This window comes from Cornus florida, unplaced genomic scaffold (genome assembly GCF_030987335.1).
Source record: "Cornus florida cultivar Cherokee Brave unplaced genomic scaffold, ASM3098733v1 CherokeeBrave_3.0.0_Hap2_Chr07, whole genome shotgun sequence".
Lineage (NCBI taxonomy): Eukaryota > Viridiplantae > Streptophyta > Magnoliopsida > Cornales > Cornaceae > Cornus > Cornus florida.
Genome location: NW_026775577.1, coordinates 50291227 through 50363315, shown reverse-complemented (window position 1 = coordinate 50363315; position 72089 = coordinate 50291227). Strand labels below are relative to the sequence as shown.

Here is a 72089-nt window from a genome sequence, read left to right as displayed (position 1 = left end):
CTCCGTTTCCTCCTCCATATGGAACAAATATGTGCTAGTGACCCTGTTAGAACGTGGCACAGCGACGACATATATATCTTGACCAGGTATGGTGAAAACAACAGACCTATCATAATAATTAACTTGGGCATGGTAGTGAGTTAACTAATCCATCACAAGTATTGCATTATAAGTGTGCATGTCCAGGACCAAAAGATTGGCTAGAAATCTGAGTCTACCAATATCTAGTGTCACAAACCCATCGCTCTCATGTAGAATGACTGTATTACCTAAAGGTGTAGAAATACCCTGAGGTCTACTGCATACCTATGTCGTCATCCCAGATAAAGCAACAAAAGATCTAGCTACAAATGAGTGTGTAGCACCCATATCAAATAAAACACGACCTTTTGAACCATGAATATGAAACATACCCTCAACAGCCTGAGGTGCCTGAACATCCTATGGCATGGGGTTGTACACCCTGCCATAATGCAACTACTGCTATGCCTATCCCTGAGTCTATAGTAGTGTCGGTAATATCGGATATGTCTGTCCCTGAATCCGTCGAACCTTTGGAGCGGGTAAAGGTTCTGGTACCCTCTGCCCCTGCTGCACATGCTGTCCCTGTACCTACTTTAGGACACTTCTTGGAAGTATGACCATACTCTCCAAAGGTGTAGCAACTCCCCTGGAAATTACCAAATGGCCTCTTCTATCGATTAGCCTATAGCTGACCCTGTTTTGCCTGTGGTCCCCTATTCTGCTGCCTCTGAATAGGTGCCCCATTCCTATGAGCATCTGAACCACCCCTGTACTTCTTCCAAGGCTGCTGTTCCTAGAATTTGCCCTTATCATTCTGTCGGTGTCCATTGCCATTCCCTTTCTCAGCTGACTAATTAACAGAGTCTCTGTCACCCCGCTTCTCACCCTTAACCTGTCTAAAGTCCACGGTCAATTGATACTGCTGTTAAGTAGCGTCTATCACCTGAGCATAAGTAGTGTAGGCTAGACTACCTGTAATAGCTCGCTTAATAGACCATATCAGTCCCTTAACGAAAATATTATGCTTCTTCTCCTTTGTATCCACCTCCTCTGGAGCAAAAAGAGATAAGCGCGTGAACTGTTGCTCATACTTTGCCACTGTCATGTTTCCCTACTGCAGATTAAGGAACTCAATCTTCATAGCTGCCCTGACAGCATAAGGAAAGTACTTCTCATCAAAGCCTGTACTGAACTGATTATAAGTCAATGCCATCCTCTCCTCTACGGTGGTAACTAACTCCTACCACTGTAGTGCATCCCCAACTAGCTTGAAGGTAGTAAGCATTTGCTTTTGAACCTCCATGCAATGAACCAAACGAAGATGTCGCTCAATGTCTTGTTTCCACTGGTGAGCTGCTTTCGCATCGGTGGAGCTTGAGAACTCAGGTGGGCTCCCCTTTGTGAAAGAACTCCTAGCCTTTTCCCAAGTATCAACCTGAACAACCGGTACTGGTATTGGTGCCTACTGAACCTGTGGCTGATTCTGAAGTGAAGCTGTTACCCCTGCTTCTATAGCCCGAGCATTGAGGTCATTGATAAGAAGAGGATACTTTGGATCTTCTCGATCCTGAACCTGCTGAACCTCCTCCTGTTCTTCCTGAAACTGACTATCATCATCATGAAACCCAGGTATTTGCTGCTCTTCCTCCATTTACTGACGCTATAGGTGTTCTTGCTGCCTATGTGCCGCTCTCCTTTGCCTCCTATTTCCTTGCATGTTTTGTCCTCTCCTAGCATTAACTATCTGTTAACACAAAAAGACAGACATCAGTACAATTTCTAAACAACCATAAAGGAATACAATGAATCCTAAACTTAAGCTCTAATAAAGAGAAAACGCTACGCAGAAGTCTTATACTATAGAATCCTATAGACATTGAACCTGGAGTGCTCTGATACCAACTGTGATACCCCTCGGATCTGAGACATGGGTTGATCAGGCCCAAGCCCAAACCCAAGGGAAATATCAAATAATTAATATTTTAAAACGAACACAGAATATAAAAAGAATTCATAATTAAATAATGAAGCTGAGATAATTTTTTAAATAGAAAATCCTCCAAATAAAGATTTATAAAACCCAACTCTCCAAAAGCTCCAACAGTACAACTCGGAAATCCATCTAGTGGACCCCTAAATAAAATCCCAACTGAACATAAAAAAAAATTGGAAATAAAACCAAAACTAAAATATGGACTGAAATCCTACGTCCTCGGTAGAGTGAATGATAGTCTCTGCTCAGCACGATCAAGCCTAAGACTGGTACCGTCCAACACCTCGAAAAAAAATAGAAGTGGGTCAGGCCCACGAACAAGTTTTATCCTTCTACAATCCAAACAGAGACTCGATACGTATGTACATTCTAACCAACTCAACAATAGCTATGTAATCCATATATATAAATATATATCCACACTACAGGACTCTCACTGGACTATGTAGGGAGTCTCAACCTGAATAGAAAGCAACATGCAAAAACGCACCTGAGTGGACATGAGTACCTAAGCCTAACAGGGTATACCAGCTACGCATCCTATTGCATATACACTCCCTAACATATCCAGCTACACATCCTACTGCTACATATCCTACTGCATATACGCTCCCTAACCGGCGACTCTGAGACTCAAACTCAAATCGCGGTACCATAAATATATATTTAAAGTCCATCATATCCATCCATAATAAATCCAATTAGCCGTTCAGCTTGTTCAGCCGCACAAACTTACATATAAGTAGGATTTTATTTTCATAATCTGTTCCCTTATTCTGATATAAGTAGGACTTAGCATTTTGAGCTAATCCAAACCTAGTATGCCACCATCCCATACCGGTGTATACAACCCAACCATCTAGCAGTTGATAGTACAGACTATAAATGTAAATATCAACTAATCTATAAATCCCACAATTAATAACAGAAATATTAAATATAAACATCAATTGTTCTATACTAAGCATGATAAAGTTTTATAAATTAACAGGCTTATTGATACTACTTCCCGGGGTCCAATAATTGATGATTCATATCATACATGTAAACATCATTTAATCCCTACTAGGCATGATAGAGAACAAATATATATATATATATATATATATTAACATGCAGATTTAAACCTACTCCAACAAACTCCAACAATTGACAGTACATCCAGTATATGTAACTATCAATTTATCCACAACAAGCAGACTAGAGATCTATAAATTTGTAGGCTTATATGAGATTACTAAAATATGATAACTATATTCACATCATTGAGAATTGCTACCATAAGATTTAGCAATTTAAAACCCTTTACATCCGAAAACCGTAAAGTAATTTATTTAAAAATTACCTACTAATCAAGTATAAAACTTAGTTGGTTTATTTTGCATTAGCCTGCTCTCTGAAGTTTTAATAAGCCTTAGAACATCTCTAAACAATCCAATATAGCTTCTACCTAAATCTAAAAACCTCAAAATCCAAGCATCATAGCCAAAACAGTCGCCGAAAAGCTGAAAAATAAAAAGAATTCGAGGGAGCATGCTCCCTCAAAGAGGGGCCACCTCCCAAGTGCATGGAGCCAGCTCCCTCCTTGAGGGAGCCTACTACAAAGGTCCTAGAGCTAGCTCCCTCCTTGAGGGAGCCTGCTCTTTGCTTAGGGGAGCCAGTTCCCTTCCAACGAGAGCCGGCTCTCCTCCTGTTCCCTCTTCGTCTTCAAGTCCGTCGACTTCCAAGACGTCTGTCCTCTATTCCTAGGGTTCTTAGGTGTTTGAAATAGGTTCTAGTATGTTCAAGAGGCAATTAAATTCTTTATACAATTACCAACATCAACTTAAACATGCATTGTGCACAAAGAATTTAACCTGAACAGTTTACCATTCATGATCACCTACTGTTTAAAGCAACTCAACCATGCAAACAGATTAATTTTAGTTTTTCCCATTGTGTTACAGACTAATTAAACTCTTTATACATCAATTTACATGAATTAAAATAGAAGTTATGCAAGGAAGAGTTTAAAATAAACAATAAACAACTTGTAAACACGTTCAGTTTTAAGCATCTCAAACATGCAATCCAGTTTAATTTTAATCTTTATTTTTTCCTGGAGTTGTATTAGTCGTGTAAAGAACACGAGCCAAAAGGAGAGAGTTAAGAATAGAACTTGCCTTTAGGTCTCAATCCGAAACCTTGCACCGTCGTTTTCCTAAATTCTCCGTCGAACTCCGACTACTGTAAACCTTCCTCTGTTCTCTCTCTGCCTCCACTGTCGTGAATAGGGTTCTAAAACCCTAGGCAGAACTTAATACATATATTTATAGCCCACCCTTAAACCTAAGCCAAAGTGTAATATGAGACGGAGAACTAAGTCAGCTACAACGTGAAGAAAAAATAAAACAAAACCCTAAATTTCAATTAACGAATTTAACTTAAACATGCAATTATGCCAATGACAGAAAATACCAAAAATCCAATTAACGTAATTACAAAAGAATTAAAATACAATTTAACAATTAATTAATTCACATAACCACCATTAAATAAAATAATTCACTTAAATAAAACAAGTTGTCAATTAATACAAATAAACATGCCAATAAATAACTAAACAATTAAAAATGTAATTTAAACAATAAATTAAATACCAGGACTATCCTTTTGAAATTAGGTGTATTACATTGACCATCACTAGATTAACAACATCAACTCACATAGACATGCATCAATTTCATTAAATCTCGATAAAAAGCACATGAACATTCATTCTAGCATACATAGACATATGGATAGAACTAAATGATCAATTGAATGCATTAATCCATACAAATCATGTAAAAATCACAAGATCTATATTTATTCATGGTCAAAACATCAATTACAACTAAAATTCTCAAGAATACACAAAAGCTAGGTTTAGGAAGAAAGCCTAGGGGCTATCTCTAGCCCCAAGAGAAGGATTTAGCCACTCATTGTAGTGGTCATGGAACCCTCAAGGGCTAGCTTGGAGGTTGGCATTATCATCTTCAGCCTTGCTTTCTTCCCCGAAACCCTAGTTCTAAAGAGAGAAAACTATTTCTATAAATAATAAGAAAAACTAGATAATATTTTTACAATATGGTTCAATTAATCTATTACAAGCCTCTTTGAGTAGGCACCAAGTCAGAAATATAGCCTATGATTGGAGAAAATTCGCAGCTACACAAGTTAGGTAGAGTCCGGCGTGCTGAGAAATTAGACAACACACTGCTCAATTCGATTGATCGAAGATTTTTGATCGATCAAACACTAAGCTTCGATCGATTGAAGCTAACGTGTCATAAAAAATATCTTCTTGGCCTTATCTAAAATGTTGAGCTAGCACCGTCTCATTTCGATCGATTGTAGCCAACTTCGATCGATCGGGACTTCCTTCGATCGATCGAAGTTGCTCTGGTGTAATTTTCTTGACTTCTTTTCGGATTTGCTCCTTAGCTTCAAAATTGAGTTAAATGGCTCTTCTTAGCCTGTTTGAACGTTATTGACCTGAAATAGGCAAAAACATAAATAAGTAATAAGACATGAAAGTAAAATAGATGAATTGACTAAAATACCCTAACTTAGGTGCTAAAATGCGTTACATTTGAGCACTTATCACACCCCCAAACTTAGAGTTTGCTAGTCCCTAACAATGAACTATAAGGAAAAGAAAGAAATGAACATCTATACAACTATGAACTAGAAAGTAATAAAATGATAACGCCACTTTCGTATGGAACACGATTGCATTTAGCGGATGCAACAAGTCTTTTAAACCCCTAGGTTACCCCTAGTGGACGAGTGAAGTCTCGTGAGGGTTTCCAAAAATGATTCCTACAAACATTAAGCTCTTTCTCATTAAAGAGGCACAAATATACAAAACAAGCATTGGGAGAAAACTACCTCAAGTATGCAATTTTTCAACCCTTTGCAAGCAATCTCCCAAAATCTCAACACCAAGCAAATAAGTATGGTCCTCCACACATCAAGATCATGATTATGCAAATCAAAACAACTCTAGAATCCTTTTTAAGTGAACCAGCATCAAATATTTTGCTACCTAAGCCAACCAATGAAATGATCACATCCGGCCTCAAACTAGCACACAAATCTAGTACCAATCATTAAGACAAAGAATTGACCTTTATTAAACCTTTATTCAACTAGGTGCACTTATTCTTTCCACTTGATTTTTATTTTTATTTTTTACTAACCTAGAGGATCAAAGATGGAAGCATGGTGCAATGTGTTGATCTATTAAGCTTTTTAGTGATCCATGAGGTCGAGCGTTAGGTCAATGACTCCCAAACCGGATGACTGTAGGGCATTAGGTGTTTAAACACCCCTAAGGACTTACAAGCTTAAATCAACTAGGTTACAAATCAAAACAACCTCTATTTAATCATTTTCCACTTCTAACCTTTTGGGAGAAGTCCTCACTTTTTATTTATTTATTAATTTTATTTTTATTTTTGTTTAACCTAGAGTTTAAGCCCTCTACATTTCGGCGCGAGAAATTCAATGCTTGATGAGGCTAGTGTCCCGTCTACTTAGTGAAAAGGGTTTGTTATCCACCTTTACTAAGAATGAAAGTTTTCAATGCACTACTAGCTCAATTGGGATATAATCAAATCAATAGTCAACAAAGCATGTACCCCACAAATGAATGCTAGTATGCGTCTATGCTAGTGTAGAATCCTATAGTGAATCTCAAAACAATCACAAAATCTGGATGATGCGAACCACAAATGCAAGCAAGATATCAATCTTTCAAAAAGTTTACTCTTAAATGGCATCCACAAAGCATACAAGGAGTATTGGACTCTCAAGTCAAACAATTTTTAAATTATAAGTATCATGGTCCTCAAAAGATCAAAATCGTAGCCCAAGACTCTTAAATCATACCACATGCATAGAAAGTAAGTGCGACATGTAAAATATGCTAACACACTCCTAAACTTAGTTTATGCATTGTCCTTAATGTTCAAAGAAGCAACAAATAATGGACAGAGTATACCGAATGGGTGTAGCAAAAGGGACCTGGCAACGGAAGCTTAGCTTTGGAAGGTACACCCCCAAACTTAGATTCCGAACACCAATCTGAAAATAGTCACACTAGTAACTGTCAAAGCATATGCATCAATGATATAAATGAGAGAGGACATCAAGCATGCAAATGATATAAGGCATGAGATAGAATAGAGAAGAAAGTGCAAGCCTAAAATGGATTTAACAAGAGTACACAAGAAGCCAAAAGATTTTTTATTTTTATTTTTATTTTTTATTTTTATCGATCGAACCTTTCCGCGATCGATCAAACACACTAAAAAACTGAGGCTAGGGATTAAAAATTTCTAACGCAATCTCGATCGATTAAAATCCTTTTCGATCAATTGAGTCTTCTGTTTGATCGATCGAACATTTTTGACGCATTTTCAATCGATCGAAATTCAACTCGATCGATCGAGGACTCCAGGATTCAAAATTGAAGATTGCAGATTTTGAAAAGCTCACAACATTCTTGGAAAATTTCAACGAAACAATGAAAGATCATTATTAAGATGCTACAAAAATGAAAGACGAGAAAGAAAATGAAGAAATAGAGTTTGGAAACTCTATTGGAACTAGGTTTAACGTGTCTAGATGACGTTCAAACAGTCTTATACATCAGCATAGACTGGATCCACCAAGAGGGCGGATTCCATATGCCTTTGAAAAACTTGCCCTTCAATGTAGAGCTTCAACCTTTGTCCATTTACTTTAAATGTATTGCCATCTTTTAAGTTTTGTATCTCAACTGCCCCATGAGAGGGAACAGAAATGATTTCATATGGGCCTTCCCATTTGGTACGTAACTTTATGGGAAAGAGTTTAAGCCTAGAGTTGAAAAGCCATACTTTTTGTCCAGGTTTAAATGATTTCTTCACAATATGTTTATCATGAAAAGATTTGGTTCTTTCTTTGTAAAGTTTGACATTATCATAAGCATTGTGTCTCAATTCTTCCAACCCATTCAATTGAAGTAAACGATTCTCTCTAGCTTTGTCAAGGTTAAGATTGAGCTTTTTAACTGCCGACATAGCTTTATGTTCTAGCTCAACCGGAAGATGGCAAGGCTTTTTATATACAAGTCTATAAGGAGATATGCCAATGGGAGTCTTATATGCTGTTCGATAAGCCCACAAAGCATCATTCAATTTGCATGACCAATCTTTCCGAGTTGTGTTTACTGTTTTCTCAAGAATTTGTTTAATTTCCCGGTTTAAAACTTCTACTTACCCACTCATTTGAGGGTGATTAAGGGTGGCAACTTTTTGACTAACAGAGTAATTGAGAAATAATTACTTCAAGAATTGATTGCAAAAATGCTTTCCTCCATCACTAATCATTGTTTTTGGTATACCAAAATGAGGAAAAATGTTCGATTTAATGAATTGAACTACGACGTAATGGTCATTTGTTTGGATAGCACAAGCGTCCACCCACTTGGAAACATAATCAATGGTGCAAGAAAAATGTATTGAAAACCATAGGACATAGGAAAAGGACCCACGAAATCAATGCCCCAAACATCAAAAAATTTTACCACAAGAATATTTGTCAAGTGCATCATGTCTCTTCTTGACATCGATCCCATCTTTTGACATCACTCACTCTCCTTGCAAAAATTGTAGGCATCTCTATGGATGGTGGGCCAAAATAGCCCACTTTGAAGAACCTTCAAGGCGTCTTCTTTGTACTAAAATGACCACCATATGCAAGGATATTGCAAAACACGAGGACATTTGGCACCTCATTCTTCGGAATGCATCTTCTCACAATTTGATCCGAGCAATATCGAAACAAGATGGGATCTTCCTAATAGTATTTCTGGATTTTGGCAAAGAAATGATTCTTTTCTTGCCTTGACCAATTAGTCAGAAGCTTGCCAATTGTAAGAAAATTCACAATGTCGGCAAACTAAGGCATTTTTCCATTAGAGATTTGGAAGAGTTGTTCATCCGAAAATGAATTATGAATTAGTGGTCTTGGGGAAGATTCTACCATCAATCTTGAAAGATGATCGACAACCACATTTTCAGTGCCTTTCTTATCCTTGATTTCAAAATTAAATTCTTGAAGAAGCAAAATCCATCTTATTAAACGAGGTTTAATTTCTTTCTTAGTCAAAAGGTGCCTCAAAGCGGCATAATCAAAATAGACAATGAATTTTGACCCTAAGAGGTAGGACTAGAATTTATTAAGAGCATACACTACGGCAAGTAATTCTTTCTCGGTAGTGAAGTAATTTAATTAGGCTCCCGAGAAAGTTTTGCTTACATAGTATATGGCGCATGGAGGTTTTCTTACCTTTTATTCCAAAACTGCTCCTATTGCATAGTCAGAAGCATCACACATAATTTCAAATGGTAGTGACCAATTGGGAGGTTGCATGATAGGAGCTAATAACAATAAACCACAGAGTGAATGAAAAGCATCTAGGCATGCTTGATTAAAGACAAATGGGGTCTCCTTGGCAAGAAGATTCCACAAGGGTCTAATAATTTTGCTAAAGTCTTTGATGAAGCGGCGATAGAAGTAGGCATGACCTAGAAAGAAGCAAATTTCTATCACCGTAGAAGGTGGAGGCAATTCAGAAATAAGCCCAACTTTTGCTTTATCAACCTCAATACCCCTTTTTGAAATGACATGTCCCAAAACAATCCCTTTTTGAACCATAAAATGGTTCTTTTCCCAACTAAGAACGAGGTTTGTTTCACGATATCTTTTAAACAACAAAGATAGATTTTTAAGGCATGCATCAAAAGAAGACCCAATGATTGAAAAATCATCCATGAAAACTTTCAGATACTCTTCCACCAAGAAAATTGACATTATACACCTTTGGAATATACTGGGGGCATTGCACAAACCAAATGACATCCTTTTATAGACAAATGTGCCAAAAGGACAAGTAAAGGTAGTTTTCTCTTGGTCTAAGGGGTCAAGGGCTACTTGATTGTAACCTAAATAGACATCAAGAAAACAGTATTATTATTGCCCGGTCAATCTCTTTAGAATTTGATCAAAGAATGGCAAAGGAAAGTGATATTTTCTAGTGGCGGCATTTTATTTTCGGTAGTCAATGCATACACGCCATGAATTGGCAGTACGCTTAGAAATTGCCACACCTTTTGAATTTTTAACCACCATAATCCCCGATTTCTTGGGAACTACTTGGGCTGGACACACCCATTTGCTATCAGAGATTGGATAAATTATACCAGCATCAAGAAGCTTAACAACTTCCTTCTTAACCACCTCTTTCATGTTTGGATTCAATCTCCTTTGGGCATCTCTAAAAGGCTTCTCATCATCTTCCATAAGAATGCGATGTAACTAAATGGAAGGGTCAATTCCTTTTAGATCAGCCATACTCTATCCAATAGCTTCCTTATTTTCTTTAAGCACATTTAAAAGATCATTCTCTTGGTCCTCTTCAAGATTTGAAGAAATGATGACCGGAAGAGTCTCTTTTGGGCCTAAGAAGGTATACTTAAGATTGGAAGGAAGAGTTTTAAGCTCAAGAGTGGGTAGGGAGATTAAAGATAGAACCGGTGGAGTGCTAGAGAGTGGAAGAAGAGGTTCTTTTGGAACTTTCCAAGGTGAAAAATCCAAGCTTTCAATGGATTCCATTAAATTGCTTACTTCACTCATTGATCCCTCATTGTCAAACCCATAATTGCTATACATTTCAAGGAGACAAGATGTAAGAGGGCCCTCAGAGAGGAGAGATGAAAGATTGTCCTCGGTTGGTTTTTTCATAATCATGGAATGAATGGATTCCTCAACAACTTCATCCAAGACATCTATGAGACAATACTCATCTTCATCAATAAGATGTCGACTTGCATTGAAAATATTAAGCTTAACTATCATGTTACCAAAAGAAAGGTCCATAACCTCAGATCTACAATTAATGGTTGCATTTACAGTGGTAAGAAATGGCCTTACCAAGATGACTGAGATGTGGTTGGTAGGGTTGGCAATTGGTTCGGTATCAAGAACCACAAAATCAATAGGGAAATAAAACTTGTCAACCTTGATGAGTATGTCCTCAACCATGCCCCTAGGTGTTTTGATAGATCTATCGGCTAATTGAAGCACCACCGAGGTTGGGTTCAAATCATTCAAACCTAGTTAGACATATACGGAGTAGGCAATCAAATTAACATTCGCTCCTAGGTCAAGAAGAGCTCTACGAACTTCATGGTTTCTAATCACAGATGATATAGTCAGAGCACCGGGATCTTTGAACTTAGGTGGAGTGTTATGTTGAATGATGGAACTCACTTCCTTCGTGAGGAACACTTCTTTAGGGCCTTGTCCCTTGTTCATTCTCTTTTGTGTGCAAAGGTCTTTTAAATTTTTTGCATAAGGTGGAATTTGCCTAATTACATCCAAGAGAGGAAGATTTATGTTAACTTGTTTAAACACTTCTATCATATCATGGATTTTTCCTTCTTACCTCCCAAAAGGCGAAGTCTCTCTCAAAGCAAATAGAAATAGAGCTTTTGGCTCATAAGATTTTGCAACTTAAGGAGATGATGAAGAAGATTGAGAATTCTTAGTAAGACCATTTTCATTCAAGGAAGTAGGAATAGGTGATCGACGGATCGATTACAATTATAAATCAACCCTTTTGCAATAGCACAAATCATTGTAAAATAGGGCTATTAGTCGGGTAAGTCGAACTACTAGGACTGCTAGTTTATGGCAACTAAGGTGTCTAGAATCATTTTTAGAATGATGATGGGGTATAGAGGTTTGTGAGAGGTGTCACTAAAATTATGAACTGAAAAATGCATTAAACAGTAAGGCTAAGAAGTAAAGAGGCAAAGACAATTACAAAGGGGACTAGGGAAGTGAATCCGAACTAAACCCTGAACACATGTTAGATCAAGACTACATTGTGGATATACAATATATATATGATGGTCAAGAATTATACAACAAAACATGGTTGCCTTATAATCATCAAGAAGTTCATTAAATCAAAACAAGAATGATCCATCAAAAGTTTATACATTTGAACTACCTAAACTAGGGTGTAGCATCAAACATACTATCTTAAGCAAAAGATCATCAAGCCTTTAATCAAATGATAAAGCACATGAAGTTAGAAATCAAGTATAAACCATCAAAAGGACTACTTAAGCAATGGACTATCAAGTTTCTTTATCAACATGCCATGAAAATCATTCATAATCTTATTTCCATTGTCACCATGAAAATGCAAGCATTATGATTAATATAAGAACCATATAAGACAAGATAATTAACTTACATCAATCATTTATAAACATTAAAATTCATTACAAGAAGTAATATGCTCTAGATTATGAAAAGACCAAAAATTATACATTATTATCCCCAAAATAGAGCCTAATCTAGTACATGATTACAAGGGCAGCCTTCATCACCTCCCTAGACGGTGGTTTAGTTACCCATTACTGCAAGGAATGAAGAGGATGACGAAGAAGAACTATCCATTATTGCACCTTGAGCTCCAAAAACACCCCAAACCTCTCCACCCTCTTTCTCTCTCTAAAAAACTTAATGTAAAATGTGAGATCCCCAAAAATACAAGCCTTTTCCCTTCTTATCCACCCAAAATCAACCCTACATCCTCTCTCCCATGAGCTCCCTCCTCTAGAGCAATTAGAACCACAGAAAATTACTTCGGAGACAAGATGCAGTTGGAATTAAGGAGCCGGTGACCTACTGTCTGCATATCGCCGGGTGTCCACGGGGCGCCCGCGCTTGCATCATCGAAGGCAGCTTCTAGCAAGAACGGCAGGCACCCGCGGTGACGCAGCAGGCGCCCGCGGGAGCTCGGCGGAGGCTCGTTAACTTATGGCGGGGCCCCGCGAAACTAAGCAGAAAGAAGGGAATTTGGCGGCGGGCACCCGCCGGGGTTTTGGCCTCAACTCCTTCAGCCATCTTCTTAACGTCTTTTGTTGGTGCCGTGACACTGTCATGAAGTGAATGCAAGGCCATCAATTTCATACTCAAGATGGCTTCAAAAACTGGATACAACCAACAGTCCCCATCAACGGCTTATCTTTGATTCTACAAAAGCTTGCCAAAATCGTTGTTTTGAGTAAAATGAGGAAAGACCATCCTGAAAGAGACAAAAATACACAAATGAAACTAAACTATACATTAAACTCCACTAATGGACTTAACTAATGCAAGAAAGGGTGCTTGAATATGCAATATTCGGTGCTTATCAATAGGATTGGAAACGAGACGGGTGCTAACTTTTGTTTACACCGGTTCACTATTTTCACTTAGTTTTTCAACCCAATTATCAATTTGCCTACCATTTCTCAAAGTGGTAATTGCTTACACTTGGTCTTGGGAAGGGTACCCTGATGTAGTGTTTGCTTCCACAAAGTATTGGGTTTTTGGGTTTTTTTCGGGTTGGCTAGGTAATTTACCAATTTCTCTTTTATTCAATGAATTAGCTATCATCCCAATTTAGGATTCAAGCTTCGATATCGATTGAGAATGAGAATGTAACAATTTAGTATTCATTTCCAAACTACCCAAAGCCACCAAAACCCTATCTTCAAATGTGGAATTACTAGAAAGTGCATGAGGATGATGAGAAAAAATTTGAGAATTGTAAGCTTGAGGATGAGAATAGTGATTCATTCTTTAATGATAAGAAGAAGATGAAACAAATCGTTGAGAACCTTTATTTCTTTGATGAGGAAGAAAATACCAACTTTGAAACTTTTTAGCTTGAAAAGGACTTGAATTTTCACTCCATACTGGGACATAAGCATCAGAATGAGGGTAAACAAATATAGCATTAACTTATTCATAGTGTTCAATAAACATATGTCCATAGGGACAATTGGAAGTAGTATGCAACACACTTGAACATATCATGCAAGGCTCACAAGAATGATAAGGATGCTTATGAAAAGGAGATGATTGGGTTGCCAGTTTTTGACTCAATAGAAATTGATCAAGTCTTTTAGTGAGAGTTTTGACCTCGGTAACAATCTCCATTAGACTTTCAATTTGACACACCTTTAAATTTCTCATTTTTTCAATAAAATCATGACTTACCCGAGATGTGTGACATTTATGCAATGAATTTTCACTCATTTTTTCAAAAAGGTGCCAAACATCATCTTCATGTTTCCCAAAATATGAACCTCTACATGAAGTATCAACTATGTCCTTGTGAGTGTCAAATAGGATTTCATAGAAATATTGAACCATTTGCCATTTTGGAATGCCATGGTGTGGACATTTCTTTAACAAGTCATTCAATATTTCCCAAGCTTCAGGCAAAAATTCTCATTCCCTGTGAGAAAATTCTTTAATGACGGTTCTCATTGAATTAGTCAAACTTATGGGGTAAATTTTTTTCAAAAATTCATTTTGCATTTGTATACAAGAAGTTGTTGAATTTGCCCCCAAATTGTTGAACCAATGTTTTGCCTTATTTTTAAGAGTAAAGGGGAAGAGGAGTAACCTAAGAACTTCTTCAGGGACATTCATGTATTTCACGGTGGAGTACATTTCAAGAAATTCATCAAGATGTTTATATGGTTCCTAATCATCTAAGCCATAGAAAAGAGGACATATTTGAATAGTCTTGGGCTTAATTTTATATTAATCGGCCCCAAAATTAGGGAGCATGATACAATTTGGTACACAGTACTCATGGAAGTTGTAATGATCACGACGGATCATTGTAGGAATTGGAGCTTGAACTTCGGTAGGAAATTGGTCGAAAGGAGGATGTTCCATGAAATTCGGGTCTAAGTAACCAAGATTACCCTCTAGATTTTCCATTGGAGTGGCTAAGATGAAGGGTGGGGAAAGGACCGCACAAAACTTCAAGCAACATAACAACAAAATCAACAAAAATAAGTACTCCTCCTTCGCCATAAGTCAATCAACAAACCTCCACATACATTGATCCCATACTCCCATACTTTCAACAATATGCAAGAAATTAAATTACCTCCTTGTGGGCCAACGATCTATCTAAGAAAATAAAACTTGCCACTATACGGGCCTACGATTTAACTAAGCAAGAGAGTTAGAAAAGCTCACAAAGTGTCCTTAAGTAACTTCCAATTATTTTCAATTTTTGCCTTACTTTGCTTTGCAATTTTATTTTTATTTTTATTTTATTTTTTTAGCTTTTATGCTTTTGCTTTGCTTATCTTAGCTTGCTTCTTTGCTTTAGAATCCTTTTACTTCATTTCCTTTGGCTCAATGTACCTAGCCAATAAAGAACAAACACAATAAATAAGCAAAGTAAAATAAAATAAAGACAAGATCAAAGGAGTACTAATTCCACGGCGTTGCCTAATCCCCCACAACGACGCCAAAACTTGATGTGTGTCGTCAGGTACACCAAATTTGGTGTGATATGAAGTGTGGCCAAGTTTGAATTTATAGAATGCCATTACCACTACTAACTATTAATGTAGCTAGAGTGAGTAGGGTTTGTCACAAGGGAAATGAATGGTACTTTGGAATTAATGATGGATTAGTAGGTCGAATGATCAAAAGATGGTTTGATTGATTAATTAAATTAATGATTCAATTACAATAATGCAATTAAGTAACAATCTTGAAATTAGAGAAAGATATATGAGAAAAAGGTCTTGGGGCTTGAGTTCACCACTAAGCTTTACTTCACCAAACACTAGCAATTGTAAATTAATAGGGAAATTCAAGTTGTAAAATGTGTGTGTGTGTGTGTGTGTCACCAATTGGAAACAAAGCATAATGGATGTCAAATAAGTATAGATTGTCTAGTCAATCTAGTGAATAACACAACCTATTTGGTGGGTGCTTGCCGTCAAGCACCAAAAAGCTTGCAAAGTGGACTAAGATGAGTGTGGCTAAGTTTTACATTTATAATTTGCCACCACTACCTTTCACTAAAAATATAGTTAGGGCGAGTAGGGATCATCCTAAGGGATTGGTGGGTCATATTAGGTTGTGGAATTAAGATTAGGGTTAGTAAGTCGAGTGATCAAAAGATTGGTTGGTGATTGAATTATACTAAGATGCAATTTAAACTAAAGTAAACAATTAAATGCAATAGAGAGAAAATAAGAGAGAGAGAGATCTTGGGGTTTAGAGATCACCACTAAGCATAGCTTTTCTACACCCTTAATGAATGATTAATGAGGGGGAAAACATGTATTGCAACAATAGTGTGTGTGTGTGGTTGTTTCAATAAGCATGGATGACTAATTAAGTATATATTGTCTAAGCAACATAGTGGATAGCACAATATATCAAACTAAGCCATTAATCCTTTCTTTAAGCTCACAATCCAAACACATCACAAGGTTAGAGACATATGCTACTTGTTTTTGTAAGTATGGAACATCAAATAACAAGCATGGATTGTCCTCCCATTTAACATCTAAATTACAACTACACTACAATTAAGCTAATGACATGAAATTAAACTAATTAAACTAAAGGAGAGGTACAATCTATCAAGAAATGAGTATGAACCATCAAATAAACCACAAGAGCATTCTATTAAGCGCTATGTCTTGACATTCTCTAGATCTATAGCATCAATACACATAGACATGCATCAATAACACAAAATCTAGAGACAAACATTTGAACATCTATTCTAATATACATAGACATATGAATAGAATGAAATGATCAACTAGAAGCATTAAACCACACAAATTATTGAATAACCAAGAACTATGTATATAAAAATGTCATAACATATATCATAATACAAATCCCCTCAAAAATACATAAATCAAGACGTATAAAGCATGCTTAGGGTTAACTTTAGCCCCAAGAGGATGTCTAACCACTCATGGATAGTGTCCTCCAACCCTTAAGGGTTAACTCCATGGTAGAAATTGCTCCTCTTCTTGATTGATGGAAGAACTCCAAGCTTATGTCTCTAGCCTCATCTCCTCTTTTCTTCCTCACTAAGAATATGATATAGAAATTGTGTCAAAATTCTTTTTCAAGTATGCTCTCAAGAATGACTCATATTCCTTATATAGGTAGGTTAAAATGTCACCCCCCCCCCCCCCCCAATGACCTGGGCTCATACACCAATATTCCTCCCAATGATTGGATATGAGACAACTTTTAATAATTTGAAAATTGAATTTTCTTACACTTGGGGAAATTCGATCGATCGGACGTTCTCTGAAATCGATCGAACATGGCTGAGATCTATCGAACTTAAGCTGGATCGATCCTCTATGGCGGCGCCTTTTTGGATAAGGACAGATCTGAGATATTTTGGGGAATGAGACAAAAGTGGTAGGTAGGGTGGTATAACAGGATAAGATGGAATCTTTTCGACCGATCTGAGAATTGTTAGATCGATCGAACTTTGTGGGATCTTTGGATAAGGACAAAAGAGCTTGGATCCATCTTGAAATGTCTAGATCGATGAACTTTCGATCGATTGAAGTGTACTTGTAATCGATCGAACCTACTGAATTCCATACTTTGCTTCAATCTACTTCCACTTTGCTCATTTCTTCCATCCAGCTTGAGTTAGCTTCTTTTAAGCTTTTATTTGGCTAAATTAGCTTATTTTGGGGATAAGCACCTAAAAAGGACAATAACATGAAATTAGTCTAAAACGGGAAAGTAAGATAGATAAAGGTGCTAGAATACCTAAGCTTAAGGGGCTTAAATGCGCACTTTTCAGCGCTCATCACACCCCTAAATTTAAATATTGCTAGTCCCTAGCAATGAACTACAAAGTAAAGGAATGAAATGAACAACTATACAACTATGAACTAGAAAGCAATAAATAGATAATGCCACTTTCATAGGGAACACGATTACATTTAGCGTATGCAACAAGCCTTTTAAACCTCTAGGTTACTCCTAGTGGACGAGTGAAGTCTCATGAGGGTTTCCAGAAATGATACCCACAAACATTAAGCTCATTCTCACAAAAGAGGCACCAATATTGCAAACAAGCATTGGGAGAAAACTACCTTAAGTATGTATTCAACCATTTCCAAGCAATCTCCCAAAATTTTAACACCGAGCAAGCAAGTATGATCCTCCACACATCAAGAAAATGATCATGCAAATCAAAACAACTCTAGAATCCTTTTTAAGTGGATCGGCATCAAATATGTTGTTATCTAAACCAACTAAAGAAATGATCACATCCTTACGCTCAAACTAGCACACAAATCTAGTACTGATCATCAAGACAAAGAGTAGGCCTTTTATTAAAGCTTTATTGTTCTAGGTGCACTTATTCTTCTTTTTTTTTATTTTTTTATTTTTTTTATTTTTACTAATCCTAAGGATCAAAGATGGAAGCATAGTGCAATGTGTTGATCTATTAAGTTTTCTAGTGATTCAGGAGGTCAAGCGTTAGGTCAAGGACTCCCAAACCAGACGGTTTAGGGCATAAGGCGTTCAAACACCCCTATGGACTTACAAGCTCAAATCAACTAGGCTACAAATCAAGACAACCTCCATCTAATCATTTCCCACTTCTCACCTTTTGGGAGAAGTTCTCACTTTTTTATTGTTTTTGCAACTTTTTATTTTTTTTATTTTTTTTAGCAAGTTCAATTATTAACCTAGAGTTTGGGCCCTCCACCTTTCGGCGCAAGAAATTTAGTGCTTGATGAGGCTAGAATCCCGGCTACTCAATGAAAAGGGTTTGTTATCCACCTTTATCAAAATGAAAGCTTTTAATGCACTACTAGCTCAATTGGGATATAACCAATTCTGTAATCAACAAAGCATGTACCCTACAAATGAATTCTAGTGTGCGCCTGTGCTAGTGTAGAATCCTAGAGTGAATCTCAAAACAATCATAAAATCAGGATAATGTGAACCATAAATGCAAGCAAGATATTAATCTTTCGAAAAATTTACTCCTAAATGGCATCCACAAGGCATACAAGGAGTATTGGGCTCTCAAGTCAAGCAATTTTAAATTTTAAGCAATATAGTCCTCAAAAGATCAAAATCATAGCTAGTTATGGACCAATCATAAACAATCCCTCAAATACACAAGTCATGCTTAAAATTTTGAAGTTAAAGCAAATGCTTTGAAGTTAAAGCAAATAATGTAATTAACACCATTACCCCCCCCCCCCAAACTTAAATAGCACAATGTCCTCAATGTGCAAAGAGAACAAATGAAAGAGTATACTAGTGCAGCTAAGCAGAGAACGGCCGGGAGACAAGTATACAAAGTGGGTGGTATAACCCCCCTAAGCTTGGGATTAACTGTGGTCCTAGAAAGATGGCACTGGATAAAAGTTCATTAGACAACAAAGGGGATAATAATAATGCATAGTGGACATGCAAGTGTAAATGGGATAAGAAATTGAAGTAAGGAGAAAGGAAAGTTCATTTGATAATAAAGGGGATAATAATAGTGCACATTGGACATGCAAGTGTAAATGGGATAAGAAATTGAAGTAAGGAGAGAGGAAAAAGGTGGTCCTGAAAAATTCAGGCAGCATTCTCTCACTGAAATCACTGGAATCTACCTAATGGAGTCAGATAGATAGATATATCAATAGACAATATGACATCCAGAAACAAAGCATGTATAAAATAAGAATAGTATATGGTACATCGCAGTAGAGGGCCGACAGACCGACCTTAAAAATATAACAGTATCAGAAATATAACAGTCAAATCATAGATATAAAATGAGAAGGAGATATAAAATCGTGAAGATGAGGTAGGACAGGCAAGGCGCGCTCCGCGGATATCTCTGGATAGATCTCGTAATGCAGCTATGACATCCGTATGGAGTGAAGCAATATCAGCCCGGATGGAAACCATGCCATCCTCTAGAGTTTGAAGACACTCTTATAACCTGGGTATCTGAATTGGAGCCTCAGGTGCTGTTAGATCGGGATAATGATAATCCTGAGCCTTCTCCTCATCATGAACAAGCGACCCAACCGGAGAGTGATGCTCTGGGTCCTCTGTGGGCTGCTCTAAATCAATGTCCATATGCTCATCAGCAACTCTGCTGGATCGGCTGCTGCTGCTGCAGCTGCTGCCTGCTCCATATCCTCTATCTCAAGCTCCTCAGCTGCCTCTGCAGCATCTTCCTGTAGACTCTTGATAAGAGCATTGTAGCTCTTATCCCAGTCTTTCTTCTTAAACGAGCAGGCCCTAGCCTCAGTACGCTTCCAGTGCTAGAAGGAATAGCGCTGGTCCTGCAAATCTGTGTAATGAGATGGCCAAATGGGAACTTAGCCCGTTTGGGCTTGGCCTTACTGATATGATCAACATATAACTTCATCATAACGCTCCAGATGAGTGCATGAATGGATAGCCAATGCCCTGTATAGAAGGTGTACAGAGCTATCAGATAGTCACCGCGCCTCTGTATCTTGTGGCTAGCCATGAATACATTTCGGAATAAAGCCGAATCGAAGAACCATAGGTCGTCTGGTAGATAAGTGCGCAAGGAAAAAGTCTCGCCAGTTGCATAGTGACCTATGAGTGCCACTGCCATGTCGACATAGGAAGGCCTCCATAGAGTAGGATATGTAGCCTCAAGATTAGGAGGGCAGATATGTGGATATTGGCAAGATCTAGATAGAGTGTCCATATTGATACTGATAGGGTGGCCATCAATGGTAGTCTGCAGCTCCTTCAGGTTACTCGGGGTAGGTCAGAGGTTCTGGAAGAACATCCGGACCAACCTCGGGTACACTGGATATGTAACAGGGGCTAATATGGCTAAAATGCCCCTCCGGTCTATGTCATCATATGCTGCTTTGGTAAAAACAAACTGGGAGAAGAAGTCTATATCGAAGACAGACTCATGCGCCATCTGAAGGCGTGAGTATTTAGGCAATGGTTGGTCTAAGTCCTGGGCAGGCTGAGCTGGTGGTGGTGATGGAGATGGTATGTGCTCAGCCTCAGCATTAGCCTGTGAAGAAGATGCCTTAGTCAAAGACTATAGTCTACAGTCAGTGGATGGGGACTGAGCTATATCTGCCTCTGGCTGGTCCTGTATCAGCTCTAGATGGACCTGCCTGGTCGTCTAATCTTCACCTAACTCTGCGATGATAATGTCCACGGGCAATAGTCTTGACCCTAGCCATGTCCTGCAAAATAAAAGGAAACTCAAAAAGGAAGTCAGTGCTGGTATGAAGAATTAAAACACAGTTTATAGAATCATGTATGTCAAATAAGATAGACAAAATAGATAAGGAACATGAATCTATGCAAGTGACAAAGAATAAGTGACATGATGTGCAGTATGCTAGACAATATAAGTACGAAATGCATCCAATGTGGAAAACACAAGCATTGGGCATGTCTGAGATAGCATGAAACACAAGAGATGGTGTGCGAAGTGTGTGATGCAAATCTGTGAAGTTCGATCGATTATAGAAATGTGAGATCGATGTAAGTTCGATCGATCTTGAATAAGTGAGATCGATCTATTAAAGATCGATCTGAGAAAAAGTTAGATCGATTGAACTGTGAGGTGGAATTCGAAAAGTCACAGATCTGTGACGTGGATGGCACGGGGGCCTCACAAGCAAGCTCGTAGGCCCCTCTACACAACAGATCAATAATTTTGGTCACTTGATTAGGCCCGTGACCCCCAAAATCAAAATTAAAATCAAAATCCTAAAAAAACTGATATATACATATATATACATATATACACAGAGGTTCAAAGTTTTATAAATGGCAAGATTCATCATCATAACATCATAGATCTAACATGAAAGCATGGATTCATCAACATGAAGCTTGAAATCAAAAGGGAAGAACTCGAATCTTACCCAAAACTGAGAGAGAAGTGGATCAAAGGAGAGAAAGATAAAATCTGAGATCCGAGATGAGGAAGAGAGATTCGGGCATGATGGAATCGCCGGAGCAATCGTCGGAAGATGGGAATAGTGAGGTTGCAGCAGCAAGGGGAAGCTAGGGTTTTTTGGATCGATCTTTGAATCGATCTGAAATAACCCTTGGCCTCTATTTTTAAAAACATTCCCTCTTCAGTTCGATCGATTGAACTGAAATCTTAGATCGATCGAACTAGTATCAATCTCTCCTCACTAAAAGACAAAATTATTTTTGAAGCTTTTGAATTTTCAAAAATTAAAAATAAAAAATATATATATTTTTTTGAATTTTTGAAAAATAAAACAAAATAAAATAAAATAAACTAAGTAAAATAAAATAAAACAAAAGAACTATTTTATTTATTTATTTTTGGAATTTTTGAAATATAAAATAAAATAAAATAAAAGAAAATATTTTTGGGATTTTTGAAAAATAATAGACAAAAATAAAAAAATACAAGAAATAAAAGAATTTTTGAAAACTTTGAAAACTCCCCCTTTTTTTCTTTTCTTTTTTTTTTTAATTCAGAATAAAATATTTTTGGAGTTTTTTTAAATTTAAAATTCAAAACAAAAGTCAAACTTAATGTCAAAACTGTAAATCAAAGAATGGAGATCAATCTCTCCAAGATCGATCTCAGAAAGAGTCAGATCTATCGAACATGCAAAAACCTGCAAACATGTTCGAACGATGGGACAGAGAAGCCTTTTGCAGAGGGTTCAAATTTTTTCTAAGTGTTGAGACTACAGATCGATCCAAGATGAAGTTGGATTAATCAAAGAACTAAAGATCGATCTAGGAACAAGTTCGAACGATGGGATAGAGAGCTGAAATATGCAGGTTTTCTTCGAACGATTGGACAGAGAGGTGATTGGATGCAGGTTAGATGCAGGTATGGAGTTCGATCAGTCGAACCTCTTTTGAGATTGATCGAACAGGAACAAAATGTCCATTTTCAACATGAAAGTGCATGCAATCCCAATCACAATTCCTAGCAATGCATATGAACCCAAAGCAAATATCTAGACTTCGTAAGAAATGAAATTTAAGATAGAAATGAGGGAGGAATAGGGTTGTGACACCCTACGAAATGCACTAGTCTTTAATGTCTCTATCAAGACGTTGGGCTCTTTTAGCCCAGATCAGACATCTTATAGTGCATCCCCTCCTTAATGGGGTGATAAGTACTTTGAACTCCACCCAACAAATGGTTCCCTAAGGAACTTGTTGGATCAGGCTCAAAGGAAATTGTTAGTCCTTTTTCAATGTGATCTTTAGGCTTCCATGCCCTTTCAAAACAAGATTTTGAAACAACTTTCTTAGAATTCAGGGTTAAAGATAAACTTTTTGAAATTTTGGTTTCAAGCAAAGACTCTATTCCTTCACATTCATTAGCATAACATTTCTCTACAACATTCACTTCTTTAGGCTTGTCAAATGATTTCGGGGTTGGATTGAAGATATTCAACTTCACTTTCATATAGCCAAATGAGATCTTCATTATTCCCGTCCTACAATTAATGTTGGCATTCGCAGTTGCCAAGAAAGGACAGCTAAGGATAACGGGAATTTGGCTCTTAGGATTCTGGACTGATTCCATATCAATGACAACGAAATCAACGGGGAAATTTTTTTTATCAATCTTAATCAATACATCCACAATGATATCCCTAGGATTTTTGATGGATCGGTCGGCAAGTTGCAAAACCACCAACATCGGTTTCAAGTCTCCTAAGCCTAATTTGACATATACCGAGTATGGAAGAAGATTAACACTTACTCCTAAATCAAGGAGAGCCCGATTAATGATATGATCACCAATGATGCATGAAGTGGTAGGTGAACCGGGGTCCTTAAACTTTGGAAGAGTGTTATGCTGTAAAATTGAGCTCACTTGCTCAGTTAAGACCACTTTTTTAGGTGCTTGGCTTTTGTTCTTCCTCTTTTGGGTGCAAAGAACTTTTAAAAACTTAGCATAAGTCGAAATTTGCTTGATTGCATCCAAAAGCAGAAGGTTAACCTTCACTTGCCTAAACACATCAAGGATTTCATTTGTCTTTGTCTTTTGCTTGTCAAGATAAATGGATCCTTTCAAGGCATCCAGAAATGGAGTTTTTGGTTCAAAAACCTTTTCAGAAATTTTCTTTGAAGTCTCTTCAACACAAGAAGTTTTGAAATCATTTTGCAAATTTTTCTTTTCAAGATCACTTTTCAACACATTCTCATTTGAAAGATCATGCATATGTAATGAAGGAGGAATAGGATGTGAAACGGGACGTGTGTTAACTTGTGGTTGCACCGGTTCACTCTCTTCATTGGACACACCTACTTGGTTGTCAATGATTCTTCTACTTCTCAAGGTTGTCACCGCATTGACATGCTCTATTATAGGACTTTCCGATGAGGAATGAGTCTCCACAACATATTGTTACTTTGGTGGGGCATTCAAAGGCATTTTCCCTTTCTCTCGAGCATTTAAAGTACTAGTTATTTGCCCTACTTGGGTTTCTAGCTTAGCAATGGATTGAGAATGAGAATGAAACAATTGAGTGTTCACCTCTAGAGTGCCTAGATCAGTCAAAACTTTCTCTTCAAAAGCGGGACTCCTAGAATTTCCTTAAGAATATGATGATTGATTAGGAAAATGAGAATTAGAAAATTGATTTCCATGCGATTGAAATGATGATCTAAAACCTTGGGAACCTTGGCTTTGCATCAGAGGTGGAACATACTTCCGTTGAAAACCACCTTGGGGGGGTTTGAGCCTTCCCCTTGGTTTCTCCAAGAGAAATTCGGGTGATTCCTCCAACTAGAATTATAGTGATGCCATAAAGATTGTTCCCTTGATTAACTAAAGCTGCATTGACTTGTTCATGATGCTCAATTTGTACATATCCATGGGGACAACTAGAAGTAGAATGTAAAATACTTGAACAAGTCATACATGATTCATTGGATGCATAATGGTAATGTTTAGGGAAGGAAGATACTTGATTTGCCGAGTTTTAGTTGATCAAAAATTGATCATACCTTTGAGATAAGGATTTCATCTCGGCGGCTATTTCATTGGAATGGTCAACTTGATGTAAGCCAACACTCTTCCTTAAATTCCTATAATTCTTAGAAAATAAAGTTTGATGCAAATAATTTTCACTCATGCTCTCATAAAGATGCCACATGTCATCCTCATGCCTATCAATGTAAGAGCCACCCATGGAAGTATTAACCATGCCCTTGTAATTATCGGATAAAATCTCAAAGAAATATTGAACTAATTACCATTTGGGCATGTCATGATGTAGACACTTCCTAAGCAATTCATTGAATCTTTCCCATGCCTCATGGAACGTTTCCCCATCCCCATGTGAAAACTCTCGAATTGAGGTTCTCATGGCATTGGTCTTAGAAATCGGATAGTACTTCTTCAAGAACTCTTGTTGCATTTTTGCCCAAGAAGTTATTGAAAAAGGCCGAAGATTGTTAAACCAATATTTTGCCTTGTCTTTAAGGGTGAATGGAAAAATTTTAAGTCTTAAGACCTCTTCCGGCATGTCCGTGTATCTCATGGTGGAACATACTTCAAGAAACTCATCTAAATGCTTGTAAGGTTCTTCACTTGGAAGTCCATGATAGTTAGGAAGCATTTGAATAGTTTGTGGTTTGATTTCATAGTGGTGTGCTCTAAATGGTGAAAATTGAATGCATGTGGGTGCATTATATTCATTAGGCATATAGTGATCTCTTAAAGCAAGGGGAGGGTTAACAATTGGAGGTGCAACATAGGCACCTTGATTGCCTTGAACTATGGGAGGTTGTGGAGCAAACATTGGCCTAGGCATTCCTAATGGAACTTGGCCTTGTTGTTGTGGTGGGTGAATGAATGGCCTCGGCATGTCTAATGGTACTTGCATGTTATCATGATGCATATTGGGGTGGAGGATACCTTGTTGGTCTATATGACCAAGGTCCTCTACATGGTCCTCATTATGAACTTCCATTGTAGAAGTAGAATGATTAAAATTACTCCGTCCCCTAGGTGTACGAACAGTGGATTCTAAAGTCAAATTAAAAGGGACAAGAGTAGGATTTAATGACCTTCGACCATGCATGCACAAGCAAAACATAAACAAGTAACAAATAATCAACAATCATTTCACTTTTGCAACAATTCAATAATCAACAAACTTCCTCCACATACAATGATTCCATACTCCCATGCTATCAACAATATGCAAAGAATAATACAATTGCCTCCATGTGGGCTCACGATTTATCTAAGAATTGAAATATAAGCCTCCACGTGGGCCGACGATTTAACTAGAGAATGAGTTAAGAAAGAGCTCGCAAAGGGTCCTTTAGCACTTCAATTCAATTTTCAATTTTAGCCTTGTAAATTTTTTAGATTTTAGCTTTTTCCTTGCTTTTGCTTAGCTCCTTGCTTAAAATGCTCATTTGCTTACCTTTTAACTCAATGCACCTAGTCAAATAAGAACCAACACAATAAGTAACCAAAATGAAAATGAAAATAAAGTAAAGACACGATCAAAAGAGGACTAATTTCTAATTGATTCCACAAATACGACGTTGCCTTTAATCAATCCCCGGCAACGGTGCCAAAAACTTGGTGGGTGTTTGCCGTCAAGCACTAAAAAGTTTACAAAGTGGACTAAGATAAGTGTGGCCAAGTTTTACATTTATAATTTGCCACTACTACCATTCACTAAAAATATAGTTAGGGCGAGTAGGGATCGTCCCAAGGGATTGGTGGGTCGTATTATATTGTGGAATCGAGATTAGGGTTAGTAGGTCGAGTAATCAAAAGATTGGTTGGTGATTGAATTATACTAAGATGCAATTTAAACTAAAGTAAACAATTAAATGCAATAGAGAAAAAATAAGAGAGAGAGAGAGAGATCTTGGGGTTTAGAGATCACCAATAAGTATAGCTTTTCTACATCCTTAATGAATGATCAATGAGGGGGAAAACATGTATTGCAACAATATTGTGTGTGTGTGTAGTTGTTTCAACAAGCATGGATGACTAATTAAGTATATATTGTTTAAGCAACATAATGGATAGCACAATAAATCAAACTAAGCCATTAATCCTTTCTTTAAGCTTACAATCCAAACATATCATAAGGTTAGAGACATATGCTACTTGTTTTCATAAGTATGGAATATCAAACAACAAGCATGGATTGTCCTTCTATTTAACATCTAAATTACAACTACAATACAATTAAGCAAATGACATGAAATTAAACTAATTAAACTAAGGGAGAGGCACAATCTATCAAGAAATGAGTATGAACCATCAAATAAATCACAAGAGCATTCTATTAAGCACTATGTCTTGACAATCTCTAGATCTATAGCATCAATACACATAGACATGCATAAATAACACAAAATCTAGAGACAAACACATGAACATCTATTCTAGCATACATAGATATATGGATATAATGAAATGATCAATTAGAAGTATTAAACCACATAAATCATTGAATAAACAAGATCTATGTATATAAAAATGTCAAAGCATATATCACAATACAAATCCCCTAAAAAATACATAAATCAAGATGTAGAAAGCATGCTTAAGGCTAACTCTAGCCCCAAAATGATATCTAGCCACTCATGGATGGTGTCTTCCAACCCTCAAGGGCTAACTCCATGGTATAAATTGCTCCTCTTCTTGGTTGATGGAAGAACTCCAAGCTTGTGTCTCTAGCCTCCTCTCCCCTTTTCTTCCTTACTAAGAATATGAGATGAAAATTGTGTCAAAAGTCTTTTTCAAGTATGCTCTCAAGAATGGCTCATATTCCTTATATAGGTAGGTTAAAATGTCACCCCTAATGACCTGGGCTCGTACACCAATATTCCTCCCAATGATTGGATATGAGACAACTTTTAATGAGCTGGAAATTGAATTTTCTCGCACTTGGGGAAGTTTGATCGATCGAACATTCTCTGAGATTGATCAAATATGGCTGAGATCTATCGAACTAAAGCTGGATTGATCCTCTATGGCAGCGCCTTTTTGGATAAGGACAGATCTGAGATATTTTGGGGAATGAGACAAAAGTGGTAGGTAGGGTGGTACAACCGGATAAGATGGAATCTTTTCGATCGATCTGAGAATTGTTGGATCAATCAAACTTTGTGGGATCTTTGGATAAGGACAAAAGAGCTTGGATCTATCTTGAAATGTCTAGATCGATGAACTTTCGATCGATCGATCAAAGTGTACTTGTGATCGATTGAACCTACTGAATTCCATACTTTGCTTCAATCTACTTCCACTTTGCTCCTTTCTTCCATTCAGCTTGAGTTAGCTTCTTTGAAGCTCTTATTTGGCTGAATCAGCTTATTTTGGGGATAAGCACCTAAAAAGGGCAATAACATGAAATTAGTCTAAAACGGGAAAGTAAGATAGATAAATGTCTTATAACACCTAAGCTTAAGTGGTTTAAATGTGCATTTTTCAGCGCTCATCACTATCAAATGAGACTATTAACCATTCAATTAAACCATAATTAGTGCACACATAATAACCTAGAGAAATGTACTTTTTGCACTCATAAGTTTGGAACATCAAACAACAATAATGGATTGTCCACCTATCTAAGAAATTAAAGCAATTACACTACAACTAAGGTAGTGACATGAAAATTAAGCTAATCAAACTAAGGGTGTGGCACAATCCATCAAGAAATAAGTATGAACCATCAAATAAACCACAACAATATTCAATTAAGGACTATGCCTTGACCCTCACTAAATTAACAACATCAACACACATAGACATGCATCAATTTCATTAAATCTAGAGAAAAAGCACATGAACATTCAATCTAGCATACATTGACATATGGATATAACTAAGTAATCAATTGAAAGCATTAATCCATACAAATCATGTAAAAATCACAAGATCTAAATTTATTCATGGTCAAAACATCAATTACAACTAAAATCCCCTAAAATACACAAAAGCTAGGTTTAGGACGTAAGCCTAGGGGCTGTCTCTAGCCCCAAGAGAAGGATTTAGCCACTCATTGTAGTGGTCATGGAACCTTCAAGGGCTAGCTTGGAGGTTGGCATCATCATCTTCATCCTTGCTTTCTTCCTCAAAACTCTAGTCCTAGAGAGAGAACGCTATTTCTATAATTGGTAAGAAAAACTAGACGATATTTTTACAATGTGGTTCAATTAATCTATTACAAGCCTCTTTGAGTAGGAACTAAGTAAGAAATACAGCCTATGATTGGAGGAAATTCGCAGTTACATAAGTTAGGTAGAGTCCAGCGCTCTCAGGAATTAGATAGCACACTGCCGGCAGTCTGTTGGATCGATCGAAGATTTTTGATCAATCAAACACTTAGCTTCGATTGATCGAAGCTGACATGTCATCAAAAATATCTTCTTGGCTTTATCCAAAATGCTGAGCTGGCACCGCCCCATTTCGATCAATTGTAGATAACTTCGATCGATCGAGACTTCCTTCGATCGATTGAAGTTGCTCTGGTGTAATTTTCTTGACTTCTATCTGGATTTGCTTATTAGCTCCAAAATTGAGCTAAATGGCTCTTCTTAGCCTGTTTGAACTTTATTGACCTGAAATAGGTAAAAACATAAATAAGTATTAAGACATGAAAGTAAGATAGATAAATCAACTAAAATACCTTAGCTTAGGTGCTAAAATGCGTCACATTAGAGCACTTACCACTTCATGACTCCATTTTTCATGGAAACTAAATCTAACAATTCACCCTTTTTGTCCTTCAGGACTCCACCTTTGTTATATACCTCATCATGATTATGTGTTGCTCTTTTTAGGGCCGAGAACGCGAAACCACTCTTCTTTTAGGTTGGGAGCGAACCTTGATTGATAGAAAAACCACTATCCTCTTTTCCTTGCTTATAGAGTGAACCCACACTTCTTTTAGGTTGGGAGCGAACCTTGGCTGAGAGCAAAACCTCCATCTTTTTCAGGCTGAGAGAATGAACCCTGATGACCATTGTGACTGAGCAAGCGAACTGATTGACTCCACCTGTAATGGAACTTTGTTGTTGTTGAAGATTCTATTAATACTCCTTGTGTTTTTAGAATCTTCTTCATATAACGATTAAACATCCCAAGCCGAACCGTCAGCTCTGATACCACTTGTTGGGCACAACAGAAGCGAAATAAAACCAAAAGAAAGAGAAATAATTCCAAATCACAACAGAAGGTTTACATGGTTCACCCAAACTTAGGGCTACGTCCATGGATGAGAAGATTCACTATAATCATCATGTAGAGATGTTACAAACTCATAAACCCTCTCTATAAATTATACTCACACCTTTGCAAGATTGTCCTTAAGGGCTACACGTGTTTCCACTTATACCTCTCAACAACAGCCTAAGTAACTATTTATAGTGCCTAAACTTCAACTCACTAGTACAGTTGTCAGAAATTTACATGATACAATATAATTTTAAAGTAGTCACATAACTATTATAGAATTTGAGACATCATTATCCTAATAATCTCCATTTTGGTGCAAGTTCCATCACATCAATTAATAATTTTCCATTGCAACTGAATATGACAACTCACCCTTGTTATCCTTCACGACTCCACTTTTCCATGGTAACTGAATCCGACAACTTACCCTTGTTCTCCTTCATGACTCCACATTCGTTATGTATCTCATCACGATTCTATGTATGCTCTTTTTTGAGCTGAAAACGTGGACCCACTCTTCTTTTAGGCTGGAAGCGAACAGTGGTTGAGAGCAAAACCACCATTCTCTTTTTCTAGGTAAGAGAACTAACCCACTATTCTTTTAGGCTAGGAGCGAACCTTGACTAAAAGCAAAACCATCATATCTTTATCGGGTTGAGAGAATGAACCTTGATGACCACTGTGATTGAGCAAGCCAATTGATTGACTCCGCATGAAACTGAACTATGATACCCCCTGATTTCAAAGGCATGGGTTGATCAAGTCCGAGCCCAAAACCAAGGGATATCAAAAAAATTAAGTAATAACCGAACACGGGGCATTTAAAACATTTTAACAAAAACTGCACACCGGACAGCATTGTGCTCGAGCACAAAGTTGCTAGGCAGAATTCGCAGTTCTGTTCTTAGCCTGTAAATCTCCAATTTGGATCCTAAAACCTGTTTTTTAAGTCCCATATGATCATCAATGATTTATACAATGAATATACATCAGATCCAATAAAATTCCTAAAGCCTAGCATGTGATGGAGAGATCATAGATTCAAAGGAGAAGAGATAGAATAAGAACTTGCCTTATGATTTTCGGATTGAAAATCAATTATATGAATTCTCTAGTCTTCTTCTATAGATTCGGCAACCTCCAAGCTATTCTGGTCACCTTTTTCTTCCTCTTCTCTCTCTCTCTTTAGATCTATGCCTCTTTTGCAACTCACGTATATGTAAAAACCCTCTTTTTCTGTCTACTACATCTATATATACTAACACCTAAATCCTAACCTAAGTCTAACTAGACAAACAAATTAAAGTATAATAATAATAATACAAACAATATATATATATATATATATATATATATATATATGCACTTATGGGTCATAATCCTTACCCATCAATGCTTTCTATTCAAGTAGTCCACAATTATTATTATTATATTAAAACAAAATAAACAAAATAAAATAAAGCAAATAAAACATTTAAACCTAATAATTAATTACAAATAAATACACACAATTAAACAAGCAATTACACACACAAGTAAATCACATAATTCACATTTAAACAATTTAAATCAATTAAGCACATAAACATATAGCCACGTAATCAAACAAAATGCAAATAAAATTAAAAAAACAAATCCAAATAAATCCTTTGAAAATTAGGGTACTACCTTCTTTCACCCTAACAAAGGAATTCTGTCCTCGGAATTCACCACATATATTACTTAAATAATTTTGGAAATTTTGAATGAATCTCATCTTCCTGTTCCCAAGTGGACTTAGCCTCATTATGACGGCTCCAGTGAACATACACAAGAGGAATAACTTTGGTGCGAAGCACCTGATTCCTACAATCAAGAATACAATAAGGCGACTCTATGTGTGTCGCATCCGGCTGCAACTCTATGTCACTAACATCTATATACTGATAACGATCCTCATCTCGCAGAAATTTTGGCAACATGGAAACATGGAAAACATTGTGGACTCGATGTAAATGGCCCGGAAGTGCTAATCAATAAGCTACAGCTCCCACACGATCTGTAATCATAAATGGTCTTATGAAGCGTGGCGACAACTTCCCTTTCTTCCCAAAGCACATCACTCTTTCATGGGATAAAATTTGAGTAGAACCTGATCCCAACCTGAAACTCTAATGAATGAGTACGACGGTTAATATAACTTTTCTTCCTACTCTGGGCAGTGCACATACGATCTCGAATTAGAGCGATCTTCTCAAAGGTATCCTTAATGAATTCAGGACCTAAAAATCTGTTCTCACCAACCTCTAAGAAACAAACAAGAGATTTACACGGTCTACCATACAATGCCTCAAAAGGTGCCATACCAATAGTCTTCTAGTAACTATTGTTATAAGTAAACTTTGCAAGTGGCAAGTAATCTTCCCAATTGCCCTTAAAATCAAGGACACATGTTAAATGCATATCCTCCATAATCTGATTGACTCTCTTAGTCTGTCCATCTGTCTAAGGATGATCAGTAATGCTAAGACACAACTCTATACCCGAAGCCTGCTGAAAGCTCTCCCAAAATCCTGATACAAAGCTCAAATCCCTATCCAATATGATGGACAATGGTATGCCATATAGCTTCATAATCTCTGCAATGTAAAGCCTCCTTAATTGTTCTGAAGTGAATCCAACACGAATAGGTAAGAAATGAGCTACTTTGGTCAATCGATCAACAATGACCCAAATAGAGTTGTGACTCCTATTTGAATTAGGAAATCCCTCAACAAAGTCTATGGAAATACTCTCCTATTTCCACTCTGGTATAGAAAGTGGCTGTAAAGCATCTAGTGGTCTCTAATGGTCAATATTAACCATCTGACAAGTACTACACCTAAAGACAAAGATAGCTATGTCCCTCTTTATACCTGCCCACCAAAATTGTCGTTTCATATCTTGATACATCTTATCTCCACCTAAATGAATAGAGAACTCAAATTTGTTAACCGCAATCATCACATCCTTCCTCAAATCATCAGCTGAAGGTAATACTAAGCGTCCCTTGTACCTCAAGCCTCTATTTGTCCCAACAGAATAAAATGGAATATCTTCATAAGCTAACTCTGTAACTTTATTAAAACACTGTTGATCTACGAGTTGTGTCTTAAGTACTTTATGGATGATAGTAGGTGTAATTACTACGTAAGTCACAAAAGCATTAGAGAACTCATTAACAAACTTTAAAGTATCCCATTCTGTAGTAAACAACGTTAAAAGACTAGCATAAGGTCGACGACTAAGTGCATCTGCCACTACATTCGCTTTCCCTAGATGGTACTATATAGAGAAGTGATAATCTTTCACAAACTCCAACCACCTACGTTGTCTTGTGTTAACAAATATTGCAGACTCTTATGATCACTAAACAGTCTGAAGGACTTTCCTAACAAATAATGCCTCCAAATGCGTAAAGCAAAGACCACAGCTGCTAACTCCAAGTCGTGAGTCGGATAGTTAAGCTCATGAAGCTTAAGCTTATGTGATCCATACGATACCAATCGTTCCTCCTGCATCAAAACACATCCCAAACCTTGCAAAAGTGCATCTTTATAAATAAGATACTCTATATTACTTTGTGGAGTAGCTAGAACAAGTGCAGAAGTCAACTTACTTTTCAACTCATCAAAAGCTTTCTGACAGTGTTCATCCCATACAAATGGTACACCCTTGTTAGTCAGATGAGTGAGTGGTCCCTCTATTTTTAAGAACCCTTGAATGAATTTGCGATAATATCCTGCTAATCTTAGAAAACTACAAATCTCTAAAGGTTAGGTAGGTTGGCCCCTCTCCAAAACTGCTGAAACCTTGGTTAAATCTACTGTTATCCCTTTCTCTGACACGATGTGGCCCAGAAACTTCCCATCTCACTGCCAAAAGTCACACTTCTCAAACTTGGCATATAACTCATGCTCATGAAGCACCTAAAATACTGTACGAAGATGTCTGGCATGATCCTCCTCCGACTTAGAATAAACCAGAATGTCATCAATAAATACAATAACAAATTGATATCAGTAAGTCCTAAAGACCCTATTCATCAAGCTATAAAGATAACTGGTGCATTAGTAAACCCAAAAAGCATGGCACGAAACTCATAAGATCCATATCTAGTGAGAAATGATGTCTTAGAAACACTTTGCTCCCTTACTCGGAGTTGATGATATCCAGAATGCAAATCAATCTTAGAGAAATAAGTGACTCCCCTCAACTGATCTACATTGATCTTGGGCAAAGGATACTTATTACGAATAGTAACCTTGTTCAACTCCCCGTATTCTATACACAAGCGAAGTGAACCATCCTTCTTCTTTAAAAATAGAACTGGCACTCCCCATGGTGAAGTACTCCTACAAATGAAACCCTAACTGAGTAGTTGCTGAATCTAGTTTTTTAGCTCTCTCATCTCCATCAGTGCCATCCTGTATGGTGCCTTAGCAATAGGTGTAGTGCTTGGAGTTAAGTCAATAATAAAGTCTATCTCTCGACTCGGTGAAAACCCTGGAATATCTTGGAATACATCTTGAAACTCCTGTATGACTGGTATACTATCTAGTGGTACAATACTCTCCTCCTCAGACTCTTCCTCAACGTAGAACAAGTATGTGTCAGAAAACTTGTTAAAATGTGGCGTAGTGATAACATACATATCCTGGCTAGTATAGCTAAAAGAATTAAATTGTCGTGGAAATTAAACTGAGTATGGTAGTGTAATAACCAATCCATCTCGAGTATCACATTATAAGAATACATGTCCAAAACCAATAGATTGGCTAGAAATCTGAGTCTTTTAATATCTATAACCATATACCCACAAATCTAATGCAAAATGGTACCAACACCTAAAGATGTAGCTATACTATGAGGCGTCTCGCATAATTGCGTCACCATCCCAATCAAACCAATAAAAGAACGAAATATAAAAGAATGTGTAGCGTCCATATCAAATAAAACACGACCAAATCTATCATGAATTAGAAACATACCCTCAATAGCCTGAAGAGACTGAACATCCTATGGCATGGCATTGTACAACCTACCAGAATGCAATTGATGCGATGCCTGCCCCTGTGGTGGCAGTAGTGTTGGTAAAGCCAAGAATTTCCGTCCTTGAATGCGTGGAATCTATGGAGCAGTTAAAGGTAATGGTAGTCTTTATCCCTGCTGCACAGGATGTCCCTGTCTAGACTTGGGACATTATTTTTCAACATGCCCAAGCTCTCCATAATCATAGCAATGACCCTTGAAAGGACCAAACAGCCTCTTCTATTGATTGCCCTGTGGCTGACCCTGTCCAGACTGTGGTGCCCCATTCTACCGTTTCTGAATAGGAACCCCATCTCTCTACATATCTGAGTTACACTTGTGCTTCTTCCAAGGCTATTGTCCCTGGAATTTGCCATTATCAATGTGCCTGTTACTATTGCCATGGACCCTCTCAATTGTCTGATTAGCAGAGTCTTTGTCACCTTGCTTCTCACCCCTGGACTGTTTATACTCTCTCCTAGTTTGATAATGTTATAAAGCTATGTCAACTACCTGAGAATAAGTAATGTAAGCTAGACTGCCCATGATAACCTACATAATGGGCCAGATCAACCCATTAACAAAGCAAGTGCGCTTCTTTTCTTCAGCGTCCACTTCCTCTAGAGCGAATAAAGATAGGATGGTAAACTGTTGCCCATACTCTGCAACGATCTTGTCCCCCTGCTATAAATCAAGGAACTCTCTCTTCTTGGCTGCTCTGACCGCATATGTAAAATACTTGTCATCGAAGCGAGCCTGGAACTAAACATATGTTAATGAAGTCGTCTTCTCTGTAATGGTAACTGATTCCCACCACTAAAGATCATCTCCAACAAGTTTGAAGGTAGCAAGCATCTACTTCTGAACCTACGTGCACTCAACCATGCGAAGATAACACTTCATGTCCTTCTTCCCCTGATAAGCTATCTTCACATCAATAGAGCCTGAGAACTTTGGTGGGCCCCCCTTTGTGAAGGAATTCCTGGCCTTCTCCTAAGTGTTAGGCTGAACAACTAGTAGAGGTATAGGTGCCTGCTGAGCCTGTGGCTATTATGAATTGCATTCGTTATTCCTATAGCTACTGCCTGAGCAATAATGGCAGCTATTTAAGTAGGATACTCTGGATCCCTGCCCTGATGGTTATCATGATCTTGAGGTTCCTGGTCATGCTGTTCATCCTCCTCCTCTTCAAACAAAGGCAACTGCTACTCCTCTGCAGCCTGCTGATGTCATAGGAATTTCCAATGCCTACGCTCCACCCTCTTTTGTTGCCTTGCTTTTCGAATTTGTTTCCTTCCCTATCTTCTTCCAACGTTAACCATTCTATCAATATAGAAAGATGGATATTAAGAAATAATTCAATGGACCATAAATGAATACAATGAACCCTAAAACTTAGGCTCTAAACAAAAAAATACGCAACACAAGATTCTTATAACGAAAGAACTCTAGAGACACTTGAACCTGGAGTGCTTTGATATCAACTGTGATACCCCTTGATTTCAAAGCCACGGGTTGATCAAGTTTGAGCCTAAAACCAAGGGATATCTAAACAATTAAGTAATAACCGAACACAGAATACAAATTGATAAATAAAGAATAAATAAAAGCTGAAAGGAAAACTAAAATATTAATTAAATAATTAAATCCTCAATAAATAAAATCCTTTAATTAATAAACTTCTCTGATACCAATAATCCTCTGAAAAATAACTTAAGAATCCATACAATGTGGACCCCTAATAAAAATCCCAACTGAAATAATAAACAACTACTAAGTCTGATAAATAAAAGAATAATCTGAAGAATGATCCAGTAGAGTGAATATAAACAATTTATGATCTGCACGAACAACTCTAAGACTAGTATTTTCGAGGACCTGAAAAATAAATAGTGGGTAAAATCCACAAACAAGTTCCCTCTACTAGAACCCGATTAGTGATCCGATAATCAATACATCCATAGCCAAACTCATGTTATATCTACATAGTCGATATATACATATATACATGTTAATACTCTCATTAGCAATAGGGCAGTATCAACCGTGCAGTAGGCATCATGCAAAACACACACAAGGTGGTCATGAATATTGTAACGACCCGAACCTGTGGGTCCGAACAGTTAACCCTGTCCTTAACCAAACCCAAGATTAACTAAGGGTGATACCGTCTTTTCCTATATCAAATACATGATACATGAGTCAGTCCAGGACCAAAGGTACACTAAAGACACAACTTAACAACAAGGATCAAGTGGGCAAATCAAAAGGGAAGGGTCAGCCGGATGATGGCCCTTTGTCGGCCTGCTGAAACAGCAGGGTCGGTCAGTTGGTGGAGATAATCAGCCAACCGAAACGACTTCTCAAATCACATGCTCTTGGGAATTTACTAAAAATTTCCATCAGTCGACTGATGGCAAGGTTCGGTTGGCCGAACCGGGGTTTCGGTCGGCAGATAGTGAAATTTAGCCTGCAAAAACAATGGCCCTTCTGGCTCAACTCTCTAGAATGCAACAAAATGCACTGTCAGCCAGCTGATGATCCTTGTCAGCCAGTCAACAAGCCCTAGAATACTGCTATGTGCAGCCTCAAACATCTAAAATATTAAATTCCTTATAAGCCAACTTATGAGGAAACCTGAACACAAGCAAATGTGAATTCAAGGCAACAGAACATGACATTATATAGTTGAAAGGTATCTATAATTGGTCAGAATATAACTTCATTTCCATTCATCATGAAATAATTACATAGTCTTACTTTACTTGAAAATGCCATCAAGTGTTATAGTTGCAATACATGACTATGGTTCACAAAATGAATACACTTTTCTATGGATTGAGACTTTACAAAAGAATGGATCCAAATATGCAATAGATGACAAAAAATGGATTTTTAGTCCTCCTTAGCCTTGTGAAGGGTCTGCGTCTACTACTTCATTTCCGAGCCCTAAAAAATGTTAAATATAAGGGGTGAGCAAAATTTGCTTAGTAGGTGGTACCTAAGACATACCACTTGTGACCCCATGAATCCAAACAATGAATAAGAATAGAGGATAGGCATGCTATACCGAGAAAGATTACAACATCAATTCCAAATTCGAAACAAATAATGTTGTGCCAAGAAATGCGATGCCATGTATGTCGCTCCCCATTTTCAAGATCATTTCCGTTCTCCACTTTACAAATCGTTAACATAACCTGCCCTTAGGTGATTCATCCGCGACACGAGAGAAGGATTGGTTACTATCCCTGACCCTTGGTAACCCCGCGGCGTCATTTAGGGCCTAGATAGCTCAACCACGCTAGGGTGATTTCCCTAGTTCCCTCTAGGTTATATTAACACCACGGCCCTTTGGTAACCCCTCGGTGATCGAGTTTTTCACAAAACCACTTTAATGATAACTTTACCCCAAAAATCCATTTTTCGTTCACTTTAAATCACTTTGCCCTTTTTCATGCCCAATGTTATGCATGTATGTCACATTCCTTTCCAATACTATGAAAATGAAGGAATTTATACTACACAAATTAACATGCTTTCTTATAACAATTTCCAACAAGTTAATAAACACCATAGGCATGAAAAATTAACACTTAGGCATGTTTTTCACATAATTCAACTAATACACGTAATCATAGATTTCATATACAACAATTACATCATTTTCAATGCAATCAACTCAAAATAAACATGCTTGACAACAAATATTAAAAGAAATTCACAAAGGAACAAGAAATTGGGAATTAGAAATGCCTACCTTAAGAAATGCAAAAACCCCTAATTTTGTGCCCTAGATTTCAAAGTTTCAAAGTGCACCAAACAAAAAATTGCTCTGATCAAATCGTAGATCTCAATGCGCTCTTTAATTTCCCGCAAACGGCACCCAAAATATTCAAATGGTGAGGAGAAGTCAAAGACTAAAGCTTTGAAGTAAAAAGGAGAAAGAAAAAGAAAATAAGAGTGAGGGAGAGACAGATTTCGTAGAAAGGGAGAATTGTGAGGCCATATGTGGCCTCTTTGGACTTAAAAGAGGTGGTGGGTCCAACCACCAAAAATATTTTCTTTTTTCTTTTAATTTCAACCACAAATATATATATATATATATATATATATATATATATGCACATATTAAATCGCAACCACATAAAACACTTTAAATAAAATGCATGAGATGCCAATGGACCCAACTAAAATCCCCGTACGCAATAATTCCAGTAGCAGGTCTCACACGGGACCGTCTGGCCCGAAAAATGAAAAAATGCAAAAATGACTACCCTTACATTTTAAAGAGTCTTGAACTCAATGAAATGCCCCAACCAACTCCCAGACACGCTCGGCATACTCCACAGTGTCTAGTACGCAAAATGAAAAAAGACAAAAATGCCCTTGCAATAACAAAAATCCCAGAAAATGGAAAATGGTGAAAAATCACAATTATTACAATCTCCCTAACTTAAAAGGATTTCATCCATGAAATCAAGCCATACCTAAGGGAGAAAACAACTCTGGGTACTTGGAGCGAACCTCCTGTTCAAGCTCCCAAGTAGCCTCCTCAATTCCGTGGTGCCTCCAAAGAACCTTCACTAACGGTATCGTTTTGTCACTTCACACTTTCTGTCGTGTGTCAAGGATCTGAGCTAGTCCCTATTCATAGGAGACATCCTCATCAATGTCCATATCAACCCAATCTAAAACGTGAGATGGACCCAGTTCATACTTCTGTAGCATCGATACATGAAAGACATTGTGAACTCTATCCATCTGTGTTGGCAATGCAAGTCTGTACGCAACTTCTCCTACGCAGTTCAAAATCTCAAAAAGTCTAATGAATTATGGCAATAACTTGTCACTCTTCCCAAACCTCATCAAACCCTCCGTGGAGAAACCCGTAGAAAGACGTAGTCTCCCACCTCAAAGGATAACGGCCATCTTCGCTTATCTACATAGCTCTTCTGTCGACTCTGAACTGTGAGCAACCTCTGTCCGATCAGCTCTCGAGTATAATGTCGGGTCAAGCGGCTGTTTTGTCTACCTCAGTCCAACAAACTACAGATCTACAAGGTCTACCATACAACGCCTCAAATAGAGCCATCTCAATGCTCCCCTGATAACTGTTATTGTAGATAAAATCAATAAGTGGTAGGTGATCTTCCTAACTACCACCCAAATCAAGTACACAAGCCCGAAGCATATCTTCCAAGATCTGGATGGTGCGTTCCGACTGCCCGTCCGTCTGTGGATGGAATGTCGTACTAAGGTGCAACAATGAACCTAATGTTGTCCAAAGTCCTTCCCAAAACCTTAAAGTAAACTTGGCATCCCTATCTGAGACAATAGCCACTGGAACTCCATGTAACTTGATAATCTCTTTCACATAAAGCACACCAAGTGCTTCTGTATCATCTGTCGCCTTAATAGGCAAGAAGTGAGCCGTTTTGGTCAATTGGTCAATGATGACCCATACAACCTTATTTTTACGCTATGACCTAGGAAGACCTGTCATAAAATCCATAGTAATCTGCTCCCATTTCCACTGCACTACAAGCAATGGTTGTAACAAACTGGCTGGTCTTTGATGCTCAGCCTTCACCTGTTGACAAGTAAGGCACCTAGCCACAAACTATGTAACATCCTTCTTCATTCTATTCCACCAATACTGACGCCTCAAATTGTGATACATTTTGGTACCACCTGAATGAACTACAAAACAAGAAGTGTGAAACTCCAATAGAACGTCCTCACGACAACCTGTGGAAACCGCCAACAAACCCTTGAACCGTAGATCTCCATTTGCATGCAAGGTCCAATCTTTCACTATCTCACCACTCGAGATCAAAGTGTAAATGGCACCCAAGTTTGGATCTTATCTCAATGACTCAATCACTCATCCGATAAGAGTAGGCTAAGCCACAAGACTAAACAAGAATGCCGACTTACTACCAACATCGTCATCAAAACACTGCAATCCCATCTTTACCAGATCCTCAAGCATCTTCCATTTCTGAATGGCTAAACTAGCCAAAGCCCTACGAGATTTCCAGCTTAAGGTATCTGCTACCACATTTGCCTTGCCCAGCTGATACTATAAGTCAAAATTGTAATCTTCCAAGAATTTAACCCATTGCCTCTATCTGTTGTTCAAGTCCTTTTGGGAGAAAAGGTACTTAAGACTGTTGTGATCCGAGAATACCTCGAATCTCTCACTATACAAGTAATGCCTCCAACACTTCAGGGCAAACACAACTGCCACTAACTGCAAGTCATGAGTAGGGTAGTTATACTCATGAGTCTTTAACTATCGAGACCCATAAGCCACTACTCTACCATTCTGCATTAGCACACACCCCAATCCATCACGTGAAGCATCTTAATAAATCACATAACCCAAGCCACGCTCAGATATCACTAACACTGGAGTCATAGTCAACCTTGTCTTCAACTCTTGAAAGGATGACTCACAAGCCTTATTCCACGCAAATTTGATTCCTTTTCGGGTCAATTTGGTCATAGGCACTGCCAAACGAGAAAAATCCTTCACAAATCTTCGATAGTACCCCTCTAGGCCAAGAAAACTACGGATCTTAAATACATTTTTGGGTTACTCCCAATTCAAATCTGTTTCAATCTTTAATGGGTCAACTGACACTCCACCTTCCGAAACAATGTGCCCCAAAAATTTCACCTCTTATTGCCAAAACTCACACTTCTCATATTTGGTATACAAGCAGTGCTCTCACAAAATCTGTAGCACAATACTCAAATGGATCTCGTGCTCCTCCTGAGTCCGTGAATACACAAGAATGTCATCCACGAAAACTACCATAAACTGGTCCATAGAATCGTGAAAGACATGGTTTATTAAGTCCATGAATGCCGTTGGTGCATTAGTCTGACCAAAAGGCATAACAAGGAACTCATAATGTTCATACCGTGTACGGAACGTTGTTTTCGGGATATCTTCATCCTTAACCCCCAATTGATAGTTGCCTAATCCCAAGTCAATCTTCAAAAAACAAATGGCTCCCCTCAACTGATCAAACAAATCATCTATCCTTGGTAAAGGATACTTGTTCTTGATGGTGGTATGATTCAACTTCCGATAATCAATGCACAACCTTAAAAAACCATCTTTCTTCTTAGCAAACAAGACCAGTACGCCCCACGGTGACACACTCGGTCAGCTGAAACATTTCATCCTCAAATCATTGAGCTGCTTCTTCAGTTCTTCCAATTCTATCGGTACCATACAATACGGTGCCATAAAAATTAATGTGGTACCAGACATCAAATTAATAGGAAACTCCACCTCTCAATGTGGAGGCAACTCCATCAAATCTTCTAGAAACACATCCAAAATGTCATGAACAATCGCCGAATAACCCCTTTCCACAACATCATCTTCTTCAGCTAAAAGACTAGCTAAAAAGTAATCACCACGATCTTTTCTACGAATTCCATAAAATGATAAAGTATGGGAATCACTCTGATCTTTAATGAAAAAGAAAAAATCCCCCTTGGGAGTGCAAACTGTGACTCTTCCTCTGAAACAATCAATCGTAATATGAAATGAAGTTAACCAATCCATCCCGAGAATGACATCAAAGCTAATCATCTTTAGGAGGATGAGATCAAACACAAATGTCCATCCAGCTATCACGATGGAGCAATCCCTTATAATTCGACTCAAGAACACTGAAACCCCAACTCGCATATGAACACACAATGGCCGATCCATAAAACTGACCTCTAACCCCGATGCAAGTGCAAATGATGATGATATGAAGGAGTGAGATGCACCAGAGTTAAAGAGAATGCGAGTCCAAGAACTAAACACTGGAAAGATACCTCAGAGAACTGATGGTCCAGAAGATGCATCAGCCTGTGCAAGTGCAAAGACACGTCCCTTTGGTGCCTGTGCTTGAGAACTGCCAAGCTGTACACCTGACTATTGCACTGACATAGTAGGAGCATCTGTCCTAACTGGTTGTGAACCCTGAGAAGATATGGTAGGCTGTGGTGACAAAGGTGGCCTAAAACCTGACTGAGCCGTAGTTGAATGTGACGGCCTTTGCTGTGACCCTCTACCACTACCGATGCCTGCTCCCCAATTAGGATAATCTCGAATCATATAGCCACACCAATAACAAGCTCTCGATGCCAAAGAAATTGAAGACGATTTCATAAGACAATTGGACTTGTAATGTCTAGGCTGCTGACACTGGTAACATACAACCCCACTCTTGTCTGACCCAATTGGCATAGGAGTAGTAGGAGCGGATCGTGCCGACTACTGCCCCTGAAATTGAGATGAACTACCCCAGTTCCTCTTCCATGAAGGTCCCTATGAAGATGATCTGACATTCCTCTTTTGTTTCCATTATTCCCTTCCTACATTTCTGTCTTTGGCTTCCACCTTTAACATCAACACTCTTTCCACTGCCTCCAAGTATACCTTGAAGTACTGTGCCGTTATCAATGGCCTCATTTGATAGGGAAGGCCAGAGACAAACTTTCGAGTCTTGTCAGCCTCATTTCTCACTAACTCAAGAGTAAAGCGAGAAAGAGAGGTGAACTTGTTTTCATACTTCGTCACTGATATGTTGCCTTGAATGAGATCATCAAACTACTTCTTTAGTTTCCACCTCTTAGTAACCGTAAAATATTTCTCATAGAATAGCTCTTTAAACATATCCCAACTCATATCCTCAACCTTGTGCTGATTAGTGATAGACTTTCACCAAATCTTGGCATCTTTAGAAAACTTGGAAGTAGCCAAGATGAATTTAAGATGATCGTCCGTCAAGTGGTTTTCCACTTGGTCCATGTAGTCGTTCGCTACCATTGGGTCTGCACCACCCTCAAACATCATTAGCATCAACTTTGAAAACCCAGTAATCAACTTAAGTCATTTCTGAGCTGCCGTCTCCTCTACTTGAACTATCGATTATGGTACCGCTTGTGAAAGAGAAGCAATTGTTGCCCACAAAAGTGTTTTTCAACAAATGGTTCAGTGCAAGTTCCGCCGAACCTTCACCCACTTCAACGAGTGTCACAACATCATCCCTTCTAGTAGGAACACCTCTAGGGGTAATCAAGTCCCTCAGAAGTGTATCCTCATCAACTTGCTCTGCTGGATTGGAGCTAGAGCTTTCTCCAACATCACCCCTTGTCAGCCTAGAGCCAACACCCCTCGGTTCCTTTCGCGGTGGCATCGTGCTATAAAATGAGAAAATGGTTCAATAACGATAACACTAAGGTCCAACAATGGACGACTCAACACAAATGATGCCACACAAACACTTAACATCCATAACTATGCAATAAAAACATTAACATAAACACATAGACACATATGCAAGTACGCAATTAAGTATGCTCCTCCAAATAATAAAACACGTAGCAAATAATCACATAAACAATGCAAATGACTTCCCATGCAACCCTATGTAGGCCTCTACCCGTCATCCTAATGGTTTTCGAACCATGGCTCTGATACCAATTCTGTAACGACCCGAACCAGTGGGTCCGAACAGTTAACCGGGTCCTTAACCAAACCCGAGGTCAACTAAGGGTGACACCATCTTTTCCTATGTCAAATACATGATACATGAGTCATACTAGGACCAAAAGTACACTAAAGACACAACCTAACAATAAGGGTCAAGTGTGCAAATCAAAAGGGACCTTCGTCGGCCGGTTGAAATTGTAGGGTCGATTGGTTGGTGGAGATGATCAACCAGCCGAAACGACTTCTCAAATTACATGCTCTAGGGACTTTACTAAAAATGTCCATCGGTCGGCTAATGGCAAGGTTCGGTCTGCCGAACTTGAGGTTTCGGTCGGCTGACGGTAAAATTCAACCGGCCGAAACAATGGCCCTCCTGGCTCAACTCTCTAGAATGCAACAAAATGCACTGTCAGCCGGCTGATGATCCTTGTCAATCGGCCGATAGGCCCTGGAATGCTACTATGTGCAACCTCAAACATCTAAAATATTAAATTCCTTGTAAGCCAACTTATGAGGAAACCTGATACACAAACAAGTCCGAATTTATGGCAATAGAACATGACATTATACAATTGAAAGGTATCTATAATTGGTCAGAATATAACTTCATTTCCTATTCATCATGAAATAATTACATAGTCTCACTTTACTTCAAAATACCATCAAGTTTTATAGTTACAATACATGACTATGGTTCACAAATTGTCTACACATTTTTATGGATTGAGACTTTGCAAAATAATGGATCCAAATATGTAAAAGATGACAAATTCTTTTTTGAGCCCTGAAAAATATTAAATATAAGGGGTGAGCAAAATTTGCTCAGTAGGTGGTACCTAAAACACACCTCTTATGACCTCGTGAATCCAAACAATGAATAGGAATAGATGATATGGGTCATGCTATACCGGGAAAGAATACAACATCAATTCCAAATTCGAAACAAATAATGTCGTGCCATGAAATGCGATGCTATGTATGTCGCTTTCCATTTTCAAGATCATTTCCATTCTCCACTTTACAAACCGTTAACATAACCCATCCCTCGGTGACTTCTCTACGACACGAGATAAGGATTGGCTACTGTCCCTGACCCTTGCTAACCCCGTGATGCCATAGGGCCCAGACATCCCAACCACGCTAGGGAGATTTCCCTAGTTCCCTCTAGGTTATATTAATGCCACGGCCCTTTGGTAACCTCTTGGCGACCGGGTTTTTCACAAAACCACTTTAATCAAAACTTTACCCCAAAAATCCCTTTTTTCATTCACTTCAAATCACTTTGCCCTTTTTCATGCCCATTGCTATACATGTATGTCACATACCTTTCCAATATTATGAAAATGAAGGAATTTATACTACACAAATTAACATGCTTTCTTATAACAATTTCCAATAAGTTAATAAACACCATAGGCATGAAAAATTCACACTTAAGCATGTTTTTCACACAATTCAATTAATTCACATAATCATAGATTTCATATACAACAATTACATCATTTTCAAGGCAATCAACTCAAATTAAACATACTTGACAACAAATATTGAAGGAAAATTCACAAAGGAACAAGAAATTGGGAATTAGAAACCCCTATCTCAAGAAATGCAAAAACCCCCAATTTTGTGCCCTAGATTTCAAATTTTCAAAGTGCACCAAACGAAGAATTGCTCCGATCAAATTATAGATCTTGACATGCTCTTTAATTTGCCGTAAATGGCACCCAAAGTTTCCAAATGGTGAAGGAGAAATCAAGGACTGAAGGTTTAAAGTAAAAAAGGAGAAAGAAAAAGAAAATAAGAGTGAGGGAGAGAGAGATTTCGTAGAGAGAGAGAATTGTGTGGCCATATGTGGCCTCTTTGGTCTTAAAAAAGGTGGTGGGTCCCACATCCAAAAATATTTCTTTTCTCTTTTAATTTCAACCACAAATATATATATATATATATATATATATATATGCACATATTAAATCACAACCACATAAAACACTTTAAATAAAATGCATGAGATGCCAATGGACACGACTAAAATCTCCGTACGCAACAATTCTGGTTGCAGGTTCCACATGGGACCGTCCGGCCCGAAAACAGAAAAATGCAAAAATGATAACCCTTACATTTCAAAGAGTTCTGAACTCAATGAAATGCCCCAACCAACTCCAGGCATGCCCGGCACACTCCACGGTATCCGGTATGCAAAACAAAAAAAGATAAAAATGCCCTTGCAACAACAGAAAATTCCAAAAAATGAAAAATGGTGAAAAATCATAATTATTACAAATACCATCATCTACCAGGATACACACATCTCATATTCCAGCTACCCATCCAAATCTGGCAATAAACGCCTTATCTAACCAAAGATCCTAAAACCTCAAGCTCGTATCATGGCTCACATACATATATTCAACATCAATAAATAAATGCCATATCTAATAACGACACAAGTAGAGTATCATGACTTACTAGCCAGCCCACCTACACATCACTCAATACCATATCTAATAATAGTATAAAATATCAAAGATCTTGACTTATTAACCATTTCAATGATCACATCACAAACAAGAATAAATTTCATCATATCAACAGCACAATAATTATAGTCAATTATAATTCCAATGAAGAACAATAGATATGATAGAAGCATGATTAATATCTTAATAATCTTTTATTCATAACTAATAATGTTAAGACAAATAATTATTGTCATGTATCATGCTAGTAATTCATATAAGTAAATCAACAACAATGATTAAAATAATATAATCAACAATCAAATTTAATTACACAAATTAAATATCAAGAAAGATTATATCATATTTCTTTAATTAATTTAATCATTCATAAGTAAATCAACAACAATGATTAAAATAATATAATCAACAGTCATATTTAATTACACAAATTAAATATTAAGAAAGATTAAATCATAGTATTTATTTAATTAATTTAATCATTTCCATCGAATATCAAAATATGAAGATCTACCACCAAAATATATATTTTAGACCCATATTACTGTTCTCAATACTCATAAACATGTTCGGGATTAATTATACTTAAAACGGAGTCATTTAAAACAATTTAAACAAAAACAACCCCTAGAGCTTGAGCACTGCACGTCGGACAGCTTTGTACTTTGTGCTTCAGCACAACCCTTTGTGCTCGAGCATAAAGTCGCTGGGCAGAATTCGTAGGTCCGTTCTTAGCCTGTAAATTCCCGATTTGGATCCTAAAACTTGCCTTCTAAGTCTCATATGATCATCAATAATTTATATAACGAATATACATCAGATCTAACAATTTAAAACAAGATTTATGCATCAAATCAAAGAATATTTATCAAGTTGAAGAACAATACAAATAAACACCAAATCCGTCAATTAAAATTCATGCATATCAATTTATTGATCCATTTAATTTTTGATTTAATTCCTAATGCCTAGCATGTGATGGAGAAATCATAGATTCAAATGAGAAGAAGTAGAATAAGAAATTGCCATATAATTTTTGGATTAAAAATCAACTATATGAATTCTCTGGTTTTCTTTTCTAGATCCGACAACCTCCAAGCTATTCCAGTCACTTTCTTCTTTCTCTTCACTCTCTCTCTCATTTTCTCTCTAGATCTATGCCTCTTTTGCAACTCACGTATATGTAAAAACTCTCTTCTTCTGACTACTACATCTATATATACTAACACCCAAATCTTAACCTAAGTCTAATTAGAAATAAAAATTAAAAATAATATAATAATAATAATAATACAAACAATATGTATATATATATATACACACACACACACACACATCATAACATATATATATATATATATATATATATATATATGCACTCATGGGTTATAATCCTTACCCATCTAAGTTTTCTATTCAAGTAGTGCATGAAACCCTTTTAGTTGGTCCATTATTACTATCCAAATTCATCCCTTTAAACAAAATACAATAAAACAAATAAAATATTTAAACCTAACAATTAATTACAAATAAATACACACAATTAAACAAGCAATTACACATACAATTAAATCACATAATTCACATTTAAACAATTTAAATCAATTAAGCACATAAAAACATAGCCACATAATAAAATAAAATGCTAATAAAATAAATCCAAATAAATTCTTTTAATCTTTAATAAATAGATAAATTTAACATTATTAAATTAGATACCAATAGAATATATATCTATAAATTTATATAATATTATTATTAAGGAACTCCTCAATTTGATATTAAAATTTTTAAATATAATATAAAATTACAAAAATTTTTATTTATAGAATATATACCTTGTGTATCAATATATATCTATATATATATATATATATATATATATATAGTAATGATCTCTTGCTCCCTATAGAGCAAGAAAATTCATCCGCACTTTCTATAGTAACCATTAGATCTAATCTAACGGTCATTATAGAAATGTACGTCCATCATTTCATTTTAATACAAAACCATTGTTACTATTTTTAGTTTCTAAATTTAATATTATCCATTTACTAGTACCACTAATTACAATAATAAAATGTAATTACCACAAAAAATTTGAAACCTCTTCACCTCTAAAAACCAAGTCTCCCTCAAAAAAAAAAAAAAAAGGGATTATTAAGATGGAATGTGATGTTTTGGTTAGGTTGGGAACTTTGTAAAAGATCCACAACCAAAAAAATTTCATTCCTTATTTACTTAATGCACTTGCACTTTCTTTGGGTTTAATTTATGCAATTCCCTATATAGCTTTTACATTTCCTGCAATTTAAATTATATTCACTTTACTTTTAAACAATCTCCGTAGAATCACACTTCTTTTTCAGTGCAATTTTTTTTTTTTTTTTTTTCCTTTGGAAGTCCGTAAATTGAACTTTCAAAAATGAGTAGGATTTGCCAATGCCTTCCTAGCCCAGTTGCTGGTTGCGCCCCATTTTAATTAATGGGAGTTCTGCTTTGAGTTTTGACGCCTCTAACTTTTAATCTAACAATATTGTTTTGAAAAAAAATAAAAATAAATTAAAAAGTAGTTAGAATTCTCTCTCCTTTGTGAGCCAATTTCAGAAGCCTAGTTTATTTTATTAGTTGCATTATCAATTGCTAATTTTACAGGTTTAGAGAGATCTCCAAGTTTGAACAACTTAGAGAATCTTGATTTGAGTTATAATCTCTTCAACAATGACATCTGGTCATTTCTGCAAAGACTTCCATCACTCAAGACACTGTATATGATAAACTTGAATGTAACCGTTCAAAGTAGAGGTACGTCTACTAATTTTAGAATTTGCAGTTCTCATGACTGAGGAGATTCAATGGTGATGAGTGAAAACTCAGAGAATGCCCTTCATTACAGTATTGCCCTTAGTTTAAAACATTATATATGGATTTAAATTTCTGTCATTCCTGTGCATCTTCTTACGCTCCATGCATGTTTACAGACTTGCACAACCTCACGAATGTGGAAAACTTGTTCTTGGATTATGCTACTCTTAGCAATGACTTCCTTCCAAGCATTCAAGTGATGACTTCTCTTAAAGTCCTGTCACTACAACGTTGTGGATTGACCGGCACCTTACCTTCTACAGGTAAACATAGAATAAAAATGCATTAGACCCCATATGTGGGCTTGCTTGATTTTTAATTCTGAATAGAAAACTATTTTCAAATAATTATAAAAGACAATTCTCTGTAACTGAGAGTTTTCAGAAAATAGAACCAAACAAAGTTTTTTGTAAAGTTTTCTCTTTTCAATTTTATGAAAACGTAAAATTGTTATCAAAGTTACAAACCAAGCAAACTCTATCTTTCTCATTCACTTTCTCTCGCGCGTGCACACACATCGGTCTATAAGTTCTTTTTATGTTGCGAATATAAAAATGTTTATTATGCCAATTAAATTAATTCCAATGTTTGGGGCTGTGTGAACTAAAGAATCTTCAGGAGCTTGACCTGTATGATAATAAAATGGAGGGTGACTTGCCTCAATGCATGGAAAACATGACATCCCTTCGATTCTTGGATCTCTCTTTCAATCAATTTACTAGGAATATTGCATCCTCTCCACTTGTTCATTTTACCTCTCTTGAATACCTTGCCCTGTCAAACAACAATTTCAAAATTCCGATCTCCTTCGGATCATTTTTCAACCACTCAAAATTGAAGGTCATTGACAGCCTGAACAACGAAATTGTTGGTCGAAACAGAGTTTGATCAGACCTTGGTTGGTGGTCCAAGTTTTCAACTAATTGGCATCCATTTATCTGATCGTGAATTTGGCAATGTCGACAAGACTAGTAGTACTGGAGCCTTTCCTAACTTCCTGTACTACCAAAAGGACCTCCAAAAAGTAGAGCTCTCTCGAGTGAACTTTAAGGGGACGTTTCCAAATTGGTTGTTGGATAACAACACAAGATTGGTGACACTTCTGCTACCAAATAATTCTTTCACCGGACCATTTCAGTTGCCACTCCTTCCCAAGACAGGGCTTCTAGCATTGGACATATCCAAAAATCACTTCTATGGCAACATTCCAGAAAACATTGCTATGGCTTTTCCGGGTTTAGAATTCTTGAACATGTCTCTAAATGACTTTGGAGGTACCATTGCCTCCTCATTAGGTGATATGTCCTCTCTGCGTGTTCTGGTCTTATCAAATAATCAACTCTCGGTGAAATACCGGACCACTTGGCAATGGGTTGCTTCTTCTTGATTTATTTGAAACTATCATATAACAATTTGCAAGGCCTGATGTTGCCAAGAAAAAGTAACCTGACGAGGTTGAATTATTTATACCTGGACAACAATAACTTCACAAAGATCTCAAGTAGCTTATCTATCTCTTCGGAATTGGAAAGATTGAATATTAGTACAAATCATTTGTCAGAGAAGCTACCTGGGTGGATGGGAAGTATGTCATATCTGAGGCATATTGATATGTCTGGAAATCATCTCGAAGGTCCCATTCCAACTGAATTTTGTCAACTATTTAATCTCCATATTTGTGACCTGTCTGAGAACAACATTACTGGGACTATACCTTCTTGCTTCAACCCGGAAGACACAGTGCGTGTTCATCTGTCTAAAAATAGGCTCCAAGGACCATTGCCCCATGCATTTTACAACAGCAGCTCATTAAGTATCTTAGATCTTTCATACAACAACTTCACTAGTCACATTCTGAACAGGATTGGAACCCTTTCTAGTTTGAGAATTCTTCTCTTGGAAAGTAATCGCTTTGAGGGCGAGATCCCCACCAATTTTTGCGGCTTGACTAAGCTGAGCTTGATTGATCTTTCTTATAACTTTTCTGGCTCTATTCCTCCTTGTCTAAGTCGCATCAGTGTTCACGGACCAACTCGGGTACCTAGTTTTATAATAATTCCCTATTTACAGTTCACGTTATTCTTAGTTGACTTGAAGCAGATGTCAAAAGGCAGACAAAACATATACAATGATTCAAAATTTATTTTTATTATAAAGGCACACGTAGAGTTCACAATCAAAAGAATTGCCCGCTCTTACAAGGGAATCAATCTAGAACTCTTCTCAGCAATTGATCTCTCCTGCAACAAATTGACTGGCCACATACCACATGAATTTGGAAACCAAGGCCAAATCAAGTCGCTTAACCTGTCTCACAATGGCCTGAGCGGGACGATCCCAACAACTTTTTCAAATCTGAATAACATAGAGAGCTTAGACCTCTCCTTCAACAACTTGAGTGGAGAAATTCCTTCACTGCTTACTGAGCTACACTTTCTGGCCGAGTTCAATGTGTCGTACAATAACTTATCTGGCAGCATACCACGGAGTCAAAGTATTGTCCAATTCGATACATTTGATAATAGTAGCTACATCGGGAATCCACATCTTTGTGGACCACCACTTTCAAGAACTTCTACTGCAGCCATTGAGCCGCGGAGAATCATCATGAATTGCAGTGAAGTCGATGGTGGCTTCATGGACATGGAATCTTTCTACGTGAGCTTTTCGGTGTCCTATATAATTATGTTATTAGGGATTGCAGCTGTTTTTTACATCAACCCCTACTGGAGACGGGCATGGATTCATCTAGTTGAGGTGTGCTACTACTTTGTTGTGGACAATTTTCGAAAGGTATTTTGTCAAGGATATAATTAGGCATATGTGTGTAAAGCTGGTTGAATGTAACCCTTTTTACTGTTTTTCCTTTCCAGCTGGTGCTGCTTTGGAGATCAAACTATATAACATCTCCCACTTATTATCAATCATAATTGGTTCACTAAGAAATAAATTTGAGTTTGGTAATTCAAATTTCTGGTTATTTTACTCTAATTTTACACTGCGTTTGATTCTATTGTTTAAGTTTTGTATCAAACGATTTTGCTCCACTAAAATGGAATATATAACATTGAAAAATTCCAATAATTGAAATATAAGAAATCACCCGCTCATACAAATCTGCCCAGTTCTTTCTCATGTAGAGCCATTGACTTTTGATGTTCAATCTTTGAACTGGCCTACACTACATATTTATTGAATAGTCTAACAACTAATCAAGCTTCATTCCAGAAGGATATATATATATATATATATATATATATATATAACAGGACGTAAGAGTTTACATGGAAAGTAATGTGACAGAGGGTAAAATAAAAGCTAGGCTAGGTTAGAATAAAACCTATTTTCCAAAAACTACTGTAATATTAAAAAGGCAAACAACCTTGGAAAATATTATCATTTAGCAGGCATATCAACTCATGTAATTTGTAAACTGTGAGTTTGATTTGGTGTTTATTTCAAATGGGACACGACAGTAGGAAATTCTGTATCAAATTGTTGGGGAGAGAGACAGGGTGTGAGTGTGGGAATAAAAAAAAAATCCATATTTAAATTTGTCAAATTGATTAACAAGAAATATAATAAGTGCAAGAAAATGAAAAATAAGGGACACCAAGATTTAACGTGGAAAAACCCTTGTTAATGAATCAAGGGAATATATCATTGGACAAATTGATATAATTTCACTATCAAGAATAGGGATGTTAACGGGCGGAGTTGGGGTGGGTTTAGCTAAACCTTACTCCGCCTCTTTAAAAAATTTGTCATACCAACTTTGCCCATATTCCGGGAAGCTCGACGGGTTTGTAATTGGTATATCGTACGTCCTCGCCCCTATTCCGGCAAACAAAGTAGCGATTCCGTCCCGCATACTCCTTTTAATTGCAGGGGCGGGGTGGGTTATGCTCGACAGGTTTGTAATTGGTATACCGTCCTCTTTACATTGACCTTTGTCATTAAGGGGGTCCAAAAACAAAGTATGGTGCAATGCACTTTGGCCATAGAATCCTTATGACCACCAGGTTCAATCCTGGCCTTTAAAAATCCTCACCACTAAAGTTACTAAAGCGGCATCTTTCTTGTATGCACTAGGGAAAGAAAATGGAGCTTTGGAAAGAGAAAAAAATGTCAACAAGGGAAGAGTGGAAGAAGAAGAGAGAGTAGACAGATCAATGGAGAATCTAGAGAGAGAGTTAGAGAGAAGCTCTCAAATAATAGCTCCGGTTTTGATTTTTAAATATCGATTTTGAACAAAAAGACTCCTATATCTCCAATTTTGATTTCAAAATGTTGAAAATCACTCGAATAAAAGACTAGTTAGGAATGGATTTTGGTGCTGAAAATTTTCACATACGAAATTTCATGTGATTTGGATACTCAATTCACTATGAATTAGATTACCGAGGTCTCTGTAATGAGGTCATTATTGAAGATAAGGCAACACGAGGCAATATACTTCCCTTATGTGAATTAATGCAATGGTCAGATTTATTCATGAACCATATTGTACTTAAAAAAAAATTACACAACGGTTAAACATCACTCACCAAGCTTTACGCCAACACAAATGGCACGGCTACATAAAACTAAGGATACGGACTTGAAGTTCAAAAGTTAGACACCCGACTGAGATTGAGAGTTATGTGAGTGGGAAGCTGACCGTAATAAAGATGTCATTAATATTCTTGATATCATGATATCAGTACTCACATAAAATTAATTAGATTTTGTCGGGATTCTATTATTACTCTAAACCTAATTAGATAACATCTTCACCCTCTATTATTCATAGTGCTCGGAGAAAAACCAAGGCATAAGATTAAAAGCAAAAATGAAATACAGATATACATGTAGACACTAAAATTTTAGTGGACTTCGATTTTTACAAATGGTCCTGTTAAATATGGGCCTAATGTTTAATTAAGTTATTTAATTGCCCAAGTTTGGTCCACTTAAATTATTTAATTAGCCCAGCCCAGATGGTTAAATATATAAAGGTAATTATTACTAAAAATATATATTTGGAATAATTATTTTTAAGGATAATTATTATAATATAACCGGCCCGGCCCAGTTATTATTTTATCCTTATCAAGAGATAATACATGTCATCATCCTATGGATCCAAGAATCTAGAGATTCAGAATTCAGAAGTCCAGAGACTCAAAAATCTAGAGACTCAGAAGTCAGAGGCACAAATTCAGAATCCAAACCCAAAAGTGAAGAACATCTAGCACATCTAACAACGTGTCGTTCTTCATCAAATCCCACGGTGATCAACAACAAGCACATCCAACGACATGCCGTTCTTCATCAAATTCCACAGTGATTCAAGAACAAGCTCATGCAGCCCTTGGATCCAATCAACAACAAAAAGGAGATTAAATCAGAGGACCATTCTTTTTGTAAAAGATATCACAAAGGATTGTACTCCAAATATTTTTGCTTTAATAATTATTATTTTGCCCATATTTTGTCTTTATATGCAGAGAACAAAATTTGTGTGTACAAATTTCTGGCACGCCTGGTGGGACATCATTTGTCTCTTATCTCTTTCTCCTACCATTAAGTTTTATCTCTGTCAAATTCTATGGCTCCCCCTAAGACTCCGACAGACAAAAAAGCCCAAAAGAACATCGCTACCACAAAGGTCGACGCCAAAGCCACCATGAAAAGTGGCATGAAGACCAAATCAAGTGATGGAAGTACCTTGGCGGGCCCTGTGACACATAGCAAGTCCCAGGCGATGGCTTCATCCAAACATCAGTAAGACTTAGTGAAATCCAATCCTGCAAAGCCGACAAACATGAAAACCCAACATGTCAAGAACCTTGACGTTGTTCCAGAGAGATTCTGCCACCAGATTCACCTCATTCCATTCATGATGCTCGTTCTAGTGTCGGTTCACCCCCAGAGTCACCACGTCATACTTCGGAGTATTCAATCATTTCAAGAAACGTTGACTCTTAAGGCCTATCATACTTAGATGTGGTCGCTGCTATGATGATTGGAGCTGCCACGGTGGAGGAACAACTAGCAACTATGTCTCATGCCATTGAGAACTTCATAAAGACTGTTGAAGAGAAGGACTTACAAATCGCCACGCTGATGAACAAATTGGAAATTCAGACCTTCGGTGAATCACCAGTATAATCTGGGCATCCTACATCTTCCACAACACCGCCAACTGGGAATTGTGCAACTTTCACACCACCACCATCTGGGAATCCTACACCTTCCATAGCAATGCCGACGGAGAATCTTAATTCTACCTCACAAGGTACTCGCATGGAGGACCCCAAACAGACACCGGTGACAGAACAGGTGGCTAGTCAAAACCAGACGCCCGTGACAGAACAGGCAGCTAGTCAATCCAATCATATTTCTTCAGTCTTTTCATTATCTGTCGCACAATTGCAAGATATAATAATGAATACAATCCGAGCCCAATATGGAGGCGTCTCACAGAGCACTCTCATGTACTCAAAGCCCTATACAAGGAGAATCGATAGTATGAGGATGCATGTAGGATAGCAACCTCTGAAGATTCAGCAATTTGATGGAAAAGGTAACCCTAAGCAACACATTGCCCATTTTGTCGAGACTTGTAACAATGCCGGGACAGAAGGGGACTTACTAGTTAAACAGTTTGTCCGCTTCCTTAAAGGAAACGCGTTCGAGTGGTACACCAACCTAAAGTCAGAGTCAATTGATAGTTGGAACCAAATGGAACGAGAATTCTTGAATAGGTTCTTTAGCACTCGTCGTACTGTTAGTATGATAGAGTTGACTAACACGAAGCAATGGAAGGATGAGCCTGTAATTGATTACATTAATCGGTGGAGAGCACTCAATCTTGACTGTAAGGACCGATTGTCAGAAATCTATGCTGTGGAAATGTGTATGCAGGGAATGAATTGGGGCCTTCTTTACATTCTGCAAACTATAAAACCTCGCATATTTGAAGAATTGGCAACACGCGCGCATGACATGGAGATCAGTATGAAATTCCATGAAGGCAAAAGTCCCGTGGCCATAGAACCACGCAAGGATAAGAAAGACTAGAAGAAGGGCGATAAGTCGTCAAAGACCGCTGCTAAAGATTCCATGGCTATCTCAACCACCCTAATTAAGATATCTGTTAAAGAGGATACGAATGATGATAAAAAGCCTCGCCAGTTTTAAGAGAGGGAAAGACAGTGTCCTACGCTAAAGGAGTTAGAGAAGAAGGAATACCCCTTCCCCGATTCTGATGTCCCTGGCATCTTGGAATGTTTACTCGAAAGTAAAGTTATAGAACTCCCTGAATGCAAACGCCCTCAAGAGATGGGACGTGTCAACGATCCAAAATACTGCAAATACCATCGTATTGTCAGTCATCCAATTGAAAAGTGTTTTATCTTCAAGGAGGTGGTGATGAATCTGGCAAAATAAGGAAAAATCTTGTTGGACACGGACAAAGTTGTAACTTCAAATCATACTACTACTACTGTGACAACCTCTGTTGTGGGGAGTGCTCGTTCTCAACCTTCAATTTCTGGGGTATATTGCACAACCATCCAGTTTGGCTCATTAGAACCAATCCTCATCTCTCTTGGTAAAGGGAGTGCACTTGACGTTTCAACCTTTGGAAGGGTCTTTCCTCAGGCTGATAAAGAAGGATGGACTCTGGTGGCAAGAAAGAAACCATGGAAGCAACGAGCTGATATTTTTCAGACTAGTTATTCTGACAGGGGCCAAAGGAAGAAGAAACCTCAATATCACTATAAGCAGTCTGGCCATAACAGAAAATAGGTCAAGAAGACACAGTCAACCAAACACGCCTCTATAAGCAAAAGGATCCAGAAGCCCATTACTTTGCAAGAGTTCTTTCCAGAAAGATATCTAGATGACGAAGTTGTGATAGCTTACATGGTTTCAACTAAAACGAGCCTTGATGGTGAGAATAGCAAGGATCAAGATGAAGCCCAGACTGTGGTGAATCATACAAAGGATGCAGCCATCATTGAAAAGTCCGATGATGATGAAGTAGTCGGAGGTACACTGGATTCACGCTATGCACCAATTATTTTCACTGACGAAGATCTTTAGTTGGGTTCGAAGCCACATAATTGTCCTCTTTTCGTCTCCGGTTGCCTAAAAGAACAAAGAGTTATTTGAATTCTTGTTAATGGTGGATCAGCGGTGAATCTCATGCCAAAATTTACGATGAAAAATCTCGGCATCACAATTAACAAGTTATCTCGTAGCCGTTTGATTATTCAAGGTTTTAACCAAGGAGGACAAAAAGTTATTGGCATGATTCGGGCAAAACTAATTATTGGCGAGCTCCAAGCTGAAACCTTATTCCACGTTATTGATGCAAAGATGTCCTACAATTTGTTGTTAGGAAGGCCTTGGATACGTAGTAATGGTGTCATTCCATCGACTCTTCATCAGTGCTTCAAATTCTAAAAGAATGGCGTACAAACGGTTGTGGCAGACCATAAACCATTTACAGAAGCATAATCTCATTTTGTCGATGCCAAGTTCTATATCGATCATGATACACCTTCGGAAGTGCCCATCCCAAGCCATCCATCTACACAAGAGGTTCAATCTACAAAAATAAAAGAAGCGTTAAGTGATCCATTAGATGTTTCAGTGACAGACATTGTAAAGGTAGCTAAAACAAGAGGGGTCTCGATAAAAGCACATCGAACGAAACATATTTTAAAATATGTTCCAAAATCTTAGCGACAAGAAGGGCAGTCACCTGTCATTGAGATACTTGAAACCAATGAATTTAAATTGAAGATGTCAGAAACCAAAGAGAAAGAAGATATACAAAAGCTAAAAGGAGAGTTAATTCTTCCTCTCACCAAGATTCAAAAGTCTTTGCCTTCTAAGCCTCCGTTAAAAGGGTTCATGCGGCCTTCTCAATCTCTGGTCAATCATGGATCACTTCCAAAAAAAATGACTGATGAAGGATTCGATCTTAAAGCATACCAACTCATGGCTAAGTCGGGGTATAATTTTACAAATCCTACAAACCTTGGAAAACTAAATTCAGAGGTTACCGGTGAGAAAATGCATGGCCTCAATGAGATACAGAAGAAGTTGAAAGATCAAGGGCATAAAATCATTCCACCCAAGTCTAGTATCGGTTTCGTACCTTCTGAGCCACTTCGAATTCACATCACAAAAAAGGATAAGAAGTCAAACACTTTTTACATTGGGTTTGAAAAAGTCAAAGATGAATAAGACCAACAGATTATGCATCAAAAATCAGTCTTCGACCGTATAGGAGCTCCATGTGATCGAGCATCATTATTCAACAGGTTGTCAAGCCAAAAGTCAAATGTCTCAAGTTCTTATGTCAACAGTTTGCCTCGTACCTCTGTTTTTAACAAATGAACTTTCATGACCGAGGAAGAAAATATCCACAACCTCAATCTCGAAAGTCAGTATTTAATCGAATTGGTACTATTAATGATGCACCACTAAGAAGCAACAAGAGTGGAAAGTCAGAGAAAACTAACATCGACGTGGTGAATAATAGTGAAGTTTGGAGCCTAGTGCCCTCGCGAATGAAACTTAAGACAGAGGTAGATGTCACCAATGATGTCATATTAAAAGCTCGAAGGTGAACTGTTGTATTCACTAATCAAGAAAAAGAAGTGGATAAAATAGAAGACATTGGCGAATCATCTTGTGTTACTTCATACCACATCACTATTGAAGAGGAACCTGACTCTGAACAACCAGATGACATAAAGAAAGCTCCACCAACACTAGAAAACAAGGGGCAGGCTACTGTTGATCAACTCAAAGAAATCAACTTAGGGACTGATGATCAACCCAGACCAATTTTTATTAGTGCATTCCTAAGCCCCTCGAAAGAAAATGATTACTTTCAATTGTTGTCTGAGTACAAGGATGTCTTCGCTTGGACATACAAAGAGATGCCCGGTCTTGATCCTAAAATTGCAGTGCACAATCTTGCTGTCAAACATGGGAGATGTCCGATTAAGACGTCTCAACGTTTCTTCCGTCCAGAGCTAGTTCCGAGGATAGAGGAAGAACTCAACAAATTGATTGAAGTAGGGTTTATTCGTGTGGTCAAATATCCAACATAGATTTCGAGCATTGTTCCAGTAAAGAAGAAAAATGGACAGATTCAAATTTGTGTGGATTTTCGTGATTTAAATGAGGCATGCCCAAAAGATGATTTTCCTCTTCCCATCCCCGAACTCACTATAGATGAAACCACAGGGCATGAAGCTCTCTCATTCATGGATTGTTACTCCGGGTACAATTAGATAAGAATAACTCCGAAAGATGAGCAACTAACTGCCTTTCGCACTCCTAAAGGCATATATTGCTACAAAGTTAAGCCCTTCGGACTCAAAATTGTGGGAGCAACATACCAGCGCGCCATGCAAAGGATCTTCGACGACATACTCCACAAGATTGTTGAATATTATGTTGATGACTTGGTGGTTAAAACGAAAGAATGAATGAATCATTTACAGGATCTACGTACAGTTTTTAATCGCCTCTGAAAATTTCAACTCAAGATGAATCCTCTTAAATGTGCATTTGGTGTGACTTCAGGGAAATTCCTAGGATACGTTGTACGTTATCGTGGTATTGAGATTGATCCTAATAAAGTGGAGGCCATTCAAAAGATGCCGCCATCAAAGAATTTACATGGCTTCGAAGTTTATAAGGTCAACTTGCGTTCATTCGTAGGTTCATCTCAAATTTGGCTGGCCGTTGTCAGCCATTTAACCGACTCATGAAGAAAGACGCCCCATTCATCTGGGACCAATCTTGCCAAATGCTTTTGATAACATCAAAAAGTACCTTCTCAATTCTTCGGTATTAGGAGCACTTATACCTGGAAAGCCACTCATACTTTACATTGCTGCGCAAGAAGAATCGTTGGGTGCCTTACTTGCTCAGAATAATGAAGAACATAAAGAAAAGGCATTGTATTACTTAAGTCGCTGACTCACCCCAACAGAGCGAAATTATCCTCCAATTGAAAAAACATGCCTCGCACTTGTCTTTGCCTCTAAGAAATTGAGGCATTATTTCCTGGCTCATACGATACATCTTGTTGCAAGGGCTGAACCTCTCAAATATGTCATGTCTAAGTCGGTCCTTTCCGGACGCTTAGCAAGGTGGTCAATTTTATTCAACGAATTTGAAATTGTTTATGTGCCACGAAAGGCAGTGAAAGGACAAGTCTTGGCAGATTTCTTAGCTGACCATCCTATTCCATCCGATTGGGAAATTTCTGAAGATTTTCTTGATGAAAAAGTCTTCCTTGTGGACATCCTCCCTCCATGGATGATATTTTTCGATGGGGCAGCACGACCAGACGAGGCCGGAGCAGGAGTAGTGTTTGTCTCTCCAAAAAGAGATGTTATTCTATACTCTTTTGCACTCGCTGAAAACTGCTCAAATAATGTAGCTAAATATCAAGCCCTGATCATCGGCCTTCAAATGGCAAGTAAGATGAAGATCATGGATCTCGAAATATATGGAGACTTTAAATTGGTGATTAACCAACTTCTTAAAGAATATGAAGTTAAGAAAGATGATCTAGTGCCGTGCCATCGTTATGCCTCTCATTTGTTGGAACGGTTTGATAGCATCATGCTAGAACACATTCCGAGGAAAGAAAATCGGATAGCAGATGCTTTGGCAAATTTAGCTACAACATTGGCATTAACTGATGGAACCTGGTTGACGTTCCTGTATGTCGACGATGGGTTTTACCACAAGTCTTGGAAGATAAATTTGAAGAAAGTAATTTAGTTTCTTACTGGACACAAGACGAAGAAGATTGGAGGCTCCCTATCATTGATTATCTAGAACATGAAAAGCTTCCCGAAGACCTACGCCACAAGACTGAAATATAAAGACGAGCACCTCGTTTCATCTATTACAATGATACGTTGTATAGACGTTCATATAAGGATCTTTTCCTTCGCTGCCTTGGAAATAATGAGGCAACCCATGCAATGAAGGAGGCACATTCTGGGATTTGTGGAGCCCATCAATCTGGTCCAAAGCTTCACTTTCATGTCAAAAGAATGGGTTATTATTGGCCCACCATGGTCAAGGACTACATGGAGTATGCGAAAAGGTGTCAAGCCTGTCAATTCTATGCTAACTTTATACACCAACCACCGAAACCACTGCACCCTACTATGACATTATGGTCATTTGATGCATGGGGATTAGATGTAGTTGGTCCTCTAGACAAGTCTTCAAAAGGCCACTTATATATCCATGCTGCCACTGATTATTCTTCTAAATGGGCGAAAGCTGCACCCTATAAACATATGAAAAAAGAAATTTTTGGTTGATTTCATCAAGTCTAACATTATTTATCGATATGGTGTCCCTCAGTACATCATCACTGATAATGGGACAAATTTCAAAAATAGTTGGGTAACCGACCTTTGTGAAAAGTTTGGCTTCAAACAACGTAAATCCTCCATGTACAATGCCCCTGCAAATGGTCTCGCAGAAGCATTCAATAAAACTCTTTGTGAGTTATTGAAGAAAGTAGTCAACCAGACAAAGAGAGATTGGCATGAGCGAATGGAAGAAGCATTGTGAGCATACCGCACTACGCATCGTACACCTACTCAAGCAACTCCGTATTTTCTTGTCTATAGTGTGGAAGCGGTTCTTCCATTGGAACAATAGATCCCTTTGTTAAGGATAGCCATACAAGAAGGTCTTACAAGTGAAGAAAATGTCATCTTACGTCTTTAAGAACTGGAAGCATTGGATGGAAAGAGATTAGAAGCTCAACAACAGCTAGAGTGTTATCAAGCTCGACTTTCTAAAGCATTCAATAAGAAAGTTCGACCTCGGTCATTTCAAGTTCGAGACTTAGTATTAGCTGTTCTTAGACCAATTGTCATGAATCGCAAGGGAAATAAATTTGTATCCAAATGGGATGGACCATATGTTGTTCGTGAAGTTTATACTAACGGCGCATATCTCATTATTAATGAAGATGGAGTAAGAGTGGGGCCCATTAATGGCAAGTTCCTAAAGCACTACTACCCATGAAAGCAATGCTCCTGATCGTATGAGCTTAAACTGCACTATACTCTTGGCCCACATGAGCTAAAACTGTGTATGGCCCCAATTAAAAAAAAAAAAAAAAAAAAAGTTATTTTTAACCGAACTACGTCATTGACTTGATCCGTGTAAGGGTACGTAGGCAGCTTGGACGTTTGTGTCAAGTTCAGTCATTTAAAAAAAAAAAATATGCATACTCTTGGCCTGCAAGAGTATAAACTGTGAACGGCGAAACCAATAAATAATGACAACATCTTTGTTAAACAAATAGAGATAATAAATCAAGTTGTTTTATTGCTGAGATTCAAAGTTACAACTTTTGGGTTTTTTTTAAAAAAAATAATAATAATAAAATAAAATAAAATAAAAAAATTAATGATCAATATTAAAATTTCATAGCTATGATTTCGTCACATTCTTGCCGTAATATCTTTTATAGTTGCTTCACTACTTCAAGATCATTATTAGAGATGACGTTAGCTTTTTCCACTGATTTTTGATCTTCCCAAAGTTTGGTGACAACTTCCTTCTTCTGAGATAATTGTGCATCCACCGTCGATATGAGGACTTTTAAGCCCCTGAGTCTCTTCCCTGACTTGTTGTAACTCCTTCACTAACTTGGCTTCTTTAACTTCGGCTTCACTCAAACTAGACCGAAGTGATTGTATACGCTTGACATCCTCATCTTCTATAGACCTAACATTGGTGAGCTGTGTATCAATACTGGCCAATCGTTGGGATTGAGAGTCTGAAGTCATCATACAAGCATAGGAAGAAGATGTGGCAACATAATTGGCCACATTATTCGTATACGAGTCAATTTGCCTCTTCAAAGCTGATTGGTCTCTAGGGAGTTTTGTGAGTCCCTCATAAAGTGTTTGAAGTTTAGGTGCTCGAGACAATATTTTGTCGGTAGGAGTATCGCGGACGATACCTTTTATGAAATCAATAAAGAATAAAGCAGCACGGCGATGAACATCAAGACCGACCTTTTCAGCATCGAAAATTGACATTTCGAAGGGGGCAATATGATGTAAGGGTGGACCCTGTTCTCTTATAGGCAAGTAAGGGTTAGCCATATGATCTATACTAACCTTTTCAACTGCCTCCATAGGTTGACTAGTCACTTCAGCAACCCCCAAAACATCCAAGTGTGGAATAGCTCTGCTTCTTTGTAGTGAAACCTCTGTACCTTTTCCTATCGCAGTTGCCAACGCTAAGGCAGAAGGTCCATAAATAGATTCTTCACTATATGTTGGGTTAGCAACAAAGACGACATCTTCCCCGAGAAATCCCTCGTTGCCTGTTGTCTATTAAGAACAGAAAGTGATGGTAAATAAAAAAAAAAAAAAATTAAATTTAAATTACCTGTATAGGTTGTGAACTGTTAGGTACTTCATTAAAAAATCGATAAAGAGAAATGGCAACACATTCCTGTACTGGATCAAGTCTCAACTTATTAGTGACATGCTTCCAGTTACGATCCCCATCACAAGCTTTCACATCCTCATCTGAATCCATTGATAATTGACGACGGCGACGGTTATTGATTAGTGGTGGGACATCTTCTGCTGTCTGGTGATGACTACTGGACCTTCCAACGACATCACAATTATTATGAGATTTAATGGTTACCTTTGGCATTGGCCTAGATGAGAGGTTTGACTTCAACCCCTTAATTAAAACCTTCCTGATTTTAGTTGGTTTCTCTGGTAGGGAAATCATCCGTTTAGGTTGCTTTAAGGTAGTTTCTTCCTGTGTAAATGGGTTAACATAGACTTTGGCCCACCATTCAGCATATGCTTTCGTGACCCCAAATTTCTGAAGATTGGAGCTTGAATGAAGCAATACTTTACACCTAGTATGGAAACAGGTGAACAATCTCCATAGTTTCATAACTTCTTCTAATTTACCAGTACGAATGTCCCTTTTCAACCTCCCTGGGACATCTTGAGGAAAGTAAAATTGTTTGCTAAACCTATGTGGACTATAAGGCTCAATGATGAAATGGTTACTTTGGCACAATGTCAAATAACTGGACCGAAGGGAGGCAAAATATTCAAAGATTGAGAATTTTTGCTGGTTATCATCCACAAATAGTTACTCTGGCTCGAATATTTTAGAAAAATGTGATAAATTGACACCTGCATAAAGTCTGAACAAATTTTGGGCTTCTGATTCATCGAAGTGCTTTACTGACCCTTCCCCTTCAAACTGTATCATTTGAGGAACATAGTTGTGCTCTAGAGAAATAAAGTGCGTGTTGAAATATTTGGCTAGCCATCCATACACATAGTGAATGGGAAATGGCACTACTAAATTCCATGGGGTAGAGGAAGAAACAACATCGTTCAAGCCCTTGTAAATGCTGGCCAGGACCGGAATAAAAAGACAAAACCCGTCACCATCCGCAATCATGATGGCAACTTTGAAAACTCCAGGGCAAATCATATTTTCAGGGCTAGAAGGCAGAACGAACTTGCATAACCAACAAGCTACAAAGGCAGCTAAATAAGTTTTCTTTTTCATCCCCTGTTCTATTCCAAGGCCGGTGAATACTTCATCCATTTGCAAAGTCCAAGTATGAATGGTAGGGATCACTCTAGAAGGATGCTTATGAGTCTGTTTGGGACGTTGGGTTTTGTTCTTTAACGCTTTTCTTTTAGATTTTTCATACTTTATTGGGCCTTTAAACCAAAACTTTACCCAATTAGAAATCTTCACAGTCTGCTCCGTCGTGTGCTGTTTACAAAGATGGTGGAAGGTAGAAAATAAGTGCCGACAATAAGGAGAAAGGAAAGGTTTACCGTCTTTGTCTGAATCTGATAACTCTTTTACAGAAGGGATAACTTCTTTGTATTGTTTGTCAAAAAAAGGAAGACCTCCTATCACATACAAGTTACGAAGAGAAATTGACAATTCACCTATTGAACAATGGAGGGTGTTGGTAGAAAGCACCAAAATTCAAGGAAAGCTTTCAAAACAGGCCTAGGGCGATCATATGTGAATAAAGAAGCAAATATTGCACCATATAGTCTTTTTTCTTTAAAAAATTTAGCATAGCGACCCATGATGTCCTCTGACCATTCCCAATATCCATCAGTATAGGATAAATCAGGAATCTTGAAGGAATTTCCCCATTTAGTTCCTTTAGCACGCATCCTATGACCCAAAAGTGAAAAATGTTCTGGCGCCTTTATTAGCTCGTGAAATGCGGAGCGTAAAATCAGAACATTTGAAATTGAGCTTATCTCATTATTCTGATTGTAGCCAAGGTTGGAAAGCTCATAGGATGATATGCGAAACCACTCTGGCAAGTGACAGTACAGAGAATCAGAGTGAAGCGGTTTCAGTACAAAGCGGCCAACAAAAAAAGTTCTGACATCCAAAGTAATTCCTTTCTCTATGGTGTCGTTCTCTTGCTCCAAAATGGTGATAGTATGGGGCTTGAAACTCTTGAAAAACACCATGGTAAACTAGCACTCCCTGAAAAAAAAAAAAAAAAAAAGAAAAAGAAAAAGAAAAAAAAAAAAGAAAGGGTTTGCACCTGAAAATAATAATAATAAAAATAAATTAAAAAAAGAAAAAAAAAATCATCAAAAGTGTGGATTGGCATGGATGGAAGATTTTAGTTCCGAAGGAACAATGGGTCCTTACGAACTAGTTTCGTTCTGAAGAAACAATAGGTCCTTACGGACTAATTGCATTCCGAATGAACAATGGGTCCTTACGGACTGGATGCGTTCCGAATGAACAATGTGTCCTTACGGACTAGTTGCGTTCCGAAGGAACAATGAGCCCTTACGAACTAGTAAATAAAAATAAATAAATAAAAAATAAAAAAGGGAGAAAAAAAAGATCGCATGAAAAAAAATAATAATAATAAATAAATAAAATTTCCAGCAAGCGTGGAGAAAAAAAAAAAAAAAAAGTTTCTCCAACAAGTGTGTAATGAGTGAAAAAAAAAAAAAAAAAAAAAATTCTCTTTAGCAAGCGCATGGAGAGGAAAAAAAAAAAAAGTTTCTCCAGCAAGTGTGGAGAGAGAGAGAGAGAAAAAAAAAAAAAAAAGTTTCTCCAGCAAGTGTGGAGAGAGAGAGAAAAAAAAAAAAAAAAGAAAAAAAAAATGATGAAGAAGAAGAAAGAAGAAGGAAAAAATATACCAATTATTTGTGTTCAAGCAGAGGCCGCAATTCAATATAGTCTTCAGAAGTTGTGATCTGACAAGTCTTTAGAGATTATTGGAATTGATGTCAAACCTTACAATATTGAAGGTATATATAGGCAACAAGACACCTCCAAATTGTATTGGGATTTGGACAATTCAATTCAAATAGAAAAGTCAAATTCCAATCCAAAATGGGATTAAAAAAAAAAAAAAAGGAAAGTTAGATACTTCAAGTCCTACTTGAAAAAGGAGATAAGTCATGTCACTCTTGGGACTCGAAGTGGGGGCAATTTGTAGACACTAAAATTTTAGTAGGCTTCGATTTTCACAAATGCACCCGTTAAATATGGGCCTAATGTTTAATTAAGTTATTTAATTGGCCCAAGTTTGGTCCACTCAAATTACTTAATTAGCCCAGTCCAGATGGTTAAATATATAAAGGTAATTATTTCTAATAAAATATATTTGGAATAATTAGTTTTAAGGATAATTATTATAATATAACCGGCCCGCCCAGTTATTATTTTATCCTTACCAAGAGATGACACATGTCATCATCCTATGGATCCAAGAAGCTTATAAATCGAGGCCTGGAGGAAGAAGAAAGGGGTACACAAATTCAGAGTCCAGAAATCCAGAAGTCCAGAGACTCAGAAATCCAGAGACTCAGAAGTCAGAGACACAAATTCAGAATCCAGACCCAAAAGCAAAGAACATCAGGCACATCCAACAACATGCCATTCTTCGTTAAATCCCACGGTAATCAACAACAAGCACATCAAACGACGTGCCGTTCTTCATCAAATTCCACAGTGATTCAAGAACAAGCTCGTGCAGCCCTTGATCCAATCAACAACAAAAAGGAGATCGAATCAGAGGACCATTCTTTTTGTAAAAGATATCACAAAGGATTGTACTCCAAATATTTCTGCTTTAATAAATTATTATTTTGCCCATATTTTGTCTTTATTTACAGAGAACAAAATTTGTGTGTACAATACACACAAAGAAGACGAAACTATGAAGTACCCAATATTACGGCTCAGGCCACGGAAACAGAGATCTACCATTAGCTCATTATGCAAAGCATGTTAAAGAAAAACAACATAGCAAGAATACAATACAATACATATATATATAAATAAACAACTATAAAAGATATTTACCCAGATAATTGAAAAGCGAATTGTCAAGGTGTTACAAGGTGTTAAACCAAATATATGAAATAAGGCCACTAGATAATGTCTCTATAGCCCTAATTTTGACCCTTTGAATATAAATATAAATATATTTATATTTATATTTTTTTTTTCTCGTTATCAAATTATCAATAAGGTAGATTGTTCTAATAAAATTTCTTATCATCCTCCTATAATTGGGAGATCAAAGTTTATTTACTCAAGATTTTGTTGGTTAGATAAAATCAACGAGAAGAGGAAAGAAAACAAATATAAAATTTTAAGGCTTTTTTGAAGTTTGGTGAGATAGAGAAAGAAAACTTTTGAAAAATTAGGTCCCACTTGATTTGCAACTCCCAAAATAGTTTTCAGAGAATCAGAAAATAGTTTTTATTGTTCAAGTCTAAAAATCTACTTGAATGGGAAAACTACAAAACAATTTTAAGAGAAAAAAATTTCATAAATTTTGTTGGTTGTATCTACTGAAAATAATTTTCTTAACTAGGAAAATAAGGAATATTGCACTCACGCTTTTATTTATTTATTTTTAAGATATTAATTACTAACTTTTTTTATTTTTTATCCAAGTCTACTAATGCAATATTTATTAATGAGTATTGGAGGTACATTAACCAATACTCCATACGCTGGAGGTGAATCAACTAATCAAGCGTTTAGGCTCATCTTGAGGAAACATTTTATTCAAATAAGAGCATTTATACCAGTTTGTTAAAATATTTTTTTTGTGTAAAATATACACGGTCAGTGTGTAATTTTTTTTTTTTTTTTTTTTCAGCAATATGTTAAGATACACTCCCACATTACTAATGTGTAAAATTATTTTCTATTTTATATAATCTTTTTGAACATCACAACAATATATTTTCTTTCTCAATCCTTTAACGAATTAACTATATATTAAGTAGGTTTGTAAAAATTATGTGGAGTTCAAGCATACACTGGTTGGTTATTATGTGTAAATTTATTATGACACGTCAAATTTACATTATATATATATATATATACAAAACAGTTAAAGATACTCTAAATTTATAAATTTAGTCCACCATCATTTGGACAAGATCCACTAGGACCACCTAAATCCTATACAACTATGGCATCCTAAGATAGATCAATTAATTCTTCATCCAATGCAAACTTCCAATTAATATATATGTTTTCAAATGGCAATCTTATTTTATCTTTCTCGCTCTCTTCTTTTGACTTGAAAAGCCATAACTCGAGTTAAAATAAAATTGAATAACTCCTCCTTTGCAAGCGACCCAAATTTATATGAATGACCTACTTTCAAAAGACAATGACATCTACATCAATGTCCATATTGGCACATTGATCACATATAAATGCGATGAACTTGAACCAAAATCACCAATTATTGAATAAAAGAAATAAATTTTATGCCTTATAATGCATATAAAAATAAAAATAAAATCACCATAATCATCCTAAATAGTTAAACAATTCTTCTCCTGTGCAAGATTCTTATAATGGTTACGAATATAATTCATACTACCAAGAAATCTTTGCAATTGAGTTTTGTCTTTAATTTCATCAGGGAATTTAGAGGCAAACTCAATACTTCTGTCAATGGATTTGATTTTTCCATCACAAATTTCATCACCAAGAAATCTTACTTGAGTGAGGAAAATTTTCAGTTTAGGAGCACAAACCACTACACCACTTCTGTAAACAATTTTGACAGCTGAAAATATCTCTGTCTTCTGAATATTAGTGAGAACATTATCCCACCATCCTTTAAGAATGCCTGTAAAACCAGCAACAGTGAATTTGGCAATTGTTGGATCATTATTGTGACTAAGTTTACAGACTTGACTGTACATTAAGAGCCATTATGTTGGCTTAAATTTATATTGTTAATGTTTTAAGATTCTGGTAGGATGATTATTATGATAATTATGTAACAAATATTGAGACTACTAATCTGTTTAACTCCTGCTTATCAGTAGATTCTATTATGGGTCGTCCAAAAGTCGCGTTGGAATTTTAGACCATTTTTGCATTAAATTGCTCCGCAGGTCATTGTTTCCAGTAAATCGTTGATAGACGAGTAATAGGGCCTCTCTTAAGCAACACGATGACAGAATAGTAACTTACTGTTCATTACATAATTTTATAATGATTATTCTCTACAGATCTTAAGCATTAACAATATTTAAACAACTATGTTAAACCCATCTTCCAGTATGGCAGAACAGGATTCACAGGATTCTGAATTGATTAAAAATTCAGAGTTGATTGAATTTACTAATGTTCAAAATAAATTGAACAAGTGGACTATTCCACCAGTGGATGTAAGAAGCATCTACAAAATCGGGATGCTCAATATCGCTGATCTATGGGCAGTTAAAACCATGGAACAGACGATGCAATTGAGTAACAAGGACACAATAATTAAATTATTGTCTCCCTGTGATCTTTAGAGATACATGAAGAAATACAAGTATATCCATATAGGTTTAATTCAAATTGCTTTTAAACCTTTAACCTTACTTGGTATGGATGCTTATATCCAAGCAACACTTAGGGATGCTAGGTGTTTGGATTTTCACCCTTCTTTGATGGGTGTACTGGAAACCAGTCTATGTTATGGACCGGTTTACTTTAATGTATATCCTAGTCTAAATCTATCTTTGACGGATAGAAATATATACAAAGCAGTTAGTCCTCGTGTACAGACTCATGGGTATAATTTCTTACCTGGATCAGAAGTGATAAGTGTAATTTATCGCATCCACTATAAGGTACTTGATACCTACTGTCCGAAAGTGATTCGCAAAGACTCCAAATGAGCAACAGCGATTTGGGATACAAACATGTTTACTTCAAATATTGCCACAAAAAGGATAATTCCTTGGAGTGAAATAACGTTCCCTGACCATTGGACAATTCCTAATGCAGTTCCTGTAAAACCTATTCTTAATAGGAATTTGGACTGTGTTATCCAGGACAATGATGGTGATGTTCTACTTAATTTCAGAAGATCCTTAGATCTACCCAGATCTACATCATCTGGAGGAATTAAATTTCCTTATAAGGTTTCCTATCCCCCTTCTCGCAACTCTGTTTTAGGAATGTCTAAAGATAAAGATAAATTCACAGAGGCGAATCGACTCAAGTTGAAGGGACTCCAGCAATCACAGAATAAGATTCCACATGCTGTTTATGAACCAACACCGAAGAATCCATCATGTCGGGAATTTGGAATCAACTTCACTCCCACACCATCAGAATTGGGTGTTGAAGATCAGACTGAAGAAAAAAGTGATGAAAGAGAAGAATATTAGTTTTAATAGATTTTACGCCAGATCGAAAAGCCATTAATGCTGAATTTCAATAGGAAAAATATCAAGAGTTTAGAAACTGGTATTTTAAAACTTTTGATACAGAAAAATTGCAGTGTTATAAAACACAGTTTTATGAATATCTTCAAGAAAAACAAATGGTTATACCTTTTGTTTCTTGGTTTTGTCTGATACATCATTCCATTATGAATTTAAATATTTTGGATGATTTTCTGCAAACATGGACCATCAAAACCGATAAAGTTAT

The 72089-nt window shown here is 37.2% G+C and overlaps 2 protein-coding genes and 1 pseudogene across 2 annotated transcripts; all 3 read left to right on the top strand.

Moving 5' to 3' along the window:
• Nucleotides 1-25210: 25210 nt before the first annotated feature.
• On the top strand, nucleotides 25211-25309 carry LOC132267917 (small nucleolar RNA R71; annotated as a pseudogene).
• Nucleotides 25310-45266: 19957 nt separating this feature from the next.
• Nucleotides 45267-51450, top strand: LOC132266204 (receptor-like protein 1). Its single transcript, XM_059767057.1, has 4 exons — nucleotides 45267-45300; nucleotides 49854-50003; nucleotides 50180-50326; nucleotides 50945-51450. Exons 1-4 carry the CDS (start codon nucleotides 45267-45269, stop codon nucleotides 51448-51450), a joined length of 837 nt encoding a protein of 278 aa, XP_059623040.1.
• A 38-nt stretch (nucleotides 51451-51488) lies between these two features.
• Nucleotides 51489-52880, top strand: LOC132266203 (cuscuta receptor 1-like). The gene has a single exon (XM_059767056.1). It carries the CDS (start codon nucleotides 51489-51491, stop codon nucleotides 52878-52880), a length of 1392 nt encoding a protein of 463 aa, XP_059623039.1.
• The last annotated feature ends 19209 nt before the right edge of the window (nucleotides 52881-72089 follow it).

What these genes read in the sequence shown, in the direction of transcription:
- LOC132266204 (XM_059767057.1), top strand. Translation starts at nt 45,267, where the DNA reads ATGGCAATAGAACATGACATTATACAATTGAAAG. An exon ending in TGTAACCGTTCAAAGTAGAG is followed by an intron (nt 50,004 to 50,179) that starts GTACGTCTACTA and finishes GCATGTTTACAG; the next exon opens with ACTTGCACAACCTCACGAAT. An exon ending in CGGCACCTTACCTTCTACAG is followed by an intron (nt 50,327 to 50,944) that starts GTAAACATAGAA and finishes TGGTCGAAACAG; the next exon opens with AGTTTGATCAGACCTTGGTT.
- LOC132266203 (XM_059767056.1), top strand. Translation starts at nt 51,489, where the DNA reads ATGTTGCCAAGAAAAAGTAACCTGACGAGGTTGAATTATTTATACCTG.